At 37.9% G+C, this 60,948-nt stretch overlaps 3 protein-coding genes and 1 long non-coding RNA gene across 5 annotated transcripts; 2 read left to right on the forward strand and 2 right to left on the reverse strand.

The window, feature by feature from the left end:
• The first annotated feature begins 7,699 nt into the window (after positions 1-7,699).
• Positions 7,700-10,653, forward strand: LOC134804492 (uncharacterized). Its single transcript, XR_010146130.1, has 3 exons — positions 7,700-7,893; positions 8,109-8,196; positions 9,064-10,653. It is a non-coding gene; the product is annotated as an uncharacterized LOC134804492 (long non-coding RNA).
• An 8,827-nt stretch (positions 10,654-19,480) lies between these two features.
• Positions 19,481-19,987, forward strand: LOC134805206 (uncharacterized). Its single transcript, XM_063778514.1, has one exon. The coding sequence runs from the start codon at positions 19,481-19,483 to the stop codon at positions 19,985-19,987; it is 507 nt and encodes a 168-aa protein (XP_063634584.1).
• A 16,871-nt stretch (positions 19,988-36,858) lies between these two features.
• On the reverse strand, positions 36,859-38,157 carry LOC134804582 (uncharacterized). The gene is made up of 2 exons (XM_063777692.1): positions 38,031-38,157; positions 36,859-37,022 (listed from the first exon to the last, which is right to left on the reverse strand). The coding sequence occupies exons 1-2, from the start codon at positions 38,115-38,117 to the stop codon at positions 36,951-36,953; spliced, it is 159 nt and encodes a 52-aa protein (XP_063633762.1). The 5' UTR covers positions 38,118-38,157; the 3' UTR covers positions 36,859-36,950.
• A 6,379-nt stretch (positions 38,158-44,536) lies between these two features.
• LOC134804302 (leucine-rich repeat-containing protein 57) lies at positions 44,537-60,082 on the reverse strand. 2 transcript variants are annotated; one of them, XM_063777313.1, is made up of 4 exons: positions 59,784-60,082; positions 49,809-49,952; positions 48,607-48,774; positions 44,537-46,439 (listed from the first exon to the last, which is right to left on the reverse strand). In XM_063777313.1, exons 1-4 carry the CDS (start codon positions 59,944-59,946, stop codon positions 46,273-46,275), a joined length of 642 nt encoding a protein of 213 aa, XP_063633383.1. In that variant the 5' UTR covers positions 59,947-60,082; the 3' UTR covers positions 44,537-46,272. The 2 variants fall into 2 exon arrangements, with proteins under 2 accessions (XP_063633383.1, XP_063633384.1); XM_063777314.1 differs by lacking the exon at positions 59,784-60,082 and adding an exon at positions 50,509-50,655.
• Positions 60,083-60,948: the final 866 nt, after the last annotated feature.

Genomic DNA, 60,948 nt, shown 5'->3' on the forward strand with positions numbered 1-60,948 from the left:
TTCTGAATTGATAGCCCACCCTGTGAGCCTCGTTCTGGGGATTCATATACTGCTTTCAAATATAAAGACGATGTTCTTCTTGACAGGTTTATAATTAATATTAGTTTTACAAAGCTGGTTTCTCATTTTAGCAGTAATCCTTCACAAGTTGACAGGCAAAGCTAAGAGTCACAGATAACATATATCAGCCCTATGCGCTAAAAAGTATACTTTTGGCGGGCTTTCAATAACTGTCATTACAATCATCTTGTGTTGGTACACTGTATTAGCCATATTGTTTTATTAAGCCGTTACGTTGTTAAGCTTGGAATAATACTATATACATAATATAAAACTAGTACAAAATATAAAATGCTAATACTCATTACAGTGATTAAGAACAGTGTCTACATACGTATATAAACAAAGGTTCTTGCTCACAATTAATGTAAATATCGAGAAAATTTAAATTACATAACAGCCGCCGAAAGGACGCTACCTAGTACGGTCAATGACCTTTAGCCAAAACTTTGTAGATATTGTAAATAAATAACATATAGGTGAACAGGATTGTTTATAAGTGCAGTGTAATTATAATTTCTGTGTTTTGACAATATTGACATCATCAATAAAGTGAATTAAGTACCTAGCAAACATATTTTGAAAATATTGAACTTAAAGTTGCCGCTTAAAACTTTACGTAATAAGTCGATCAAAAACAGTGTTTACATACTTACACAAACGAGAATTTACACTCAGAATTAGTGTAAATATAATAACTGCCGCCGAAAAGACGTTATACCTACTAAGGTTAAAGACCTATAGTCAAAACTTTGTGAATAAGTGTAAATAAATAAACAACCCACACGCCCAATTTAAAAGCAGTGTATTTTGAAGTGACGTGACAATACAGGACCTAAGTGGATTTTTTTAAAGAAAGTTTGCATGAAATAACCTGGTGAAGAATCTAAACAATAATTTGAATTTCCAACTGCCGCCAGAACCCATGCCAACTCAACTTTCGCAAACAATATTTCCCGCTATTCTTCATTAGACTACTTGCCAATAGAGGGCCCTGATTTCAAACGTCAAGATTTAGCTACAGATGACCCCAAGATAAATCCTGATCCTAAAAACTACCTGCTACTAGAGGGCGCTGATTTCAATTTAAGTATAATTGACATATTTTTATAGTTCATTTAGGAGAAGCCAAGATGGCGCTGCTGCGTCAACTTCGATCCCGCAGGGCGTTAATATCGTTCTGATTACAAGAGAGCTACTCAATACTAGAGGGCGCTAACCTCATAACGGTAAAATCCATATATAGTCACACCTATAGAGGGTGCTAGTAATAAGAAATAAATACAACATTTTTGATTCGATACAAAATGGGTAATCCTGGAAAATGTGACAAATGTGATTCAAGAATCTCGAGTAGGCGTTCTCTTGATTGTGCCACCTGTAGTCTTAGATACTGCATAGAATGCCTGTAACGCACTGGAGTAGGCAGTAAACGATATGCACTAATGACAATTGAGAATAAGAAAAGCTGGAAGCTCGGAGTAAATATATATGGAGTAGAGACGCGCACTAATTTCTATCTGAAAAATTCTGTCGTTTTTGGCGCGGGGGACGAGGTAACGCACACAAATAATGTTAACACTAATGCATTTTTAGCATGCGTCGCTACACACGCACACGACAAAATTATCAAACACTAGCAAAAACTATATTCACACAAGTACAAGAACAAACACAGACAACCCTGTCCGTGAACGAGATGACGTCAGTTTTAAGTAAACCTAGATAGTGCGAGGGACGCGCCGATAATATTGTCGATATTTTATTGACAATGAATTTTAATTTCTGCTTTTATCAATTATAATAATATTACAATATCAAGTCTTTCTACCAGCATTTTACTAACTTTCAATTTTTGTATTGTTTTTAGATGTTGTTCTAATAGTTTGTCAATTTGTTTAGGGCGAATCTTGCAAGCTGATATAGAATGATTTTTTATTATCAGTTCATTAGTTAATATTTTACATGTTGGTTTACTTCTGAAAGCAATGCAATATACTATTAAGCATGCAGATCTGATGACAGAGATGGAACGCGGCCATAGGATGTCATTTAAGGGATATTGAGTAGGGGATAATTAGTATATATATCGTACAATCGGGCGTATCGAGATATTCCTAGGCATATCATGAAACTCCGCCATTTAATAATCTGCCTTTTGCATTTTTTGCCACTGCTAGTGCTGCATTCTATGTGGCATTTGGAGCACAATGCGTAGGTGCTAGGTAGGTACTAAAATCATACGCTACCCAAACACGTACTATAAGTAGGCTGTCAAGCCATTTCAATGATTATCATTTGCTAAAATGTAGGACATCCTACTTATTCGATATGCCTAAATGTTGAGGTTTGCACGGTATGGCTGGTGATCACTAGTCAGAACATGACATGCCGGCGTTTCACGATCTGCTTAGGAATATCACACCTTGAAGTTAGCACGATATGGCTGGTGGTCACTAGGCAGATCATAATCTGCCTAGGAATATCACTCCTTGATAGGGTTGCCAGATCGAAAGGCACTATTATCGGGAAAAAATGTAAATTTTTCGGGATTTTGGGACTTAAGTCGGGAAAAAAAAACATTCAAATTAAAGTAATTGTATTAAAAACAACGATATTTTACATTATTGGCACTACGTTAGCTACGCGCTCGACGCGGGTCGCTCGCTCGCTCGACGACAGTACGGAACTTGAAATTTTTGGTTTATAACGTGAAGCTGTTTTTCGGGACAATTTTCACTTCGTCGGGAATCGGGAACACGTGCTAAAAATCGGGAGAATCCCGCCAAATCCCGACCATCTGGCAACCCTACTCCTTGAGGTTTGTACGATATGGCTGGTGTTCGCTAGGCATCATGACCATCTGTATATTATTCATTATGTTTATATCGATTTTACCGATATTGGTTTTTATAGTGTCCCATCACTAATATTGGTACGGTGATACCAGAGTAATAAATTAAAAGTGCCTATTTATGGAAAGTGACAGCCGTAAATACCTTAAATTAATAAAATATTTGACATGTTAAATAAAAATATATAGCTGGTCAAGCAAATCTTGTCAGTAAAAAAGGCGCGAAATTCAAATTTTCTATGGGACGATATCCCTTCCCGCCTACATTTTTCAAATTTGCCGCCTTTTTCTACTGACAAGATCTGCTTGACCAGCTATATGTAGAAACTAAAGGAAAAAATAATTTTCAAAAAATAGTCTATCGGTAATTTTACGTTACTTAGGGGTTGTGCACAAATCACGCGAGATGTTTTCGACTACTTTTTGATCCCCCGTCCCCCTTTTCTTTATTCTTATAGATCTATTTATTTGATTAAATAGATTAGGTTGATATGAAACTAAGGTGTTATATAAAAATAATGTGTTACATAAATTATATAACAAAAAGCAACGCAAATAGGGCGTATTACTGCAATGTTCTGCCGCCAGAGAGTAGCACTAAGCTAGCTAGTAAATTTTCTCTTTTCTCTCTATCGCTCAAATATGCAATAGTGATAGAGAGGTTAGATAACGAAATTTAATATTTCTTGTTCCGCGGCGGACCCCCAGATTGTGATGGATTGTGGTAGTCGCGCCCCCTACGCAGAGTTTCGCATAATATTTCCTATTAGAAATTCTACTCGTACCTAAATAATATTTAGAAAGTCTTCTTTAGAATTACCCTAAATTAGATCTAATACCATATCACTGGTATCACTGTCAGATTGACAATGTTTTTTAGTTATTTGCAAAGTTAATGCACTATTTGATAATATTTAGATGTAATAGTACCTACATATGATAAGAAACGTGTTCTTTTTGTAGACTAGACGTTTTCGATCTCATTTTGAACGAGAAAACGCTGCAATTCGGCATTTTCGGCTCCTATCATTCCGCTTAGACTGACGTTTGCTGAATGGCGTATGACGTGTGGCAACTAGTTTTATATAACCTCCTTGACCGGCGGCCGCGGACTTTTTGCAGAGGGGAACGCCTGTTAATGGCCGCTCCATAGATATTTACTCCGAGGCTGGAAGTGCCGCAGTTGTTGCGAACAGTTTCAAACAATAAAATCCAGTACTCCCTGTGGTGTTCATCAATAAATAAGCAGATGGCTGGCAACACTGGTGCGCATGATGGCGGCCGCTGTGTTACGGGCGCTCTGTATGGACCACGGACCTAGAGAGTAAACCGGATAGTGTACATTAGCCAAAAAGTGTGTCCACATGAGAAGTCAAGGTGGGCCGTTGCATCTCTTTCTAATTAGGGTGACCATAAGTCATATGTATGTGGGATATTAGGATAACATTGAATATATAGTTTGGCCAGGATCTTTTCTTATTCGTGCATAGTTATATTAGTTATAAAGAATCATACTGTCTTTTCGCTGTACTAGTATTATGGCCTAAAAAGGGATGGATATAGTTTTTTTTTCTCTTCTGTACAACGCTTCACACAACCTTAGGTACTTAATTTAGTTGTTCTAAAAACTGTTATTAATAGGCGTAGATGCTGGACCACGAACATGGTCGATCCTCAGGAAGGTGGTCCGCCGTAACGTCTGTCAAGAATACGGGTATGAGTGAGAGAGATAGAGAGACAGATATGCTGACAGAACCAGAGGGTCTACCGCGAACCGCGTTCGACGTGTCGCCCCTCTGTCACACTTACGTACGAAAGTGCTACAAAGAGGCAACACGTCGAAAGCGGCTCGGGGTAGGCTCTCAGGACACCCCCAATGTCCTGAGAGCTTTTTACAGTCTTTGCCGCGTTAGGTCCCAGGCCCTTCATAGCAAGCACTAGCCGCCCCTTTCTCAGCACCCATCATATAGACTGCCGCTTAAAATATCTGGCCACCCTAGGCCCGGGCCTACTCGGCCTTAGGGCAAATCCGCCACTGCCACAGGGTCGCGTGGGACCGCTACGCCCGTTTGCTATAGTTTTTAACTAGGACGCTTGTCACTGGAGCATAGACACCGAAGTTTGCATCGTTTGACGAGCATCTTTCTCTGTCTCTGTAATTACTCCTTTATAGGAGTAAAAGTAAAAGATGCCCACAATTTGCGAACCTCGGTGTTCACGGTGGTAGACCATCTATGCGAAAAGAGAAGAGTCGTGAAATGTAAAGAAACTAGTGATGTGCCGTTCCCAGTAAATTTTCCAAAGAGGGTAAATTCCCAGTAACGTTTCTGGTATCGTCCCAAAAGTCAGTAAATTACCATAAAGTTCTATTTTTTTTCTTTTATTATCCATGTGTTTTTTTATTATTATAACAATGTATAAATGTGTCTGTAATGTTTAAGGACTTTGGATTTCAATTTTGGCAATTATTTATTCTGTATTGGCTCTCATTTCACCAATTTAAACATGCCGAAATAAATACATACCTGTTCATATAAATTTACTTTTAAGTACGTAATAAGAATTGTGTAACACTGATTCTCATCGTGCCGACATCATGGTCACCCTAATGAGTTTGACAATGTTGACTTGTATTTTTATCGCAAAATGTAATAATTGTGGCTTCCTTGTGAAACAATATTCCACAATTAGAAATTCTTTCACTCCTACAACCTTTAACGCAACATTAATTCACAATTTTTAAGAATTTTTTCATTCACGTGTTTTGATAACATGTCATCACATGTTAGGGATACCAATTAATTTTCAAAGTTACTACAATGTCTACCATATCAAAATTAATGTTTTTTTTGTTGTGCACATGCTTGGTTAAATCAGTTAATAATATTGACATCATAATTATTTACAAATTTGTTAAAAGATATCAGAACCTTACTCTAAATAAAGCACTTAAATAATATAAGAAGGTATTTCATTTCAGTAGTATATTGATATAAATACTACCACAATGGTATATTTTTAACATTGGCAACATGTGCGAGTGAGACACCGCGACCCACCTTTGCTATCTCAAGTGGACCGTTTTCTCTAGTCTGGTAAGAACGTCTTTCTGGCTCGGTGATAAGGTTAAATTTAGTATGGCAAAAAAAGTGACAGTTCACTCCATCTTATAACTTCATGGTATGGACCGAATAATAAATTGTTTTATTTACCTATAATCAATATAATTCCTCTAAAAGTAAACTAGATTAATGATGTTAAGTGAACATCACAAGTGGCGACGAGGTAAAACCGTGAGTAAGTACCTATGAAATTCGCAAATTGCAAATTGATGAAATATTGGCGCCATATTGGTGGTTTGTAAGCAGGGCCGACGATTTGCAAAACGAACGCATGTATATCAGAACAAAATAAAGTACAAAACAATGAAATCGTGAGAAATACAAGATATGAGTGACTTTCAGATGCCTGTAATGGGTGTAACTCGGAGGCGTCTGAGGATTAGGAAATGGTGTATGGTTCTTTTGGACATTCAACCAAATAAAGTACATTGGTAGATGACAAATGTTGAATTTTATAATACAGTCTGTTGAAATAATAGAGCAATTCGTCAAAATTAATTTGATAATATAGAAATACCTAAGTATATGGAAATACAATACAAGATTAAGTTATAACTAAAAGTTATTTTTCTTTTTAAAAGGGAAGAATGGATAATTGTATCAAATATTAGATTCCTTATCTATTTCATATGGTAAAATACAAGATGTTCTATAAAATAATAACTTGTATTTTGTAGCAGTTTCTGTTTCAAATACTTTTTTACATTTTATGCAAGAATACATGTACCTATGTAGTTGCCTTGCAAACTATAAACGATGTACATATTCACCAGCAAAATATAAATTTACTTGTTTCCATATTTCCAAAAGGTCTAAGTACCTGCTGTAGGTACTGCATAGTAAAGTCTGTTTTGTGCTTGGAGTATGATGGTCAAACTAAGAACATTTGTGTTGACCTTTAATGGATCTCATGTAAACATTAATGATTCTCAAAATATACTGGCACAAATGATATAATTAATTACAATGTTTGTCATCTAGGCTATTCAATTCAAGATCTATGAGCGATTGCAGTGATTGTGTGTACATATATATGTACATAAAATGCCAACAAGTTATTGGCTTAGGCTGATGCCGAAAGTATGATGTTAACAACTTGTACGCCAAGTTGTAATACAACATCATAAACCCCATAAAATGATGGGAAAAAATCGTTTGAAACGAAAAATGTCAAAATGACTACTGGCTGTTGCCGAAATGATGATGTTAACGATTTGTACGCCAAGTCGTAAAGGATAACATCATCAACCCCATAAAATGATGGGAACTAATGGTTGATCATGAATCAACAAGATGGTTAATGGGAAATTTCCATACCTACATATATTATGATGTTAAGGAACTCATACGGTTGAGTTTGCAAAGTAATAGCAACATTTAATGATGTAATAAATAATATACTTAATACCATGAGTAAATGGAACGTAAAGAAGTGAATGTGAGTTGTATTGTACTTTATTAGTTCTTAACAAATCCTGTAATGTGAAGCTGGCAAACACAAATTTGTTAGTAACATGGAATAGAAAAACTACTCAACCTTTCTTTGGGTGCTAGTTCTAGCGTAAGAAAAAGACAGTATGATTTTGTCTCTCTATGGTTGAAATGAGACAGTCCCTGGCTAAACTATCTATAGTACTATAGAGTCCATTGCTACTGTCAGATGTGTCACTTTTGACACTTGACAGATAGAGATTGTTTCAGAACAATGTTGTGTGTTTAGTTAAATGTTAATAAATAAAAGTAATGTTCCAGATTAGATTCAAGACAATATTGAATCTACTAGATTCTTATATGTACTCCAGGAATGTGTAACTGTGCTCGTTACAGTTTTGTGGCAAACATGGACTAACAGGTTGTGTAAGTTTTCAGGTTTCTTGACCATCACCAGATTTTCCAAACTTACGGAGCAAAATGTAGATATTGGATGTTGTTGCAAGTGTTAAAATCATGGATATGTCACAATATGTCCTAAATATAATATAAAAAAGTATAGTTTAACACATTCAGACTAGCAACTAAAATAAGTACAATGTTGTTAACTATATAATTATATTTGCAAGACGTCGATATAGGTGTTGTACGACATTTTCGAAGAAATATCAGTGACCAGAAATGGAGACTGGTTTAGCAGCGTGAAGTATAAGGATCTCATCACATATGGTATGTTACGAGCCATGTTTGGAAAGTATATTGTACAACTCTAAATGTCTGGAAATAGGGTAAGTGTAAGTAAAAGAAAATCTCAATGAAGTTTTGATTTAACCTAACTAGTGACTATGACAGAACTGTCAAATCATGAATGTCAGTGATTCAAGTCACATTGTCGAAATCAAAAACAAATTGGACATATCGGTATTCATATTTTGGACTTGTATCGTTTGCATTTGTAAAAGTACTGCTTTACTGCCTGCCTGTATATGAAATAATAAATACATTAGGTCCGGTGGTATTAAATCATCTTTTGTAAGGGATTATATGTTGTACCCTTATTAAACTCAATAATTCATGAAAATGTGTACATTACAAAGTAGAAATGAATATATGTGGTAAAATTATTTAAATGGATGTCAAAACAAACATCATTAGAATCCCCAATAAAATACATTTTTTATGGTCATACATTTATGCTTGTTATGCTATTTTAGCAAAACACACCCTTACAAGACAAACCATCCTACCAAAGCTGTTATCAAGCAAAACTGATTTAAACAAAAAAAAAAAAAACCTTTTTTTTTCTTTAAGAAGTTATCTACTTAGTCTAAGTAGTTAGACTAAGTAAATACTCTTTTGGATGAGATCATCAGAATAAAATAATTACCTACCACTGTATAGTTGTATACTGCTTATACTACCAGTCAACAAGTCTACTGTATTAGTCAAGAATGACAAGATCAAATGATTAGTCCATCAACTTGATTAGTGATTAATGGTTCACAACAGACAACTGTTTGAATTTCTCATACCTACCCAAATAGGTATAAACACACCCATAGCGTAACAGATGAATTTTCTGTATTTCTCTTACAGGTGACAATGCCAAAGATATGTTGGAATATGCGGCTGACAACTGGCTACGTGCTAAACAGTCCATTTGGGATGTGATGCAAAACCATGTGCGTTACAGTATATCGCTTGTTCAGATTTCTGGCGAAAGGTCTGTGGAGTCCTGTTTGGTGTTTCCAAAGTTTGGTATTGGATTCTTTATTAAGTAAATAACGATACGACACGACATTGTATATATTTATATGACCAGACAACTGATTAAAATTTACAAGTTTAGATCATATTCATACACGAGTACCTATTAGGCAACAAAGGCAAGTAGTAAATAAACAAGTTTTGTTAATAGATATACCAACACAGGATTTGGACCAGATATTCAGCATATTAATTCCTTACTACATAAGCTTTTCAGTGTTACACATCTGTAAAGTGCAGTCATTGTTAATATGATAACAGCAAAGTCATAGTAAGATATATTTAACTATGTATATTTAAATTTTCAGTAAGTAACTATACATAATTATTTATGAACAATGATGTAAAATTTATGCACAGATTATAGTGGTTCTCACTAGATAAGTGACAGAAGTCTGTAGCCTAAAGATATGTTTAACGATTATAGCGCATTTGCGTTAAGTTTGCATATTTATCTTTATATTTACTTGTAGAACTGTGTATGATACAGGAATTTAAAACTATGTGAAACTTGTTGAGATGTTTTTCACTATTTATTATTTATTTTGAAATATGCTATTTTTATGGTGCAAAGGAAAATTCTAAAGCTCCGGCTTGTCCAAGAAAGCTATACTACGTTACAATTTCACTATTTGTTGATGCTTTTGACAATCTGGTCGCATTAAACACTTTTAGGTACAAGTTGTTAATAATACTTATAGGGGTAATAAAAGTGGCATTTAAACTAATATTTTTACCTAAACTAAATAATATAAAATGTTATTTTATAGAATGTAGCAAGCTAAGAGTTTTAGTTACTAAAAGTTGTTATTTGCAGTGCCCATACAGGGTTCATAACTGTTTCTTATTCAAATGTACCACCTTATGTATGTACCTATGAAAGCAACTAATGACTGATTACTGATTAAAATTATGGAATAGAATGTTAGGAATTTGATAAGGTAACTGGCTCCTATATAAATATTTTAAACTACTAAATTATTGCATGGAATTTTTATGAAAATAATATATTCTACATGTATTTAACTGTAGAGGGTTAATATACAACTGATTTTATATGTATGGATAATTGCTAGTATACCTACTCTCTCTTCCTCGCGTTATCCCGGCATTTTGCCACGGCTCATGGGAGCCTGGGGTCCGCTTGACAGCTAATCCCAAGAATTTACGTAGGCACTAGTTTTTACGGAAGCGACTGCATCTGACCTTCCAAACCAGAGGGGAAACTAGGCTTATTGGGATAATTGCTAGTATACATTGTAATACAATTTAATTTTAAAGAAAGAGAGAGGAAATAGATAATAATAATAAATGTCATGTATGTAAATACTAATAAGTAAGAAACAGTTATTGTTACAGATGTTACATGTTATTGATGTGTCAGTGAGCAGTCTACCTTAACCATGTTAAGGACTATATTAGACTCTAGTAAAAATATATATATATATAAATATACTACAAACTAGTGGTTAATATTGTGGTCTAACATCACTCATTGTTCTTAACATATGATGGCTGGCTAGATAATATATAGTTGTAATCAGACTGTAAACATATTAAAGAGGCTATCTGTATTGTAGTTGTTACTTTAAAATGTATATGTTACTTGATTACTTATAACAGCAATTAGAAAATTAATTAACTATTAGTAGTTTAGTCATATGTATGGACTTGTGATATTGTAAACTTCCTATTTTACTACACCCTTTTCAGGGTCCATGTATATGTATGTAAAATACCTGGTATGCAAATAAATATCTCTATTTATCTATCTTTGTATACTAAAGGGTATATTTACAAGGAATAAGGTTTCTAAGACTATGTGGAAAGCTGTAAGTTTACTTATTTGTAATTGGAGTATCGACTTCTTCATATTTATCATCATATAAACACTGAGTTATAAAAGTGTGTCGTGATTTAAGAGTTTAATAGTTATGTCAGTGTCTGTAAATGCATTGTTCAAATTGTTATCACTCAATTGGTTAAAGCTAAATGCTGATTAGAAATGTGTTGTGTTGCAAGTTAATTTTGGTTGTACAGTACTGTACAATGATTCATTTTATGTATTCTCCTACAATTTCAAATTTGTTAAAAAGGAAGAGATGTGGTGTTCATCAATAAATAAGCAGATGGCTGGCAACACTGGTGCGCATGATGGCGGCCGCTGTGTTACGGGCGCTCTGTATGGACCGAATAATAAATTGTTTTATTTACCTATAATCAATATAATTCCTCTAAAAGTAAACTAGATTAATGATGTTAAGTGAACATCACACTCCCAAACCTGGAACATCTAAATTACCCCGCCCAGTATACCCACCAACAAATAAAAAAACCATTAAAAAACAAAACAGTGAGGACGACTCAACTTTAACCAGATCACCCGTGAATAGCACATCACCCAGTGAATTAGGAGACACAATTATTTCTCAAGCAGATACAACAATAACTCCAAATAAACCAGCTACGACATCTACACCTGACATGATCACGGTAAGAAAATATAACATTCCAGTGCAAAACTCTTTTGATTCTCTCTCCCAAGAAGATTCATTCGAGTGCTCAATCAAACATGATCATATTACACTAAACAATAGCCGTCCTGATGTCTCAAGGATTGCAGTTGGACAAGATCAGGAAGATTCTTCTCGCGAGGCCAGCATAAACAGTTTTCCAAACCTTGACTCACATGTGCAGAATGCTGTGGTGGAGGATCTTAGGAAACAAATAAGACAACTAAAAAATCAACTCTTAAGCGCGGACAACGAAATTCAAAAGTTACTCAACGAAAACTTCGAGTTGAAAAACACAATATCAGAGACACGTAAAAAAAGTGATGTTAGACCTATAAGTACACCTGTAAAGAAAAAGGGAAAACAAATGTTGCAACCTAAAATACTTAACAAAGCTCCCCTAAATTGTGTTTCTGAAACAACTGCTTTGCCGGAAAATTTAATTTCTGAATGTCAAGCCCTTCCAAGTGCTATAACGCTGCCAGCTGACAAAAATGTGGCTAAACATGTAGAATCAATGACAAGCCTAAGCTCTGATAAACATGACACAGACCGAAAAGCATCTTGGGGAGTTCACCAGAAACATCTTCGTAGATTATACATTTCTTTGATTAGAAGCAGGGTTGATTACGGGAGCTTCTTATATGGCACTAGCGCTAGGAGCAATTTAATGAAACTAGACGTTCTCCAAAATCGAGCTATGAGAATATGTGGTGGTTTCATTCGCACTACTCCTATTCACGTGATGGAGAGTGAGCTATGCCTACCTCCATTAAATATCCGAAGAGAATGGTTAGCTTTTAGATATTTACTTAAAATTTCTACAATAGATGAAATTAATTTAAAAGATAAATTACAGGAACTAAGTACTTTATGTGAAAATAGATATTGGAACAATAAAACCAAACCAATATTAGTGAATGTCAATAATCAACTGGCTCGTGAAGATATTCAAGGATCCCGAAATAATATTCTAGACATGTTTGAGTTAGGCATATGGGTATCATATATAAATATTAAATCATGCATTGAATGCAACTTGCCAGATATGGAGTTACCAAAAAAGAGTAATAATAGTGTACTGCTAAGACATAAAGCATTAGATGTAATAGGCTTAAAATATAATTCCTTTTATAAATTGTATACAGATGGGTCCAAATCCTCGGTTGGTGTTGGTAGTGCATTCTTTGATCCACAAAAGAATTTTAATAGACAATATAAGTTAGCTAAGGAGTCTTGCATAATGAGAGCGGAACTAATGGCAATCACAAAAGCATTAGTTTATTACAATGAACTTTTGAACCCTCAAGATGTGGTCATTTTATCAGATTCAAGGAGTGCACTACAACACCTGGCTCGATGTGTCTCGGGCAACCGAGGAATGTCGATTGCCTACCAAGCACTGAAACTGATAAACGATCTACAACATAAAAATGTATGTGTCAAAATTCAGTGGATTCCATCACACGTAGGTATTAGGGGTAATGAAATTGTTGATGGTTTTGCACATGAATCCATTCATAAGGGAATAGACCTTGCATGTAAACCCTATGCAACAGAATTAATACCGAAAATAAGGAACTTATGTCTAGAAAAGTGGAACAAGAAATTCGTAGAAGATTCTGTTGTAAAGGGTATATGGTATAGCAGTGTTCAAGGACGACCCGGGTGGGTTCCATGGTTTGACGGTGCCAGACTTACTAGGGAGACGGTAACGTGTGCACTACGTCTGCGTTCGGGACATATTCCGTGTAATAAATTTTATCACCTCATGAAAAAAAGAGATACAAACCTATGTGATCATTGTAACAGAATAGAAGACCTAGTCCACATATTTATAGAATGCACCATAGGGCAAGTCGAGCGGAAAAACATTTTAGGAAATATTTTGGACAGCATATTATCCTTGAATATTTTGCTTTCTCAACCGCTATCAGAAGGGGCTGAGAAAATGTTTACATATTATAAAAAATATCGCGCACTAAGGTCTGAGAGTTAGTTACACACGTGAACTCTCCTATGAGGCTGGCATCGTCACCACGAGTGTACGAAAGCCTCTATAAATATGAATAATAAAAAAAAAAAAAAAAAAGGATATTCACACTCTACTTAGCGGTATGTCAAGAAATGATTGTTGTATTGTATTAATCGGAGAAGAGGACTTTCATAATTCGTGTGACATTCGTGGACTTGTGAACTACCTAACAGAAGAATCGAAATGTATAACGTATACTAATCTTGTTATAGCATGTCCGACCTATATATGTGGCAAACCTATATTTAATAGCAGAGTCGAATGTTTTAATCACTTGCTACTCAATGAGTTACCTAATCATAATGAATGTTTCTTTGTATCAGTGTTGCCAGGGCTCTGGAGTCATAAGTTACGTTTCGTTTCCCTAAAAGTCACGTTTTTGCTGCTCAAGTCACATTTTTATATTATTGTATTGTATGGGTAGGTAAATCGATTTTGTTAGAAGAAATTCAGAAAATAATATATTTCACAAAAAATCTACTAACCTTTTATGATTTTTCCTCAAAAAGAAAAAACGGAACCCTTATTTATAGGATCACTCGTGCGTCTGTCTGTCTGTCTGTCCGTCTGTCACAGCCTATTTTCACGGAAACTACTGGACCAATTAAGTTGAAATTTGGTACAAATTGGTGGAATTAGTGACCCAAAGACGGACATGTAAGTCATGTAACGTAAACAAAATAAATGAATTTTAAGCATGGGGGCTACTTTTGGGGGGTCAATGAGAAAGTTAAAAAATTAAGAAATAACCCAAGCAAATTAGAAAAATCTGCGGAAATAATTCGAGTAGTTTTGAAAATTGGTACAGGTATACCTTGTGGTGTCTAAATAAACATACTAAAAGTCCTCGAGGGTAGGGGGTGTGCTGAGGGTGCAGGGAGGGTTAAAGGTACCTTTTTTCTTATTTTTGCTCATATCTCGAATATATGTACAAATAGCATTATAATTACTTCGGTACTACTAAACTAAATTGATAACTAGCTTAAATCTAAAATAGGCCCTTGAGGCATTGTTCCAAGGATGCTGGCGGCATTTCCTCGCTGTATCGCAATGCTGATACGTTGTGCGAGGTAGCCTATTACTTCGGACAAAAGTTTTATCATACAATTTCCTACAAATTTGGTTATGTTTAATTTTACTCTACGATCAATACTTTAGGAGCTTCAGGTTGTTAAAGTTAAATTAGAGTTAAAAAATAGACGGTTTAAGTAATAGGGTCCCGTTTTACCCTTTGGGTACGGAACCCTATTACTAAGACTTCGCTGTCCGTCCGTCCGTCCGTCCGTCCGTCCGTCCGTCCGTCTGTCACCAGGCTGTATCTCACGAACCGTGATAGCTAGACAATTGAAATTTTCACAGATGGGGCTGTCCATAAATTACGTCATCGATTTTTGACGATTATTGACCCCCCCCCCCCCCCCTATAATCATCCAAAAATCATGCTTCAAATGACCCCATTTCCTCCTACTTCATGCTACCGTCATCCGATGTCCAGACCCCCCCCCCCCTAATTTGAAATGACGTAATTTATGAATAGCCCCGATGATGTATTTCTGTTGCCGCTATAACAACAAATACTAAAAACAGAATAAAATAAAGATTTAAATGGGGCTCCCATACAACAAACGTGATTTTTGACCAAAGTTAAGCAAAGTGGTCAGTACTTGGATGGGTGACCGTTTTTTTTTTGCTTTTTTTTCGTTTTTTTTTTTGCATTATGGTACGGAACCCTTCGTGCGCGAGTCCGACTCGCACTTGCCCGGTTTTTTTCGTAATTGTTCATCATAAATAAAAATTTTAGTTTGGAGTAAGCAAGTTAAGTGACCAGGCCCCAATTTCACCACGGCTACAATTGTCAGTGACATATGTCGAGCGACAATTGTCAAGCGACAGGTGACATATTACAATTTTATAAAATATTTTCTATAGAAATACTTACAAACATGACAGGCATTTTGCTACAATTGTATGTATTACAATTATGTTGTGAAACAAGAATTATTTTTTCTAGTCGACATATTTGTAGAATTGTCGGTGAATCTTGACAGGAAATGAGTTATATGTCGGAATTTCGTGACAATTGTAGTGTTTCTTGTGACAATTGTCATAAACTTAGCAAGAGAAATATCTGTTTTTCCGATATAATAAAGTTTTTTTAAATAATACAATGATGGTGGCAAACAGAAATACGGCCCGCCCGATGGTAAGCGGTAACCGTAGCCCATGGATGCATGTGACGTCAGCAACAGTGATGTTTTACAATTGTCGCACCTGTCACCGTGGTGAAATTGGGGCCTGCTGATAAAATATAAAAAAAACCGGTTTAGAGCATGTCGGGTCATGTTCAGTGTAGGGTTCCGTAGTTACCCGTCTGTCAAAATAGACTATTCGCAAAAACTCAAAAACAGCTATACCGATTAGGTTCGCTATATCTTTCCTTGAAAGTCTTTACTAAGCTATGTTTTTATGATTTTTTTCATATTTTTTGGACCCATGGTTCAAAAGTTAGGGGAACTAAAGGGGAAAACACAACTTTTTTTCTTTCAGATCGATTATTTCCGAAAATATTAAGTTGATCAAAAAATGGTTCTTGAAGTGTATTCGTTTTAAAAGACCTATCTAACGACATTCCACACTATAGGGTGGAAGCAAAAAAAAATTCATCCCCACTTTAATGTAGGGCAGCCACCATAAAAAAATATTTTTTTCTACTTTCTAATATTAAATTTGGCATGAATATATAAATTTGCTACACTGACAAAGTCATAAAATATAAACTAGAAAAAATATTTTTTTAGGGTGACTCCCCTACATTAAGTGGGGATGATTTTTTTTTTTTTCGCTTTTACCCTATAGTGTGGGTGTCTTGGATATGTCTTTTAAAATGAATAAGGGTCTTTAAGGACTATTTTTGATCAACTTAATATTTTCGGAAATAATCGATCTGAAAGAAAAAAAGTTGTGTTTTCCACTTTAGTTCCCCTAGCATTTTAACCATGGGTCCAAAATTCGTCTAGCTTAAAAAGTCACAAAAATTGCCTCAAGATCGTAAGTCACGCACAGGTCACACGAGAAGGCGAAAAGTCACGAAAAATGTGACTTTTGTGACCATCTGGCAACACTGCTTTGTATACGACTCTAACGCAAACGTATCACTTGATATGTTCTCATCCAACACTGGTAAGTTAAATAACACTGGTATGAATAATGTATTAAAAAATCTCTACAACAACATTGATTGGGTACTAACAAATAACCACCTTTGGGGCCTGGGCGACACTAGTACTACAGATTTTTTTCGTGTCTAATAATGTAGTGCAAATTGATATGTTAAATATATTTCACCAAAATGTGTGTGGCATATCCAATAAAATAAATGAGCTTGAACTTTACCTTGACGAGCAGACTAAACCGATGGATTATGTATGTATTAGCGAGCACTTTCTGAATAAAAACGCTGCTACTTCTTTTAAATTACATAACTATAACCTAGTTTCTTTTAACACAAGACCCACCATTAAAAGAGGTGGAACTCTTATTGCAGCCTCAGTAAATAGAGATTCAGAAGAATTAGCAATTTGCAAGAAATTATATGTGCCAGATGGATTTGAAATTTGTGGTATCAGGGATATTAGAACTAACATTCATATATTTTGTTGTTATAGATGTCCTAAAGATAGTAATTTTGAAATTTTTCTTAAACAATTGGAACTCTTGTTGGATCACCTTTTTGACAAAAAAGCAATTGTTTGTGGTGACTTTAATGTTAATTTATTAATTGATAAAAAGCAACGGTCTGATTTCTTAAGTCTCCTAAAATGTTACAATTTCCGACACCTTATTAATGACATAACTTTTAAACGTAACAATTCGCAGTCTTGTGTTGATAATTTTATAACTAATATGCCTACCAATATAGATATTGCAACAGACGTTGACCATAATGGTCTAGCAGATGGACATGCTGCTATATTCTGCAAACTGTCATTAGAAACTGAAATATTTAGTAATAGTAATAATGAGTTAGTAGTAGAGAAGAGATATATAACTGAGAAATGTATTCAGTTATTCAGAAGTAGGTTGGCCGACATCTATTGGGGGGATTTTAGTATAAGTGGATTTCTGAACAAACTGTATGAAGTGTTCCAACTGAGTTTTATTAAAAAAAGAAAGAAATTTAAAATAAAAAACGAACAAAAACTCAATTGGATTACACAAGGTATAAAGACAGCAAGTAAAATGAAAAGAGTCTTATGTAACGTTAATAAATCATTTTGTGATAATTCTATTTTAGTTTACCGAGATAAATATATTAATTTGTTCAGGAAAATAGTTCGGCACGCAAAAAGACTGGCAGTTCAGGCTGAAATAACTAAAGCTAAGGGATCTTCTAAAGGCATATGGGATGTTGTAAATAGGCATAGGAATAAATCGAATGGCATAAACCGCAAAAAAATTGTATTGAAGGTTAACAATAAAATTATAGAAGCACCTCAAGACGTTGCTAACATATTATCCAATCGTTTTGATCAAAATAATACTATGGCTACGGGTGATTTGTCTGCGGCAAGACACTGTCTAGAGCTGTACAATAATATTCATTACCAGTGTGGCGTAGCCTATACAAATTTTACCTTACTTAACACTATACAACCTAACATCTTATAAATAATAGATTTCATAAATCAAATCTCAACATTTACATATCAACAAAATAAATCCACAATAAATAATATTTTAAACGAGCATCGGCGTTTAACGCCTCAAATTCGACATACGCATCGCGTAGTATAGGTATCCATAGCGCGCCGTCGCGTGCGCTTATGAATGAAAGCTTGACTAGTCGATACTCGCCCTTCACGACGCAACCACGCGGCTCGCCTGCGCTCGCGCGGCCATATTTCGATTTACGTGTGGACTGTAATTGTTATTATTTATATTAACGTTACTAACTATGTTTGTGCTTGCGATTGTGCTTATCAAGTACCTAATGAACTAAGAAGTGTGTGCTATAAACTAATCTATAAACCTAAGACTTACTAACTAATACGGTGGTTGTGTTTATACCTACATAGACTTATCTATCCTGTGCAGCGCCTTCTATCTTAAGTTTAAATTGGGTTATTTCTACTGTAAAGAATAGTGACATTCTCTGTCGGTGATTCTTTTTGTGCCTGCATATTTAATTAAATAAAAGACATTAATAAATAAAGCAGTGTTATCAGTTACTACGAAACATCACCCTATACTGGTGACCACGACAGGAGCCATGGGAACACGGGATAACCAGCCGCCGTCGACCGCTCAACCACCAGTGATTCCTGGAAACGCCGCTAGTGAGGAGACAGTGCCCGCGAGCGAAACATCCAGAAATCTGCTACCCGGCACTAGTGATGGGAACGTGTCGGTGTCGGTAAATAGTCACGACGTATTTAGAGTGGGGATAAAAGTGCCTCCCTTCTGGCCAGAAGAGCCAGACATCTGGTTCGCGCAGATCGAGGGACAATTTGACCTCCAAAGGATAACAAGCGATACAACCAAATTTAATTACGTCATTAGCCACCTAGACAATCACCACTCACGGGCGGTCAAAGACATTATTATTAAACCTCCCCCAAGCGGCAAGTATGAAAAACTCAAAGGTGAGCTGATCAGAAGATTGAGCGACTCGAAAGAAAAGCGCATCAAGTAGCTGATGATGCACGAGGAGCTGGGCGAGTGGAAGCCGTCGGAGTTCCTGCGCCACCTCCAGGGCCTAGCGGGCGTCAGCGTGGACGAAGATTTTATGAAGACCATGTGGATCGGCCGCCTGCCGCACGGAATCCAAACTGTGTTGGCCGGGCAACCCAGCACAGCGACGCTAGAAGCCCTGGCTGACCTGGCGGATAGGGTCAACGACCTAGCTTCAGCGACGCCACGCGTGGCAGCCGTCGGCAACGCAGTACCCGGCTCAGTGATCAGCGACCTCGCCAAAGAACTGGCGGAACTTCGGCGGGAGCTTCGGGAGTTGAAGACTGGACCTGGTCGAACCTCCAGATCCCGCACCTCATCCGCGCGAGGCAGCCGCAGCAGCTCCAGGCAACGCTCCGAATCGAATTATAGAAAATACCCAACATGCTGGTATCATAGCAAATTCGGAGAGAAAGCCAGCAGGTGCACCCGCCCATGTGACTACTCTTCGGAAAACGCGAAGGGCGGTCGATAATGGCGGCTGACGATTGCCCTCCAACTTCAAGAGGCCGCCTGTTCGTGACCGATCGATCTTCGAAGACGCAGTTCCTGGTCGACACTGGTAGCGACCTCTGTGTCTACCCAAGGTCATCATTTCGCGAACGTCGTTCAAAAACGGACTATAGTTTATGCGCAGCTAATAGTTCTAGTATAAGTACATATGGGTATGTCCATTTTGATTTAGACCTTAGTTTACGTAGAACATTTCCATGGCGCTTTGTAGTGGCAGATGTGACAAAACCAATAATTGGCGTAGATTTTTTAAACTTTTATGATCTCTTGGTTGATTGTCGCCGTAAACGATTAATAGATAATCTCACGTTGCTCTCAGCTGCCGCTACCTCAGCCCATGGTTGTAATATTTCATCTGTGAAAGTAATGACTGGCGAGTCTCGTTATCATAAAATACTTGACGACTACCCCGAAATCACTCGTCCAGCCGGTACACATCACACTGTTAAGCATAACACCGTACACCACATCAGAACAACACCAGGCCCTCCAGTCTCCTCCCCACCCCGCCGTTTAGCCCCCGACAAGCTCAAGATCGCGCGTCAGGAATTCCAGTCTATGCTGGCCAATGGTACAGCTAGACCTTCGGAAAGCCCGTGGTCATCACCACTTCACCTGGCGCCGAAGAAAAACAACGGGTGGCGTCCCTGCGGCGATTACCGTAAGTTAAATGCCCGCACTGTGCCTGACATGTATCCGATTAAACATATTCACGACTGTACGCACAGTGTTGCAGGTTGTAGCGTATTTAGCACAATTGACCTCGAAAAAGCGTATAATCAGATACCTGTCAGCCCCGAGGATATACCAAAGACCGCTATTACAACCCCTTTCGGTCTATATGAGTTTCCCTACATGGGGTTTGGCTTCAGAAACGCGGGGCAAACTTTTCAACGGTTTGTTGACGAGGTGACCAGAGGCCTCGATTTTGTCTATGCGTACTTGGACGATTTCCTCATTTACTCACGCAGTGAAGCTGAGCATTAGGAACATCTCCGCAAAGTTTTCCAGAAGCTCAAGGACTACGGCCTCATGGTGAACGCAGCCAAGTGCGTGTTTGGTGAAAAAGAGGTAACATTTTTAGGATACCGGATCTCAGAGAGAGGCTGCAAACCGCTTGACTCCAAAGTACAGGCAGTTAAGGAATTCCCGCCTCCTACAAACGTCCGGCAAATTAGAGGTTTTCTGGGTATGCTCAATTTTTACAGGAGATTTCTTCCGCGAGCAGCCCAGATCCAGGCTCCTCTTCACGCTTTACTGACAGGTTCGGTAAAAGGTTCCCAGCCCATCACTCTCGAAGGAGAGACTCTAGCAGCCTTCGAAGCCTGCAAAGAGAGCTTATCCAATGCTGCTCTGCTGGCTCACCCCGACTGCTCAGCTAGTCTCGCTGTGGTTACAGATGCATCAGATAAAGCCCTCGGTGCGGTGCTACAGCAGTTCAGGGACGGCACATGGGAACCGCTCGCGTTCTTCTCGAGGAAGCTTACACCTTCACAAGTTAAGTACTCTCCCTATGACAGGGAGCTGCTTGCCATTTATGAAGCCATAAAATACTTTCGGCACATGCTCGAGGCCAGGCATTTTGTCGTATATACCGACCACAAGCCGATCAGTTTCGCATTTCACGAACGAAAAACAAACTGTTCGCCGCGTCAGTACAGACATCTCGACTTCATCTCCCAGTTCACAACGGACATCCGGCATATATCCGGAAAGGATAATGTTGTCGCCGATACACTGTCGCGTATCGAAGAACTGGGAGCACCGGTAAGTCTCGAGGCGCTAGCCGAAGGTCAAATTTCTGATCCTGAGTTACAAACACTTCTAAGCGAAGGTTCATCGCTGCAACTGCGAAAGCTACATGTACCTGGTAGTCGTGTCCCGCTGTACTGCGACGTCAGTACCCCGACCTCCAGGCCTTATGTCAGTAAGTACTTTCGCAAGCAAGTTTTTGATAGTTTGCACTCTCTCAGCCACCCCGGATCCAACGCGTCGGCTAAGCTAGTCGCCGAAAGGTTTGTGTGGCCCGGCGTTCAGAAGGACTGCAGAGAGTGGACTCGCGCGTGTATCCAGTGCCAGCGGGCTAAGGTCAATCGACATGTGACCGCCCCGCTTGGTACCTTCAACTTACCGCGCACCCGTTTCAAACAGGTTCATATCGATTTGGTCGGTCCTCTTCCTCTCTCGCATGGATATCGGTACTGTCTGACAGCCATAGACCGGTTCACCCGGTGGCCGGAAGCAGTACCGATCGAGGACATTACTGCGGAAACTGTTGCCAATGCTCTACTATCAAACTGGATAGCTCGATTCGGCTCTCCAACAGACATTACAACCGACCGCGGAAGCCAGTTTGAATCCGAGTTGTTCCAATGTCTGTCAAAGTTGGCCGGATTCGAACACAAAAGGACAACAGCCTATCATCCAGCGTGCAATGGATTAGTGGAGCGATTCCACCGTCAGCTAAAAGCCGCAATAGTATGTCACGCGAACGAGAAGTGGACCGAATCATTACCCTGGGTTCTACTAGGAATAAGAACTGCCTTCAAGGAAGACTTACAGTCATCTTCAGCCGAGCTGGTGTACGGACAACCTCTAAGGCTTCCTGGTGAGTTCTTTGACTCAACCATGACTGGTACAACAGACATGTCTGTGTTCACCGCCAGACTCAGGAACTTCGCCGAAAAGCTAAGACCTACACCTGCTTCTCGCCACACAAAACCTAAGGTATTCGTTTACAAAGAGCTTCCGACCTGCGAATACGTGTTCCTCCGAGAGCACCCATCGCGAGGTCCACTGCAACCAGCATACTCTGGACCCCATAAGGTAATATCTCGTGATGACAAGGTTTTCAGGATTGTTCTGCACAACACAGAGAAGACAGTGTCCATAGACCGACTTAAGCCGGCCTTCACATTGTCTCCCGACATGGGAACTGATAATCACGCTACTGTTCCACCTACGATAGCAAATCATCACTCTCGTCAACAGATCACTCCTAGTGCTACACCTCAACAACCTGATCAGCCTGTAATAACTCCTGCAGCTACAACTGAACAGAACGTCACACGTTCCGGTCGTCAGGTAAGATTCCCAGATCATTACAAGGATTATTATCGCCCTGGACGGTCTCTGGAGGGGAGTGGTGTGGCGTAGCCTATACAAATTTTACCTTACTTAACACTATACAACCTAACATCTTATAAATAATAGATTTCATAAATCAAATCTCAACATTTACATATCAACAAAATAAATCCACAATAAATAATATTTTAAACGAGCATCGGCGTTTAACGCCTCAAATTCGACATACGCATCGCGTAGTGTAGGTATCCATAGCGCGCCGTCGCGTGCGCTTATGAATGAAAGCTTGACTAGTCTATACTCGCCCTTCACGACGCAACCACGCGGCTCGCCTGCGCTCGCGCGGCCATATTTCGATTTACGTGTGGACTGTAATTGTTATTATTTATACTAACGTTACTAACTATGTTTGTGCTTGCGATTGTGCTTATCAAGTACCTAATGAACTAAGAAGTGTGTGCTATAAACTAATCTATAAACCTAAGACTTACTAACTAATACGGTGGTTGTGTTTATACCTACATAGACTTATCTATCCTGTGCAGCGCCTTCTATCTTAAGTTTAAATTGGGTTATTTCTACTGTAAAGAATAGTGACATTCTCTGTCGGTGATTCTTTTTGTGCCTGCATATTTAATTAAATAAAAGACATTAATAAATAAAGCAGTGTTATCAGTTACTACGAAACATCACCCTATACCAGGATATGACTTGGTGGCCGGTCTCACCCTTTGAAGTAGAAAAAACCGTAGTATTGATGCAAAATAAAAAGTCATCTGGGTGTGATGAGATGCCTATCACAATTTTTAAACAGTCTATTGATTTACTTTCGGAACCACTAGCTCAATTTTTTAACCAATGCTATGAACGTAATATGTTTCCGGATCAGCTAAAACTAGCCAAGGTAGTGCCTATATATAAGAAAGGTAATAAGACAGACCCGATTAACTACAGACCCATATCACTTCTTCCAGTACTTTCAAAAGTCTTTGAAAAAATCATTAAAACTCGTCTTCTTAGGCATCTTGAAGAGAATAATATAATAAGCCACAGACAATTTGGATTTCAAAAAAATATAGGCACTACAGATGCTATTAATTACTTAATTGATGATGTAATTTCGAAAATCCATTGTAAAAAGAGAGTTGTTGGCTTATTCCTTGATCTAAGTTCTGCCTTTGACTCCGTGGACCATGATATACTCCTGAAAAAACTGGACTTCTATGGAGTTAGGGGCAAAGCTTACGGTCTACTACGCAATTATCTGCAAAACAGAAATCAATATGTAGAGATCAAAGATATACATGGCGGCTGTGAAAGATCAACTAAGTCCGATCTATTGAAGGTTGGCAGAGGTGTACCGCAAGGGTCAATTTTAGGCCCTATGCTATTTAACATATTCACAAATGATATCATCAATTATGTTTCCAATGTGGTGCCGAACTGCAATATAATTATGTTCGCTGATGACACCAATGCCGTTATACACGCTGATCACGTAGTAGAACTAAATGAAATAGTTAATTTTGCTTTAAACACCTTCCAGCAATGGTTTACAATTAATAATCTCTGCTTGAACACAGACAAGACCCAAATAATGTTATTTAACCAAAACTCCAAAAAAACTGACAGACTTCACATCATTATGAACGGATCCACTATAGACATAGTTGAAAATGTTAAGTTCCTTGGCATACGTCTCGACTCAAAGTTAAACTGGGTACAGGAGCTGGAAGCTATTGAAAACGTAGTTAATTCTGCCTGCTACGCCTTGAGAAGCCTCAGAGACGAAATTAGTGTAGATCAACTAAAAATAGTATATCATGCTCTAATTGAATCAAAATTGAGGTATAGCATTATGTTCTGGGGTAACAGTTTTAGATATAACGTGAACAGAGCTCTAACCGCTCAAAAAAGGGCAATAAGAACCATATTTCGTATTCCACCGTGGGTCTCTTGTAGGCAATTTTTCCTTAAGCTTGGTATACTTACCGTGCCCTGCTTATATATACATATACTGCTTACGGACCTTGTCAAACACAAGCAAAGATTTGAAACGCATGAAGAAGAGGAACTGCGATTTCTCACACGCACTAAAAATTTGAAAATTCATTTTCGCCCTACTTCACAAATTGAGGAGCACTGTGTGAGACATCAGGCTGTTAAGTTATTTAATAAACTGCCTCAGCATTTGAAAAATATTTCAAAGTATATTATCTTTAAGCAAAAACTGAAGCAATATTTGTTAAGAGGTTGTTTTTATAGCTTGGATGAGTTATTTGATACTGATTTAGTTTAGTTAGTGTATAAGCTTTGTATACTTAAGTAGTTCATAAATGCCTTATTTTTTGATCTCATTATGTATACTGTGAATGTCGTGTATAATGGCTAAAATATGTTACTAGTGCTTACTATTATTGTTATTATTATTTTCAAATGTTGTTTATTTTATTGTAATTGTATTTTATGTGCATTTCAAACACAATCTTGTATTGTTGATGAATAAATATGATATGATATGAAACAAAATAACATAAGTGTGTACAACACAAATAACCGTCTTTTCTTGCTCATGGTTATAGTTATTATTATACGAGTACGACTCCTTCATTGTACGACGCAGAGATATCGCTTTCTCGCTCTTACTTATCGGTGCGTCGCACAATGACCTTGGTGCGGTGCGATAGTCTGTTACCACTATAAGAGAACAGACAACGTTGGGGCCTCCAAAGAATACATAGATGGTCAAGCAAATCTTGTCAGTAGAAAAAGGCGCGAAATTTAAATTTTCTATGAGACGATATCCCTTCGCGCCTACATTTTTCAAATTTGCCGCCATTTTCTTTCTACTGACAAGATCTGCTTGACCAACTATAATACTCAATTGAGTCCTAGTACCTTAGAATTAAATGACAAAGAACAACTGTAAATCTTCAAAAGTGTGACCACAGAATAATTAATAGTGCTACCGTACAGAAAGGAAACTTCCTACAAAACCGAAGTTTGACAGCGGTTCAGGGTCGAATCATGCTGTCCCTTTCTAATATATGGCACTATCCCTTTCGGCTATTTAGGGTTGTCAAAAATCAAGTGATTATCTTATCTGTGGTCGTGCACGCAAAAGGAGGTCAAGTGGTGCCAACCCTAATAATTGCTCGGAGCTATGCTGAGCCGAGCGGAGCCGAGTTTGACCGAAGTCAGGAGTTTCGCACCCCTGGTGTGACCAAAAATTAAATGCAAGTGTGTGCGTAAATTGTCAAGATCAAAAATAGTGATGTCATGTTACAACATAGTAATAATCTGTCGATGTTTGATTGCTTTATCGACTACTTTTTCAAATGTGTTATTCTAAACGTTAAAATTCTACGACATTATGACGTATAAATAACACTTGCACTGCGTGTGCTATCAAAATCGTTGCAGACTTATCTTTATTTTTTTTATTATGAATGGGCTTACTCATGGCCACAGACTAGCCGAGGCGTAGACGTGGCCTACGATGGAGCGAGCTCGCCCAGAAGGTGCCTGTTCACTCTTGATTTGTAGGTTGCCGGGTTATAAGAACACGGAAATATAGACGCCGGCAAGGAATTCCATTCCTTGGCAGTGCGCATAAGGAAAGTATAGATGGTCAAGCAAATCTTGTCAGTAGAAAAAGGCGCGAAATTCATATTTTCTATGAGACGATATCCCTTCGCGCCTACATTTTTCAAATATGCCGCCTTTTTCTACTGACAAGATCTGCTTGACCCAGTATAGAAGCAAAGCGCTTCGTGCGAATTGGTGGAATATCTACCAAGTAAGGATGGAAACCGGCCGTGCGTCTAAAAGTCCGATGGTAGAACGGGGACGGTGGAATAAGCTCGTGTAGCTCTTGGGCACACTCCCCGAAGTGCAACCTGTAGAATACCGACAGGCTGGCGACTTTCCACCGATGGGCCAAAGACTGAAGCTTAGCCGTTAGCTTCTTGTCGCCAATCATCCTGGCTCTGCGCTCCACTGAGTCCAAAGCGGCGAGCTGGTATTTAGCTGAGCCATCCCACAGGTGGCTGCATACTGCATACACGACCGGACTTGAGCTTTGTAAAGTGTTAGAAGCTGTCCAGGTGTGAAGTATCGCTTCACCTTATTTAGGACGCCCAGCTTTCTGGCCGCAGTTTGTGCTTTAGACTCAATGAAGCTGCCGAAGCTGAGGACTGAACTCAGCTCCATGCCGAGGAGTTCCAGGCTGTCGGTAATAGGTACAGATGCACCTCGGAAAGAAGGAGTCAGGTCAAATGGACTTCGTTTTGCGGAAAATAAACACGCCTGCGTTTTGGAAGCATTGAACGTGACCAGATTGTCATCACCCCACTGGGAAACGAGACTAAGGGTCAAGTTCATCCGCTCAACCATGGCATCTCTCTGTGAACGTATATCCTCCCTGCAGTCCCTTGCACTAGCCAAATAGCTCTCAACAACCGTACTGTCATCTGCATAACCTACAATGCTGGGTTGCAGCATGTCGTTAATGTGGAGCAGGAAAAGGGTTGCGGAGAGAACAGACCCCTGAGGAACACCGGCGTCAATGGCCATGAGGTCCGAAGAGCAGCCATCAATAACTACTCTGATCGACCGTTCACTCAAGAAATCAGATAGCCAGCTACAAAAGTCAGCAGGGATGCCGTATGCAGGAAGCTTGCTAAGGAGACTTGCGTGCCAAACCCTGTCAAAGGCCTTCGAGATGTCCAGTGAAACAGCAAGCGCTTCACCGTTCCTCTCGATGGCCTCGCCGCAGCAGCTAGTGCGTGACATACGCTAAAAGATCCCCAGTAGACCGACCTCGGCGAAAGCCATATTGACGGTCACTGAGCAGATCTTTTGCTTCGAGGTATGTCAGCAGCTTGCCGTTAAGTACCCTTTCCATGACTTTACAGAGCATGGAGGTAATGGCGATTGGTCGGTAATTGCAGGGATCAGAACGACTACCCTTCTTGGGTACTGGCTGCACGTTTGCAAGCTTCCAGGATTTCGGCACCGTTCTAGTTTGGAGAGAGAGGCGGTACAGGCGTGTCAGTACAGGAGGCAACTCAGGCGCACACTGCTTTAGTACACGTTCAGGTATACCGTCTGGTCCATTGGCCTTATTCACGTCAAGATTCTGCAGAGCTCGGCGTACCTCTTTTTTTGATGTATAGCAATTATCTGCATAGAGGAACTGCATTGAGGTAGCTCTTACTGCATCTTAATGTAACTCTTACTGTGTTGGAAAGTGAAGTTTAAATTTACCGCTAAACATGAGCACCTTCAAAAAGGTACAAGAATCGTTGTTATTTGAACTCGGTTATCTTAATGATGTCTTGTGAAGAAATAATTACATAGCTAATATAGCTATTAATATACCGACAAGTTATCGATAATGTCATAGCCGGTTTAGACTCTCGGCTCGCGGCTCGTCTCGCGGCGCGTCTCGTGGCTCGCCTCGAGTGGCCTTGAGCGCATGAGCTCGTCGAGCTAATGATTACACTCTCGCCGCGTGGCTCGGCTCGAGGCTCGTCTCATGGCTCGTAAGCTCGTCGAGCTAATATATTTTAAACACTAACGGCACGGCATAAGGTTTATAATCGAATGACAAGTCGAACGCGAGTGTGAACGCAAGCGCGCGTCCCGCGCGAGCCCCTTTGACTCGTGCTCAAAAAACTGCTCCTCCACGCGAGCCAGGCGAGCGCGAGCCGAGCCACGAGACGAGTCACCGTTCACACTCGCGTCTCGTGGCGCGGCTCGCGGCTCGTCTCGTGGCTCGCGCGAGAGTCTAAACCGACTATCACAATGAACATTTTGTCAAGCCCTAGCGTAAAGTAACAGGTTATGTTTTTACACAAAATATTTTTCACCACACCAGCTCGGAAAGGCTTACTTTGCACTTCAAAAACTGATAGCAAAGTTGCATTTTATTCACATGTGAGGCAAAGTAATCAAATGCAAATGTTGAGTTGTTTTCTTATGTTTGCTGGTAGAATTGACTTTTAAATGATGATTTTGGATGATTAATATTTAAAAACATTCATTTGGATTTGATTTTGTTTGATATTTTACATTTAATATTTGCTTCGGGTTGGTGTGGTGAAAAATGTCGTGTTTCACTCGGGGGCAAATTTTGTTTAACCCTCGTGCTTTGAATCCCTCGCAACGCTCAAGATTCCATTTTCGAACCACTCGCTACGCTCGTGGTTCAATTTTGGAATCTTTCGCTTGCTTGGGTATCCATATTAACACGAGCGATTAAACAACAACTTTGCCCCCTTGTAAAACAAATAACTATTAAATTATAGACTAATATGATAAAATATTAGCACTCAAAGGAAAAAAAATTACTTATAATGAACTATATAAACCGGCTTCTTACACTTTTTACGCTGTTAATTTTACAAAATATCGGTAAGAAAATTCCGCTCGGAATATCATAAATCCTCTGAAATGAGTATTTGCTTGGATTATGGCCCTGTGACACTGCAATCCGGAACACTACAATACAAGACACCATCTTCACTGAATTACTTTATTTAATACTTTTCGTCCTAATCCGTGTATATTTTTCAATTTGAAAATTACCGTGATACGCTCTTCTTGGCCGTCCGCGGCCGTCGTCAAATTCAAAAGTGGTTACGTTTTCTCATTGGTAGTCTGACTCTTTCGCACGCATGGGATGTTCATATACGTGATGGCTTCCCTTTCGCACACTTAAGCTGTCTGTCAAGCGCGAGCGCGGATTCTGTCTGTGCCTAGTACATATTCTTTGCCTAGTACTGTCACAGAATGTCACAGAATAATTGATCCAAGTGGCGGTCGACCCGTGAATGGTCGGATCGAAAAGCAGTAAACTGGCGGCCCACTACTCACTACTCACGGGTCGACGCGAAAACCAGTAAACTGTCGGCCACCAGTGAGTGGTTAATGAGGTGTTGCCGTATTTGGAGATGAAATTGAACGCATTTAAGTATAGTTACGCTCTTCTGGCACCCAAAATTAGGTAGGGAGTTAGAGAAGGATAGCATACCGTAAGAAATACGAAAACACTTGGTATAAAATTTGTTGGTGAGGACCATTCATTCGGGAGCGATCGCCTAGTCCGAGTTCAGTCTTGATTTTTAAGAGGTTGCTTTGTAAACAAATTGTATCTTAAGTCCCTTTTATTTATTTAATCTTAAAAATAAAAGTCTTACTTTGATAATTAAATAGCAATTACATACCTCATTGGTTTTCTCGGCGGCCGAATACTGTGCCCCAGTGTGGCTAGGTAGCGCACACACTCAAAAAGTGGACACTAAGTTGCATGAAGCAATGAGATGTGTGTCGGGCACTATTAGGTCAACGCCAGCTTCACTGGCTCCCAGTCCTTAGTAATATTGCTCCACCACACCTGCGCAGACTGCAAGCGCTGAGGAGAGAAGCAGTGAAGATAAAATCGCAACAGTATCTACCTTGTCACCAGTCCTTCTGCAATCCCCCACCCCAACGTCTCAAGTCTCGCCGCCCCGCATGCGTTGCGGCCCAAACACTGTCTCAATTTGAGGTCAATCAGTGTTGGAAGGATGAGTGGAACACACTAACTGCTGGCACCGTCCTGCAAGCCATAGATCCTATAGCCAAACCTGACGGTTTCAGTCTCCTACGAAAACTCTGGTGTCGCCTAAACAGACTTAGGACAGGCCAGGGACGCTGCTATTACTTTCGGCACAAGTGGGGATGGCGAGACTCTGCTCTCTGTGACTGCGGTTAGGAAGCTCAAACTGTAGAACACATTATTCGGCGTTGCCCTCTACACTCTTTCTCAGGCTCTCCTGAAGATCTGTTTAACTTAACATCCGACGCAATCTCGTGGATCGGGTCCCTGAATGTGGACTTATAATTATAGTTATGTAGCTATCAATTGTAAAAATGTTTATGTATATGCGCTAGTGATGTACCGACTATTGATTTGGCCGACTAGCCGACTAGCCGACTAATCGGCGCTCGAATGGCCGATTAGTCGGCCGACTAGTCGGCTAGTCGGCCAGATCATTAGTTTCGTATAAGTTCAGGTGAAAAACAATAGTTTTGCTCCTTTGGTTGCGCTATTCATCATAATTTAGCTTGGCTAAAACGTGTTCTCTACAGGCTCAAAGACCTATCACAAGAATCCTCGTTCAATTTCTGTCTTTAGTTCTTTTATTTTGCGATCCTGAGCAGACCGTCAGTACAGCTTGTAGGAGGTATTTCCAAGGATCTTTTTCCCGTACGTAGTCGCCAGTTAAGAACCTATCCCCTGTGGTCAGCGTCTTTACGAGCAACGTGCCCTGACTGTCTCTAAATTTTGCAATAACATTAATAGTTCCTCATGGCTTCACCATTAAAAAAAACAAAACTGAATAATAATATAAAAAAAATATATCGAACTTGCCCATGAAATTACACGAGAATCAGTTGAGATCGACCTGTAGAGGAAAACACCAGCCCACCAACATATGATAACGATCAAACGGTCAATTATATTATGAACAAAAGTTTTCGTATGCACCCTGAATAGGTATTTTAGTAAAATAAACATAAAACAATTATGGTAAATATTGACTGTTGATTTCTTTTTTTTCTGTTGTTCTTTCACAAATAAAGTGCCGACTAATCGGCCATTTTTGCCGACTAGTCGCCGACTAATCGCCGACTACAAATGTGGCCGGATAGTCGGCTTTCCCGACTAGTCGGCGACTAGTCGGTACATCCCTATTATGCGCCATACGATTAAATAAATAAATTACATACCTCCAACAATCAATTAGTTTTATGGTGGTAGTCATTTTTACAAGGAAACTGGAAAACTGACATTCTTCCGGAGTTTGATTAGGTCTGGCCAAATGTATAACCGTTTACGTTTGTTACATTTTATTTAAATTATTTATAATTCCATTATGATTGTACACGTAATATGCGGTAAGCAACGTATAAGTCACTTTCGTTACCTGAAAAAAAATTGAAAGTACTAAATAAGAATATTTCTAATGACAAATTAACGAATGGCATAATTAACAAATACCGTCATTATAGCCATCTTTGCCCGCTTTTTTGAAAAAACACGAATTTCTCAAAAAAAATATATCACATTAATTAATTTTTTTTTGCTCAGCTCGTCCGTAGTAGTGATCAAACGCATCAGTTTAATTGAAGAAAAAATTTAAATCATGTTTTTACCCACTTTTTTGGCGTTTTAGAGGGCCGGCAAAGATATCCGGGGTTGAGCCAACATTGCCCACGTCAATTTGGTGTTCAAATACAGCTCGTATGATGATGATGTCTAAGGATCATTTAAAGGTTTTGGGCAATCCTACCGTTCCCTGTTAATAACTTGGCGATAAGTGTAAAAACTTTTGAATAAATTGGGTGGGCAATGTTGTCTACTCGTTTTTGGCCATTTCCATACAAGACTCACCTAAGCATTTTACAAAGGCTAGGGTTGTCACTTTAGAGAAAACCTGTTACAATAGTTTAATGGCCTTAAATATGAGTTTTGCTGTATTTTTCATCCGTTAAATTAAAGGGATAACCCATCTAAATAAAGGATAATAAGACCAATCAAATACAGTATATATTTATAAACTTACTTTAGTGTACAAATATAGCCTTCTTTTACTTGCGAAGTTGGGTAAATTTTTCAAAAGTGACATAGATTCTGAAAAAAAAGCTATAACTCAGGAGTGAGTTATGACTTTTTTTAAATTATGTTACTATAATACTATAATTCATACGAAAAAAGTAGTTTTAAATGAGTTTGACATTAGAAATACTGACGTTTATAAATTATTTTTTTAGTGTATGTTTAAAAATATTTAATTTGATAAATTTAATAGCCGTTTAAATTAATTTTTACACAATTTTCGATTATGGCTGAATCCGAGTGGGTCTGTGCCTTCGAGCAACACGGAAGGGAGGCGGCATTCGCACTATTTCCCCTCTGCCGAGGTACAAGATTAGCGCGTCAATCTAATCTAGCGCGGGTAATAAAACTAGTTGCACTTGGATTTTTCACTAGACCGAGTCCAGACGCGCGCGTGAACACTGCTGCACAAAAATGCCTGGTTGCTCGGTTTTTTGTTATAAAAAGAGGTCGGGGACATCAAATTTACAAAAAGACAAGTGTTACATTTCACATGTAATATTTTTTTTTACATATCATACGTTTAATTACATTCAAACACAATTATTATATTTTAGTCTCATGTAATTGTTGGATTTATCGATTTTGCTCGCTCAGTACAAATTGCGGATCGGTCGAGCGACAAATCCGACTTCTCATCTCTCAGAATACAATAACATACTTCAACGAAAATGTGTTAGTGTGCGTGTTGTGACACTTGTCACTCGTCCGTACACAAAAAGAGATCGAGGTTTGCACATAGACCTATATAATAGGGACAAGACATATTGTTCTATACGTACAATTGCTTATAGAAATAGCACCCATTTTGACGGCACACACATAAATATATATCTATCTCGTTTTTACTCAGCACTGTAACCCATAGCAAAAAAAGGTGACAGTATTTCAGTACGGACATAAAGTGTTCCATGAAAATACGTAAATACTTAATGCGGCCGAAAATCCGCCATGTTTAGTCACGCAAATGTCATTGTCTGTCAGTTCAGCAGGTACTTGTCCTGTCAAAAAGTCGTGGTGAAAATTAAAATTATTAATTATCTTTCAATATTTTGCTTGTGATTGAAAATAATTGAAGCCAAATGTGAATAATTACGTCGCGAATATGCCAGTGTGTAGTGTATTAGGGTGCGGCATAAGAAAACCACCAAATCAGCCATCTTTAACCATACACAGGTACGCTATAATTTACATGAAAAATATTGGTTATTGTTAATGTTCCTGGGAAATTTAAGGATGTTTCACATTATAAATAGCAAGGTTCTTCTGTGCAGTTATAGATCATGAAGTGATTGGATTTATTTAACTATATTTTTACGCTTAAATAATGTAAACATTTCAGCTAGGGTTGTACTTTATTTATCGACTTTGATATCGATATATTATGATTGCCTATTTATATTTTCTTATTTTATCATGCTACCCCGCTTCAAACCAACTAAATTATCTTAATTTAATAATTAAATCATTTTTATAGCTTACCAAGAAATGAACATAAAAAGAAAGAGCTGGAGATGGAGACCCTCACCGACTCTCGGGAGCACTCGGGTCCGTGGGGTCGTTACTCCACAAGCTGCCCTGCGGGCTTTTTTATATCATTATTATAGTTTTTTTTATATAATTCGACATTAAGAGACCATATACATATAGTTGTAATTTATAAAATGGTTAATGTATTGTTATTATTTTGACGTATAAAAATGCCATTGTGGCCTATTTGCTGAATAAATGTTGAAGAAGTTGAAGAGCGGAAGTCATTCCTTATTTTTGTAATAAAAAAATGTTCTGAAGGTGTTTTGTTTTTTTTCACCCGTCGCTTAATAAGCTTGAATTTTGTATCGCTCTCACTTATAGATACGGCGCACCAAGGTCGAGGTGCAGTGCGGTAGTGTGTTACAGACTTCAGGGTTAGCAACACAACAAAATTGATTGTAATAGAGAGGTAAAGTCCAAGAAAAACACGTACACTTATTCTGACATCCAAAACAGATGGCGCTGTACTGCGCCATGTGTTTTGCGGTCACTAAGTTGTCAAACGTCAACTTTTGAAAATCAGTGTTACCGCAAAAATCGCAATATGTATTGAGTAGTACAGCGTCATCTCGTTTACCTGTCAAATTTGAAGCACGAAATTGTCCTAGACTCCACACATCTTACTAAATCAAAGTATCTTTTCACATAACAATATACTAATAAAGAATTTTTATTTATTTACTTACTTCCTATTAAAACATAAACTCCACAAATAATACATACTTAGTATTTTAAATAAAATGAGCCGAGAACGTTAAAAAGGTATCGATGTATCGATAAAACCTAGTAACAGTAAAAATCTTCTGGGCAGCACTAAAACCGCCATGTTTAGTTCTAAGATGACGTCACAGTGGCACGCATTATTCGTTGACGTTTCACTTCCATAGGTTTCATATTTCAGTGGGTTTGCAAGATTTGCCTTTGACGTGTGTCATTTTCTATGTATTTGTGTCGTCATTACAGATTGGATTCTGTATGTAAGTGTGTGAGAAGTGCGACTGTGTGCACCTTTCCCCCCGCGAAAAATGGCAGAAAGATTTGTACGGTGAGATATCGCTTGGGCCCCTCCCTTCCGATGTGTCGGAAGCCGGTGTTGCTCGAAGGTCTGTGCCTTCGAATCCAAACCTGCCAAAACAAGACAATATGGCGGACGAATGTTTGAAATGTCACGTATTTAAGAATGATTTCGGACGGTTCGAGCGCCATCTTGACTGTCATGCGTCGGGATCAATTGCTTTGTGTTTTGCTCAAAGTGTAATATCGATAGCCTATTATACAGTAAACTAATGTGGTAGTGTGCAGTGAATGGAGAATTAATCTTGAAGCACGTTTAACCATCATTTTGGGGTCAACGGCCGGTTGTCCAAGTGTTCCTTGTAAAGTTCGCTATCGCTTTACAAGAGCTAAATCACCAATGAGAATGGATGATTAATGGATATGACCAAGACTACTGAAGACATTACTATCGGAATTGACCTAATATGAATAGTATTGACTGAAGACGTTTACCGGATTGAACTTACTGAAAAGACAAAAAATCTACTTATGACTAGGCAGTATGGCTTAGAGCTTTAGCCTGTCGATGGACGAAAAAAAAAAAAAGAATGATTTCGCTTAAAATTTAGTTTTTTCTTCGCAAGTGTGATGAAAAACATTGTATGTAACTCCGGGGGTAAGCATATTGTAAACTCGAGTCTTTAACTCCCTCCAGCCTGCGGCTGTCGGGAGTTATAGACCTCGTTTACAAAATCTCACTTACCCCCCTCGTTGCACAATGTACTATAGCTATTATAATGTACGATACCGATCCATAAGCCATTCCACCTTAAATTCTGTACACTTACATTAGCTCTCCCTCTTATTATCGTAGAGTTATAAAGTAACTAGAAAGACCCTTCAGCTTTGGATCATTGTAGAGTTATAAAGTAACGAGAAAGACCCTTCAGCTTTGGATCATTGTGAACATCGTAGCCTGCCATATCGTTAGAAAATTTCAATTATAATGATTTACGTAGGTATAATCAGTATAATATGATGAAAATCTCAAAGAGTATAATAATATATGAGTCGCTTAACTTCAAACTCGGGTAAATCCATCTGTCAGATCATGCGATTTTGGTATTAAGAAAAGGTAATAGGGTAGATATTTGCTTTGAGGGTCGAATGGATTTACCCGAGTTTGAAGTTAAGCGACACATATATGTATAGTGAAAAGCTATTATATATATTTATGATTTAGTCTTTTTCTTTAACTTCACCTTGACACTCGAAAAGGAGGTAAAATCCGACTTACCATAGAGTTAGGATCTTGCGCATAGGCCTTAGAGCATTTAGTAACTGGAGACGTCATGGCTGTCATTTTCCGTACGAAACAGTCTGCCGATTTTTGCGGGGGAGGGGACGTCAAATGTATTGCTATTTCTACATGTTAAATGTCATAAGAACTCCCTCCTCAGCAGAACCTGGCTTGCAGGGGCGTATTCCAGTAACGAGGGTACAAGGCCTACCAAGGTAATACGTAGTAATAGGTTAGGTAAAGAAAAGCATTTTCAATTACTTCTCACTAAATGAATGTGTATTTTACTTAACAAAAACCATGGATAGTTACCATAAAATTAAAGAATTATGAAGTGTGTATTTACTTTGACTTAGGTTTAAGCATGTTGTAAAGGATCACTACGCCGAAGAATGCATATGTTGCCTTGGCCACCTGAAAAAAAAGGTAAGTATATTATATATATCATGTCTTTGTCATAGCATGCTCTCAGTTCTGTTCTTAAATTACACCATCTGCTTGTTTAATCTTTTAATGTTCTTAGTACCAGCCATATGAAATGCTACCTTGTTTATTTTATGATAGGAAGCAAGTAAGCAGTTAAATTGCCTGATGGTAAGCAATTACCGTTGGCCATGGACACCTGCAACACCGGAGCGATAGCAAGTGCGTTGCTGACTTTTAAAATGGAGTAGGTATGTTCTTTTTTTGGAGGTTTTATTAGTCCAGCTCATTCCACAGTTCAGTTTGGGCGTAAACATCACAGATGGTAAGAATAAAAAGCAAAATATTATGCAGTTACAACAATTGATAAAACCTTAGTGAGTCTACTAATGTAGTATACTTATTTTTGATATTGTCACAAGCCACACACTTGTGGCACACAATGATATTTCATAGCCTAATATTTGATCCAACACTACTTTTGTTCTTGACAAGCTATGTACTTACAAAAACTTGTAAAAAAGGGATAATCTGTCAATTTAACATAATCACTAAATTAACTGTTTATTCTTTATTTGGTTGACTACACTGCTAGGTAATCATGAAATTCTAATCATTGTAAGCAAACATGTTGAAAGACAGCTTGACAAGAACCAGATATAAGAATAAACACATATCTCTTATATACATTATCAATGCCGTAAGCAGTAGATGTCTCTATGAGTAGAGCTATCATCGCCCTATTTGCTGGTGCCGGAGAGTGTTCTAATACCCTGCATATTCAAGTCGCCTAGATGTTTTGACACAGCAACAAGTTTGAGGATACCCAGACAAATGGCAGGCCTATTTAGGAGTGAGCACCATGCTAATAATCAACAAGTATGCTATTAGTTCATGGGACCATGCCCATGTTTTAACACCTATGTATTGAGTAAAATGTTCTGCCTACTAACCGATACCGATCCATAAGCCATTTCACCTTAAATTCTGTACACTTACATTAGCTCTCCCTCTTATCGTAGAGTTGTTAAAGTAACGAGAAAGACCCTTCAGCTTTGGATCATCTTGAACATCGTGGCCTGCCATATCGTTAGAAAATTTCAATTATAATGATTTATTTACGTAGGTATAATATTAATGGTGAAAAGCTGTCATTTATAATTTAGTCTTTTTTTTTGCCTTACCTACCTTGCCTTTTTTGCCTTACCTTGACACTCGAAAAGGAGGTAAAATTTACTATACAAATATTATTATACTCTTTGGGTAAAATCCGACTTACCATAGAGTTAGGATCTTGCGCATAGGCCTTAGAGCATTTAGTAACTGGAGACGTCATGGCTGTCATTTTCTGTACGAAACAGTCTGCCGATTTTTGCAGGGGAGGGAACGTCAAATGTATTGCTATTTCTACATGATTTGTACGTAACGTACAAATAGCTATGTCAGTCCATACAAAAGTTTACATAATTGTGCAAGTTTTTCGGCAGAGGGGTAATAAGTAGAGATGCACCGGATATTCGGTTACTATCCGGTATCCGGCCTATCCGGCCAATACTTTAATATCCGGCCGGATACCGGGTAGTGACCTACTATCCGGCTGGATACCGGATAGTAAAATTGCTTGATTTCGGAGTAAACAAATTGGAACTAAGAAACAGTCACGGTCATAATTGTATCCGTTTATTATTTTAAAACAATTTAAACATTCCACTCACTTGCACGGTGCGCACTCATTTCGAACCCAGAAATGAGTCCGCGCGAACGTTAACTACGAAACAGGTCAAAACCTGCATAATGCTCACCTGAAGAACCGAAATGTAGGTATAGTTCCGTTGGCCGAATATTCGGCGGCCGGATACCGAATATTCGGGCGATTGTCTGGCCGGATATCCGGTATCCGGCCAAACAACTATCCGTTAGTAATAAGCTCTTAAAGTCGACTCCAGTTATTAAATGCTCTGGCATAGGCTAAAGGCCCCTGTACAGAATGGGCCAGTCTGGGGGACGCATTTATGCGTTAGAGGGAGCAAGTGATATTGCTATCTCATTCTACCGCATGGCTGCGTCCCTTGGACTGGCCGGCGCTGGCCCATTGTGTACAGGGGCCTTAAGGCGTGCTTTTCCCGTACGAGCTAAGCGAACCAGTTTTTTGAATCCATCGGAAATATAAGAAACAATGTTTTAAAATTGTGAAAAAAATATATCTTATACTTAAGGATCTGGCAGATATGTTTTGGATCTCAAAAACATGATTAGATAAACTTTGCTCGATAGAAAAAAATCCCAAAGTAACGCCTTTTTTTAACAATAAATCAATCTCAGAGCTACAATACAAACTTTTTTGACTTGTTTTTTACATAAATGTATAGGTAATAAGATAATCTAGATGATTTGGATCTCTTTGTCTCGGTAACATCATTAAAATAATTTCTATGTTTCAATACCTACTAAATCCGCAACCGCCATCACTCGCGAACGCACTTACGCCCTCTTCAGTCGCGCGGCAGCGCTTGTAGAGGACGGACCTGCGTCAGTATGTTCCGCGCGGTCACGTGATTTTACCATTTACAAACAATGGGAAACAAAGCATATGAAACGTAAGAAAAAGTCACTAAGTGCTATAAAAACACACTTTCTGATAACAGAAGCATCTAATACTTTACGAGGTGCTTGAAAGCGCCTAGCTTTCCTACATCAACAGTTAAAATATTTCAGTATTTTCACTAGGTCAGCAACCAATTTCAATGTAGGTAAATAATATTATATTCCTAGATAATATAATTGTGAGTATGTAAGTATGATATATTTACAGTATTTCACCTTTACTGATATACCTACGTCCGATCTGTAAAATGATTATATTCCTTCGTGCTCTTTGAGTCCTTTGAAAATCAGAAATTATTTATTTGGATTGATACAGTATGGGGATGTTACAATATATGTATAGTGTTACGCTTTTAGTATGAGGTTGCCGAAGGCGCCCGGCTTTGGATCGCATGCAACGCGCCACGCCCGTCAAGCGTGCAAATTCATCATCATAATCATAAATTTAAATAAATATAAAATGTCAAACTGAAATAATTGAAAAAATTACCCTAATAGGCATATCGCAATACAATTATTTAAGAACTAAATACATATCACTAATTTTAATATTTGACCACGGTCGACATGAATTAAATATAATTGAGAGTTCAAGGTGCCTACAGGCAGTTCATCTTGCGCTTGGTTGTATTAGTCTTGTTCGAGAAACTGAACACGGTGAAAAATAGAGATAATACTCCTAAAAATACGTGTGTTACCTCATTAGATTCGTCATAATGCCTAGAAAAATGCATTCGAAGCGTGTAGTAGCACACACAAAATATCAAAAGTTATAAGCAAAAAAAGCGGGAAAAAGTAGAGATCTTTAATTTCCCCAATATCTCAAAAAGTATTCATATTACGGTGCGAGATGGGTGGGGGGGGTGCTCGACCAAATGTCATAGAGGGCCCCAAGACAAAACAAACTGCATTTAAATTTTTTCAAAATGGCCGACTTTATTTTTTATTTTTTTCAAGTTGGTCCGAGCGCGCTGCGATTTGGCATGGCGAAAGATATAGGCCTCTAGATTCCTATGAAAAAAAAATTTAAGGCCCGAAGGCCCGACGGCGAAGCGTCAAGGCTCGCGAAGGCCGAAGGCCGAGTTCCGCGTTGGGCCGAAGGCCCGAAGCGTCACACGTGAGGAGGAAGTTGGAGCTGAAACACGACCCGATAGGAAAAGTTACGATTTCCCAAGCACGCGAGGCCGAAGGCCGAGCTGCGGGAATGAAGTTCTCGCATGCAGATCTTTTCTTTCTATCAAAAGTACAACTTTATTTATTTCTCCCTTTGGAAAACAAACTACTACACAACAATAACAACAGCAGGAATGGACTGCTACCAACAATGTGGGTTAGGTTAGGTTAGAACTGCGACCCTCACAGGAACAGACTGCTACCAGAAAAGTGGGTTAGGTTAGGTTAGAAATGCGACCCTCACAGAAACGGACTGCTACCAGAAAAGTGGGTTAGGTTAGGTTAGAACTGCGATCCTCACAGGAACAGACTGCTACCAGAAAAGTGGGTTAGGTTAGGCTAGAACTGCGAACCCTACAGAAACGGACTGCTACCAGAAAAGTGGGTTAGATTAATAGTTACAACAGCACAAACAACAGCAACAACAACACGTCAACAACAGCACCAACAGCAAACAACACGCGTACCGCGGGGCCCTCGGGCCCCGCGCATAGGGCAAAATCTAGTTAATATTATTAAAGAGGAGGATATTTCCAATACAACATTATATACTTGCAGGACTGTATCTCCATTATTTATACTTTTTATTCAACGCTGAACACAGTCCTCCACGCCTTATTTTCGGCGTGAAAAAGCGATTACGTAACATTCAATATAATTTTAAAGGTATTAAATATTCATTAAAAATTAAAAAAAAATTATGGTGTATTTAAAACATGTCAACAAATGTACTACTTGTAGAAATTTATCTTAAAGTTATTTAGGCAATTGTTAATTAACAAAATTTTCTCAAACTTCCTTCTTTATTGAAAACGAAAAAAAAATTATAAATAACTAGCGTAAAATTTTGTCGCTCTTCTCATATAAATGCTTAATAAGATCACATTATAAAAAATTTAATACGTTTTAAGACGCTATTTTGGGTTTTACACATTATTACGCGATCAAGATCATAAAAAAAAACATTTAGTAAACTTTACTAAATCAGATTATTTGTGAAGGGTGCGGAATACGGGGTGTGATTACAGGGAGTTCAAAATAAGGCGGGTATAAGACAATTTTTTTTAAATATTTTGTGTTATTCAGTCAGTTACGTGGTCTTTCACTATCGGCCTCATCTGAGAATTCAAAGTCGCTCAACGAGCTATGGAGAGGGCTATGCTCGGAGTTTCTCTGCGTGATCAAATCAGAAATGAGGAGATCCGTAGACGAAACTAAAAACTAAAGTCACCGACATATACTGTGTGCATATTTATTTGCGTTATTTGACATCTGTCACTCACAACAGCAATACAACGTAAAATGTCTCGCACATCGAAATCACAAAGGAAAACAATTGCACTACGAACGTTTACGTTCTACGTCTTTTTTTTAATTTTAGGGCTAGCCGGACACCACCTTTATGAATCGGTAGTCGTCTAAGTAAATCGATATGAATTTTTCATTTTTCTTTTAATAAAAATAAGGAAAAGGTGGATAATCAACTGTAAATATGGATATATTTATCGTCACCTAACAGACAACAAATTTGACACAGAAATAACATAAATAAACTTTAAAATAGATCCCCAGTTAGTTTAGATTTTGACGATGGGTGCGACCTACTCGGTCGGTGTATTAAATACCTTGCGCGAAAACCATATAATTCTAGCTTTATTTAAATCGTAAATAAAAATTCATTATACGTCACAATTCGATACCTCAGTCTACGTGCCATCCAATCGTAATCGCTTGCTGTGACTATCGATTTGGGTTAGTTACATCTCTATACAGGATGTCCAGTAATTAATGGACAACCTTCTAACCATCGACAGGGCAGCTTAGGCTGGTCCAGAAAATGCACTTATAGGTCTAGTAAAAGTTTCGTGGTTTTCGAGATAATCGCACTTTTGTCTTTTTTACTAGTTAGCACCATACTTCACTTTAAACACCATCTAGGCCATATCTTTATTTGTAGAAATGTAAATAGCATGTGTGATACCATTTTAGAATCAGTATTAGATAAACTATTTTTAAGAAAGTTGGCCACTCTGTTCTCCATACATTTTTTTTTCACCACAAGCGACCAGACTTCTTGAAAATGTTATATATATGGGCAGGCCACATTGCGCGCAGAGAAGATGGCCGATGGTGTCGAAAAGTGCTCGAGTGGAGACCACGGACTAGCAAGCGCAGCGTAGGACGTCCACCCACAAGATGGACAGACGACCTTGTTAAGGCCGTCGGAAGACGCTGGATGCGGGTCGCTTCCGACCGGAATGGAGGTCCAAGGGGAAGGCCTATGCTATGTTCAGCAGTGGACGTCTTATGGCTGAGATGATGATAATGAGTCAGTTACAACTTAATTAAAAAAAATATATATAATGTACTTAATAAAATGTAGGTACCATCGGTGCGCGAGTTTGACTCGCACTTAATTGAATTATTTTCTTGATAACATTGTTTCGTTAAAATTGTGTGATCATTAAAGTAGGTATAAAGTCGATAGGTATTGTAAACAATAATTTATTAAGTTAGGCAACAAAAGTATTGGAAATTGTGATAATGAGACCCACCAAAAACATTTTCATGTAAAATGTTGCCAAGAAGAAACCATAACGCTTGCAATGACAAAAAGTTATCAGAAATTTACTTTGAAACTGTTTTTTTTTGTTTTTAGAGCTTATAAATAAGTACTACTGATCAGTAACAACGTTTTAATTTCACGGCAGCGTTATTGAGTTAAAGGAATCTGTAAAGTAAAATTATTGATTAAGGTTAATAACCTTTATAAATAGAACCCTTAATTGACCGTCTCCTTTAAAATTGTTACTTTCCTTTAGGTACTTTAACTCGAACACGCTGCCATGAAATTAAAACGTTCTTTACTGATCAATAATAAGTACACATGTCTATATAAAAATAATAATACTACATGAAATGATCAGAAATACGTAATGCAAGAAATACATACGTACATATACAATAAAAACTCTAAAACGTGACCATTTCCCGGTCTAGTTAAAATACTGCCATCATAAGATCATTATACTGTGACCCGTCTGCTATGTTTACCGTGCGCGGCGCGCGCTCACGATCTCGGCGAGCGGGTCGCGGGACGCGCGGGCGGGGCTTCACGGTTTGCCGCGCACCTCACCCCCTCAGATTCGTTGATGAGTCGAATCATATCGCCTTAACAATAGAAGTTTTTGTTACTTCCTACTACTTAATCATTCATTGTACAATTGTACAATCTATAATGAATGATAAACGTATGTGCATACAAAAATGTTATGAGTGTAGGTATATTAATAGCCCGCACCGTTTCGTTGCGCATGCGACTCAGTTATAATGCACCTGTTACCGGAGGACCTCCCGAGGATCTACCGAGAAACCGAAATTCAAAATTTCATTACCTGCCTCTGTATCGCTCATGCAAATTCAAGTGAAGAAGGCAGATAAATAAATAAAATGATTTTCGTTTTTCGTGGATATTTTAGATAACAGGCAAAGAATTAAATAAAACACTCAATTAGTTTTATATATATTACGAGTAGGTATTACAATTTACATCATAGTACCAATACTTTTATAAAACCCTATAAATCTTATATTAAATTTCAGAAAATACAATTTTAGAAAATTACGTTGTTTTCTTATATAATATAATATATACTTATACATATCATATCTATATTCAATGAAATCATCATCTTCAGTCAAAAGAATCTTTGGACAATCTTTATTGATATTTTACAAATCGATTAAAATGCGTAAAACAAACAAAAACCGTTAAGAAGCACAATAATTCTTAATAAAATATGTTAAAAATAATAAACTGTCACTTCATCTTAAATATAAGGATGCCTTAAGCACCAAAATAGAGTATTCTCTATATTTTCTTATTCATAAAGCACATTCTTATCTAAATGAATGGACTAGTATTCAATATAAAAACTTATTATAATTAAGCCAGTCAGCAGGCATATTATATATATCAATTGCAAATACCATCGCCCGCACTCCTAACTGTACATCGGTGGACCTTATGTCTTTGGTAATAAGGTCCACCGAAGTACACAATTAGGAGTTTTGCTGTTTGTACCTGTCTGTAGTGTATGTACTATAATTCAGAGAGAGTGATCGCATATCCTTATTATTCTTATTAACATTACTATCGTATGTTATCTCTTTGTAGAAAAATTATCAGTATCACTGGTGTTATACACAACGCTTAACTCATATAAGTCATATATTTATCTTAAAATATGCCTACATTGCTCCCCACTGGGTAATTGTGCTCCAACAGTTGTGAAAAATATATCACTGTCTCATTTAAGTGTTAAAACATCATAGTACTGATGGTCTAATGTCTGCTTTAAATCGGCATATTCAAATATCAACATACCTAGCACAATACATACATACACACACACATGTGTATACATATGTATGTTAGTCTGAAGGTATTTGTAATATGGGCCTTGTTGCCTGAGTTAAATTTCTAAATAAATAAATAAAGATCTCAATCTCTAAAAAATATTACAATTTTATAAATGTTTTTAAATTCCAAATTCTGGAGCAAATTTTGGAGCAAAGTAGGCATATTTTACGGTAACGGTACCTTCAGTTCAGTATCGTTTGAACAAAACTTATCATTATAGATTCAAAAAAATTATAAACTTCACCCTGGCTTACCACTATGTGTTATACTTAAGTACACATCTCTTTGAGCACAATAAAGTAATACATTATTTATTAAAATCCGTTACAGCACTCAACCCCTGAGAACTCACTGGAAACATATTGCACAAACCCATATCTTTAAAAATACTACATACCGTCTCTAGGTCCTATCATTCATCTTTGGTTGAATCAAAATAGTTTATTCTTTGAAACAACGCTAGTATTAATTAGGACCAGAATAAATTTTATTGGATTTTTAATAATAAAATAACTACATCTGTGCAAACCATGATTTCGACACGGGCGTTGCAGTTAACGGAATCCACATTTACTCTTAGGTACATAATTTTAGTAATTTTACATAAAACAATATGCAATGCACGAACTAACAATACATAATATAATATATTGTCATATTCTCATAGACAGATCACAGGTAAGTTAGGGCCAGTATCACAGCGTAGTTACGAGCTTTACAAATAATAAGTACATGCTAGTCACCGAAATACTGCGCTTTTTTATGAAAAATACTGCATCAATCTCAACAGAGTATAAATTACATTTTTATTCAGTATTTGATTTGGTTTATAGGCTTTGTTACATACAATTAGCAGCGTGACTATAGTTGAGCGTGAGCCTTTAGTTGGTAATCGACCTAAATATATATTTGTTAAAAAACTCAGATTGAAGTCACTTGTACTTATAATAAAAGACGGACGTTCATAACTACAATGACTATAAATCGAGTATCACAAGCTCGTTTGAATGTCAGCTCTGGCCCCAAACGCGAGTTAGCCTCCTAGAGGATGAGGTCCTCTTCCCAGTCCTCCTTGACGCGCTCGGACACGGCCACGGAGGGCCGCGAGAGCTGCTTGAGCTCGTCGTACACGCGCGGCGGGAGGGGGTTGTCGCTCAGGTCCACGTACTCGAGGGCGCGCGACCGCTCCAATCGGTCCACGTCTACTTCTGGAAAACATAAATGAATGTTCAGACATAAGTGAAAAGACTCTGGCTCTACTGGTTCAACTATTTGGATTAGGTGAATCAGCTATTTCTTGCTATTATTTTGTATCGTCAGCCAAGAGACAGTTTGTTGTCTATTTGCAAATAGAGATGGGCGGAATGTGTCAGTAGAGGGAAAAGATTGATATATATCTTTTTACCACTGGGATATGTATCACTCTTTTATATCTTTATATCCGTGTGTATCAGTTGTCCCGCTCGTAACTGTATCGACACTTACTGACTTTGCGTCATCTTATGAATGAGAGAGAGACATAATTGTTATTATAACGTGGCGACATTTTCATTTTCATTTTGTAACATGATGGATATAGATTGGTACATTCACAAGGAAGCTTGATTTGGTTCGTATTGTCATGCGCAAGAATATATTCGCCTAATAAAATACCTTATTGCTTTTTGTTTACATTTTATTAAATGCAATGCAATTTAACTCATTAACCGAATTAATAACTCATCATTGCAATTTGCATTGCATCCTGCGCGAGCGAGAAATACTATACTATCTATTTCTCGTTCCCGCGGAATAGCGAATGACGCGTCCGAATTGCCGAGGGAGTGAGCGCCGCTCACTCCCTCGGCAACGATTTACTAAAGCGAAAGCGATGACTCGGTCGCGCGTCGACCGAAGTAACACGAACGAACGACAGCGGTCGTTCAGGCGGATTCTGAGCGGTACGGATATACTGATACATTCGGATTCGTAAAGACAAGAAGAGTGATTCATGAAACGAGAAAGATATATATCTTTTTTATCTATCACTCCTGAGTTACCCATCTCTATTTGCAAATGCTGAAACATATTTTATTAGCATGCTTATACCAAACCTTAATGAGTCATTAAGGTTTAGTGTATTAAAAGTTATAAAATATGATTTAAGAGTGATCCGTTATAAGCATACTCTAACAAATGACAAGTTGATCAATTGATCTAGGTATTTTATCCAATGTAAGTATACAATACTAAGTACTCTTTGGTATTGCCACGTGACGTCAATCGAATTAAAAATAAACCTGCCTAAATTGACAGTGATTGCTTTGTCAATGTGTTGTATATGTCGCAGTCGGATCGTATAATCCGCCGTATTACATTACGGCTAGCCGTTTTCAAAAACAGGGGCGTTTTGAAATGCGGCGGTTTAACGATTAGCCGGATTGAATGCGGCTGAATGAGAATCCGCCGGAATGTATTCGGCGCCATACGTTCTTCAACACGGCTAGCCGTAATGTAATACAGCGAGTCATTAGCCGCCGCTTTGACAGTTTTTAGTTCCCATTTTTAACACCCGTGGCGCTGCCTGACAAACGCTGGGGTGTCCATCAAATCTGGAGTTCGTCGGACTGTTTCTTTTCAAAAAACATTTCTTTCGCAACTTAACTAGACGGAGCCCCGCTTCGCGGGGCTCCTATTTCTGAGCGGTTTGCCCTTCGGGCATCTGAAGCTACCTGACGAACCTAACCTACCTACCTATTGATTTAGTGAGACGTCCGTGAAAACATTACACTTTGGGGAAAAAAGCGTAGGTAGGTAAGTAGGTTAGGTTCGTTAGGTAGCTTCAGATGCCCGAAGGGCAAACCGCCCAGAAATAGGAGCCCCGCGAAGCGGGGCTCCGTCTATTTAAGTTGCGAAGGAAATGTTTTGGAAAATAAACACATGTAGTGCGGTGGGACCATGGTAAAAATAAATTAAATTGCAAACATTGTCAAACTCCGGTTACGTAGGCGACCGAAAGAACTGGTCACTCTACAATCTAAAATAGTAGTACGATGCGGCTAAACGTTGGCCGCCTTATTGAAGAACGTATCGCAATGACAATCCGGCTAATCGTCGAACCGCCACATTTCAAAACGCCCCTGTTTTTGATAACGGCTAGCCGTAATGTAATACGGCGGATTATACGATCTGACTACGACATATACATCAAGTGCAAAGGATTATATTGGGATTATATTTGGCAAGGGCCCATGAGGCTGCCACTTCTCCAATAAATAAATAAGGATATTTATACATTAAGTGCTGTTATTTAAACAATATTATATAATTGATCAGACAAATATGATACTGGTATTCTAATCATGAAGTGATTGCAAAGCAAATAGTGTAACTTACCAATGATCTGATTGTGGTGTGCATGTAATGTGTGGAGACTGGGACACTGGCAGGCGATGGCCGGGAGGGCCACAAAGCTGTTATGGGAGATGTCCAGCCGCTCCAGGCAAGCCAGTGTGCACAGCTCATCTGGCAATCTGGCCATCTGGTTGTTTGACAGGTTCAAATCTGAAATGATTATAAAACAATTGTTAATTAGTTAAAAAATCCATGGCGTTTGGTGGGATCCCATTCAGGTATTACCACAATGGTGGGGTTACATTAACTATAACTTTTGTGGGGAAGACCGTCTATCACATAAGATTGTCTACAAGCTCTTTCGTATCTTCTAACTCTTGTGTTTGTGCACAAACTCCACTGACAGAAGGTCGGTAAAGCAGAAGGAGCAAAGCTCTACCATACTGCCAGTGTCTGAGAGTTCTTGCCCCATGACGGTCTTCCCAACCAAACATTTCATATGACGGTCATCCCCAAATTGACCTTATGTTTATTTCTATCAGTATGTTCCTCAGTATGTTAAAGGGTATTTCTTTCATAAGTCCAGAGATCGGACAGATTGGCGTCATTGCTCGCAATAATGTGGACATGACTCCAAATTTGATTAAATAATTAATCATTTAATTATTTTTTTACCTGAGATTTAATTTTGTTCCCTAGTCAATAAATAGCACTTAAATATATTTTTGATATAAAAAATGAGTACCCACAGAAAAATTGGAAAACATACTGAATATTTTCTTTAATAAATTTACATTATAAGAAATCTTTGTGCTATTTATTGATTAGAAATCAAAATTAAACCTCCCAGGTAAGAAATTAATTGAATGATTAATTATTTAATCAATTTTGGAGTCCACATTCTTGCGAGCAATGACGCAAATTTGTCCGATCTCTGTTCATAACTCAAGACAATTAGCAAATTTATTTGTTTATTTTTAATCAAGATACTGACCTTGCCAATATTTGCTAGATAAGTCGTATTTAATTCATAAAACTTATTTTCAGAAAAGGTGTCAATGTCAAGGCTACACCTGATTGGTCGGGTGAGTAATGAACAATATAACATTGAACCATACTAGCAATATTCACATTAACACATTAGATCACTAATGACACCCAAGGTCTGTTAATTGTACAACAGACATTACATTTATAATTTTAGTAGGGATTAGGAAAATATAAAACAAAATGAAAATACAGACCTGTAATCAAGCTGAACTTGACGGCAAACTTGGGAGGTATCTTGGTGATGACATTGCCACTGAGATCGCAGCTCTTAAGCTCCGTGTGTCGCATGAGGTGGTATACTGCATCTGGGACTTGCATCAGCTGGCATTCTGACAGGTCTGCAAAGATTGGAATAAATTGTGTTAGACATTTAAAGAAATATAGCGTCTATTGACTGTAAGGGCCAAAATCATTTAATTAATAAGGCAGGTGTTGGTTTTTCATACTATAATGTATAATATAATATGGTAATAGGACTGCGACCATAAATTCATGGTTCTCTCCATATAAAATCACATCTTATGTTATTAGGATTAATCCTTGAAAGAGTTGCTTTGGTAACCTTGCTTAAGCCTTGGAATAATAATTGCAAATTCTCCTAAGGTTGAAGAAAAATGTGTTTCATTATATCATAGAATATATAAAATTATTAAATTAACCATACATTACTGGTTAGCAATTAATATATTACAAAACATTTGTTTGCAAGATAAATATTGACTTTTCTTTAATACAATGCACCTATAGCATATTTTTATGTAGGTATGTTTATTATAATTCAAGGTTTGTAACATGACAAGTTAAAAACAATAGCTGTAAAATACCCAAGTACAAAGACGTTACATCACGTGTAATTGATCTGTACCTATAATTAGATCAAACTAACCACGTTACCTAGGGCTTGGGATTCCTGAGCATCTTCACACCTCAGAACAACACGAGTCACCGCTAGGGCCATGTTTCACACTTATCTAAGTCTATAGAATACGCCACGAATGTCCAGCGAGCTCCAGATAAATTTAACACTACAAGAGCAGCGTTAGAGAAATAGTTCTAGTTGGCTGACCTATTTATAAGTTTTATGAGTGCGCACATCACTCGCTTTAGGTATACTCCGGAAATTGCGCTGAGTTGGAACTAAAACTAGATTCTATACAATTTAGTTTTGAAATAACGTTTTGGGCTAGTGTTTCATTTAAAATTTAGGGTTCTTGGTAATAGCGCAATGTTGATATTTCAAGAGTTTCATTTTTGACATTGACATTCGAATGACAGAAACCAATTTTTTTTTTTTTTATTAAGACAGAAACCAAACAGCCGGAACAGCTGAAACAGGATGCGTTCATAATTTCGTAGCGGGATAATGCCGTTAGACCAAGAAAAGTCTGCAGCGATTTTGATAGCCCACGCAGTGCAAGTGCTATTTGTACGTCATAATTTCATTGAAGATTCACGTTTAAAGTAACACTTTCACTGCGTGGGCTATCAAAATCGCTGCAGACTTTTCTTGGTCTAACCGAGACATATTCATATGTAGATGGTCAAGCAAATCTTGTCAGTAGAAAAAGCCGCGAAATTCAAATTTTCTATGAGAAATTATCCCTTTGCGCCTACATTTTTCAAATTTGCCGCCTTTTTGTACTGACAAGATCTGCTTGACCAAGTATATTTTTACTACGCAATTTTGTGACTTCAAAGAATATTGAATGTGAGATATGTACCTAAAGCCCACTCCAAACTATGTGCGTGAATCGCGGCTTCGCGCCGCGATTCACGCACGAGTGTGGAGGGGGCTTCATACATAGTCAGGTAGTGAAAATGAGGAAAAGTACTGCTTTGTTTGATTACAAGGTCTACTAAATTTCTATAACGATTCAAATATGTTCGTTAATTACGACACAGCCTAATTATTGGCAGTGAGTCATACGCGGCACATTCACATCTATAGCAAGGAAGTACAACGAACAGTGACCTTTTCTCGCCCGGTTTACCTTTATGGAATAAATTGTTCTGCTAAGGCCAACATGTGTTGGAGAGTCATGTTTGTAAATCACTGTGTAAGATGTTCTAAATCGATCGTGAGCGAGCCATGTCAGCGACCGGCATCGACAGCGCGCAGTCAGTCTAACGTGCATGTCTTCCGCATGTTAGCGAATTCATTGTATACTTATTGTTGTCTTCCGCAAGCCTATATGGATGTAGTTAAGAACGAGGAAAACAGTAAAATCACTTCGATTTTGCCGTCTGTTTAGTATTGACTTCCGCACTAGGTAGGTTTAAGACGTTTATTCGAAATGAAATTACTGTAGGTATTAATTTATTAAATAGATATAAATTAGTAGTTCGTTGTAATTATTATATTCAATTAAGTATGTATATAATTTAAACTAACTACTCCACATAATATTCTGAGCTTTTGATCTCTTGACTAATAACTATAAGTACCTATACCGGGTTTAGTGTAGATATTAATTGCCTGTAGCTAGCTTTATTTCGTAATGTGTAGTGATTATTATGGACCTACTTGTTGTATTTTTTTGGTAGGTATTCTATAAAGTTCTTACTACACCGATTGGAAAATTAAATACACACAAACACAGGCTAGGTACCTATTAGTTAGTTGAGTAGCGAAGTACAACTGCGCAGAACGTTTCCTTTTCCAAAATAACATTCTAATATTAGGAATTGCGACTAACAGCTACGGCTAGAATCACACTCCGTTTGTTTCTTTACTACCTATTGGAAAACAAATACAGCCCCACATTGACACAAAAAATTAAGTTAAATAATTTATAGCGTGATACATTGCAATTAATAGTATCACAGCAGGTAGTTATAGGTATTAATCTATAACGAGTAACCACAACCTATAGGTAAAATATATACATATAAATAATTTAAACATTAAATTGTGCTTTACATAGTGTTGGACCGAGGTTGGACCCGATTAACTCATCCACAAATTACGTCACTGGGACAATACCTGATATGACCTGATATCAGAAATGGTGTTACTAAATATCTATAATAGGCAATAAATCTCATCCATATGCCGGCAACGCACTTACAACTCCTCTGGTATTGCGGGTGTCCAGGGGGGACGGTAATCGCTTACCGTCAGGCGATTCGTCTGCTCGTTTGCTTCGTAGGTATTACATGATAAATAAACCCTTTATTTAAATAAATATTTAATTTCGTAAGAACACAAGCTCACAGATTTACTTTGATAAGTGAATTAATTATGATATTAAGAAATTAATCACCGCTACGAGCGAAGCGACGGTCTCGACCCGGCCTTGGACAATTTCACAATTTTTACACGATATCTTCGTTAGGTTTACGAAAGCCTGCAATACCAACACCTTAGAACAGTTAACTTTGCGTTGCGTAAACAAAGTTATGTTCCGCGTAATTATTAACTATCAAGCGATTATAAACTCTGTATCAGCGAAGTAGGATTATTATTCGTTCCATCCCGGTTTTAACGACAAAGGAAAAATGTGCGGATTCCAGCCAAGATTCTTGCGGTTCTTACGGCGGTTCAGGTGGAATAGTTACTAAGTAGTATGCTGCGAACAAAAACGACAGTTACGTCAATATTATTGTTATGCGATTGAAAGTGTAGTAGTTAATCAGTGATCTGTTAAGATTTTCTCTCATTTCTATTGTAGATATGAGTACCTACATATATATTTCTCTCACAATTAAATATTCCGTATTTTTAAATAGTAAAATGCCTATAATGTTAATGATGTAATTAAGTTAATTCCAGTAACGATGATAAAATAAACATTGTAAGGTACTTAGATAGGTAGGGGCCGATACAGACAGACTGCAACCAGACTGCAATTTGTATGGAACTGCACGCCGACTGCACGCCCAACTACAACGTCGGCGTGCAGTTCCCATACAAGTTGCAGTCGGGTTTTACTCCATCGAGATAAATGGAACACAATTTAACTAGGTTAAATGTTAAATAGAAATAGTTAACCATTTCTTGATAGACCCCGGTCTAATTAATACAGGTTTTTTACAACAACATTTACCTTTGTAAAAAAATATGGATTTACCTTACATAAATCGACAATTAATAATAATGTAAGTCAACGCCTACGTAATTTTAATAAATGCCTAGAGTGGGCAATTAGTCACCCGACTGCACCCGACCACAGAATAAATAATAGTACTAGGTACAGAAGACTCACTCTCTAACAAAACGCCTCTGTTACGATGTACTTTTAGCTACCTGTAGCAAAGCGACGAAATCGCGGAGTGTGCCCCGCCTGACCCGACTCTCTTTAAGAAGATTCGCAATGCCCCAACAAGGTCTCTAGACTAATCATTGAACGAGACACGTAATCCGTCGAATCAGAAACCACACGAAATCGTATCTATAACCATAATTCACGTAATACTCGACGGGTCGCAATTTGTAACAGTATTCATAATATGTTCCAATAAATAAACAGCCGTGAACTGGAAATTGGGCAGTGCGGTAACCGCTAGGCTAGAGAAATAATTGGGAAACTCGAGTAGCGCGTTTCGATACGTGCCTGCCAAGGTTGAACATCTTCGAATAGTCTCTTGTGTTACCGTACAATCTCCACAATACTCGTATCGTATACCTACGAGTATGATACATGTCAATAATTAACTTAAAATTTATTTGTGTGACTAATATCGATTAAATAATTGGAGATCTTTGTCAATGTACTTTTGTAAGTATATAGGTATGTACATACATACATTTTTTGTTGCTTTACCGACACAATGTAATTAAATAAAATTGAACTTGAAATCGTTGCTAACATGAAAACAAAGTTCTATGTTCTATTTGTACAATATGATTATCTGACCATACTGTCTCTAAAAAACTTTCTGAGAGCATTCAAATCTCTATTAAACTCTAAAAAAACGGTCTTACTCTAAATCACTTTCATTGATAAGTACTCGTAATGATGAGTTTTAGTTTAATTTTCTTTTTTATTCATCTTTGTGTCGATTAGCTCTACGAGATCTCTACATTTAATGAACTTACTTTTTCAACGAATTTACACTTTAAACCCAAAATAGCCATTTTATAATATAAGTAGGCATATCAATTAAACAGTACCTAAGTAGCTAACTAAAACCGACAACGGAATGTGTGAGTCGTTAATTAGTGCTAACATGTTTAATGTACCTACGGCAATAATAGTGGTTTGCGAGAATTTTGCGTAATTAGGTATCTCCTCAATTCTTTTTCTTCACCAACGGAGCATGTAAGGTCATCAAACAATGGAAGGACACACACTTTTACTACAAAGATCAGTAATAGTACCTCTACATACATGCAACGACGAGGTAGAGACGTATAAATATATGAAACTGTTGACTTTAATTTCACGCTAGTAGATAAAACGTGTCACTAAATGAAAAGGTAATATAAGTCATACATAGAGAAAAGAACAATGAAAATTAAGGATACTGGAACGTTTGGTTTATCATACATCACCTAAACTACTCCCGATGTATGTAGTTTTCATGAGTAACACCATTATCGCTAATGTTCTTAACTTTTGGCTAAAGAAAACAAATTTGAACATCTGTGTCCTGTCTGGTGTATCTGGCTCTAAATCCTGAGAAGGAGGAGTTTAAGTGCGGTCACGATGATCATTGTGGACACCTAATTACCTAACAATTAAACAATTAGAAAAGTGGTAGCCACTATCTTTGTGACTCCTTACCCTTGACGACTATACCCAGTGGTTACAATTATATGCTTAGTTACACTTGATCAGCAACCATGCATAATTATCATTTGGATATTGCTATGACATGCCTTGTTAACATTGATGCCGACTTTCAGTGCTAAGTGCTTTAAAGAGTACTTGTAAATCTACAAATAGAACGTCAATTTGGGTTTTCTAATTCGTAATTTCACTGCAGGCAAGTGTTAGGTAAGTATGTAGTTACAAAACATGATATTTATAAATTTAAATTTTCGCTAAGCATTAGGTACTTAAATTTAGTCCATATCACTAGGTACTAGATTAACATAACTCATAAAAAATGTAAGAAAATATAATGTCTTAAGCATAGGATAGGGTAAGCATAAGAAATAGTGCAGTTTGCAAACAAAATGAGTACGAGAACTTATTTACGAAGTGCCTAAACGGACGAGGCGAGGAGCGGTTAAGTTTATCCATTAAATAAGTCCTGTAATCTGTAGGTACTATCTATAGCCTAGCTACTGGCTATGAGCGGCGAATACGATGTGTTCTGATCTTTAGGTCATTCTTTACGTGACAGCGTGATAAAACGGTGTCCGGCACATTCTGTGCCATGGAGTTAAAAAGTGACAGTTATTTTATCCCGTGGATAAAGATGGATAAAGCCATCCATATAATACGCCGGCTGAATACCCTACCTCGCCCGCTTAGCTACTTCTCATGCTGACTGAAAATTTTGATGTGCCTTCAATCTCCTGTCATTTAAATACACCTTACTTGATAAAACATTTATTTACATACAATATATATACAGTGGTACTACTAAACGAAATTAATAACTAGCTTAAATCTAAAATAGGCCCTTAAGGCATTGTACCAAGGATGCTGGCGGCATTTCCTCGCTGTATCGCAATGCTGATACGTTGTGCGAGGTAGCCGCCAGCTCTTCGGTCACCAGTTACGTCAACCAGACGCTTCGCGATTTCTGCGAACAACTTATGCGCGCTGGGACCCCATGGACCTAGAGTTTCAACACCAAATGGTACAAAATGGTACTCTCTACCGAGGCTCTTATATTTGTTACTTGATTAATTAGGTAATAAACATGGGAAAGACATTCGCTACAGACGCTTGGCAGCCGATGCAACTAGCGACCGACTGGCATCATAAACGTGTGACGTTTTCAGGCAAAAGGTATTGTTGACAAGGTCGATTTGTAATATATTTTTTATAGCTGTAGCGCCGTAGTTACTACTGACCTTTTGCTTGAAAACGGCACATGTATATGTTGTTAGAGATCATTCAGATTATAATATTTATGAAGTTGATATACGCAATTATGGTAAACATATGTTATGATATAGATAACAATGATTGTAATTGTTTTTATGGTTAGTCAATGTAATTGTTTGAATTTTTTTTTTTCAACTTTTGTTTATTTTGATGACACGTGTTTAATTTATTAGTAAATAGTCGGTTTTGTATATTCGACACTATAATTTCCCAAATTCTTAATATTTCGAAGACCTGGAGAACACAAAGACTTAAAATATTTTGTTAAAATCATCATCATCATCATAGGCATTTTCGTCTATTGCAGACGATTTATAAGCCCTAAATTTATTTAGTAGGTGGTCCTAAAAAATTCGGAAAGGTCTCGTATTTTTTGAAGGGAATCCAAATTTGAAAATGAAAGTTTCATCTGTTTCTTGTGTAATTTTCTCTGAAATTTCCGCGAACTATTCCAACTTATTTGAAACTTCCCGCAACTTGCACATCTGTAGCGATGAGAAATCATATCTAGGCTAGACCTAGGTGCTAGTTTATTTAGGGCCACTTGCACCATCCCATTAACCCGAGGTTAAGCGGTTAAACCGTTAACTTAGTGTCAAATTGTACTGGTAACCATGGTAGCTCCAGTATTAACCGGTTATCCCGGGGTTAGTGGAATGGTGCAAGTGGCGCTTAAAAATAATATTTAAAAATAGGTAACTTTTACCTACTTATATATTTAGCTAGGTACAGTCACCTGCAATAATATGTTACTCTTCGAAGGCCGTAAAAATATGTGACTCACTCTTATGGCTCTATAAATAAGATCGTGTCAGATATTTTTGCGGCCTTTGTTCTGTTATATATTATTGCAGGTGTACTGTACCTACGTAATGTTTCTCGCTATTTAAAGCAATAATTTACCTACCGTTTTTATTTATTTAGGTATCATGGTAATCTAGTTTAGATTTCATATCTTTGCATATCAGAGAGTCTATGAACGAAATTTTGTAACGAATAATTGCCCTATTACTTATACACCTACTAGCTATTTTCGGCCTCAATTCTTGACATTCATAACAATAAATAGATTCAATTATGTGTTCCGACAACGCAATTTGCTGATAAGATTACATGTCTACGCAATTTAAATAATTATAGCTCGTCTTTTGTCTTCTAGTAGAGTATAATATACGAACAATTTCGGAATTCCTTTTAGATGTTCTTTCTACCTAATTTGACGTTGATGATGGCAATTTCACACTATACTGTTACTGCAAAGTCAGCGCAGAGTTACCTTATTGTGCCCTCGCAGTACCGTCATAAATGTCATAATGTTATATTTCATTTTGGCTGAAAGCGGACCTTACAAGTGTTTTCTGTATGTAGGTAGTTGATGTTTCTCCATGCCATTGTAATACGGCGAAAAATGTAGGTACCTGCAGTACATCTTTAACGATTACTGTACACAAGTTTATTTAGTAGGTATGTCGCGAGTTTCTTGACCTGTCTGGTTTTTCTAACAGTACTGCTTAACGCGGATTTGAGATTAGAAAAATTTTCAGTTCACATCTATTTACATAAACGTAGTCGTATACGATCATATTCTAGTATATAGATAGTGTATTATTCCCTTCAGTCATTGTTATTGTTATTGCAGAGATTATTAGCTAACTTGATTATATCGACGATAATACTAAGTTTTGTTTTTATTGTAGGTACCTAATTAACATTTGAAGACGTTTCCATTTTGGGTAGATGCGACTTGAATCTTAGACTCAGGATAATGACAATTACAAAAAAATGAAACTTATTAATTGATGTATCTAGGTTAATAATTACTGCTCGACAGGGTATTAATGCGTGATAATCTGATAATCACTCTAATTATTGTAGCACAATTTCAAGTATCCGATTCTATTTTTATTTTCCTCTAGACCAGCTTTAAACATTGTCTATTTGTGTGTCTGTCCAGCCTAAGATTTTATTTAGCGAGTAGGTATATTTGTTTAGATTTGCTTCTATATGAGAGATGTAGAAATTTTGATGTCGCGCCATTTTCTGCCGACTAACCATTGGTTATGCAGACTATAGGTAGATAGGCACGTACTACACAGTAAAGAAGTAGTGAATATAAAATATGAAAGGCTGATCTTATAGTATAAACAACATTATTTGCGGTATTTGACACATTATGACTGACGTATATAGAGATGTAACTAACGCAAATCGATTGTCACAGCAAGCGATTACGATTGGATGGCACGTAGACTGAGGTATCGAATTGTGACGTATAATGAATTTTTATTTGAGATTTAAATAAAGCTAGAATTATATGTTTTTCCCGCAAGCTAAATGTATTTAATACACCGACCGAGTAGGTCGCACCCATCGTCAAAATTGAAACTAACTGGGGATCTATTTTAAAGTTTTTTATGTTATTTCTGTGTCAAATTGGTTGTCTGTTAAGTGACGATAAATATATCCATATTTACAGTTAATTATCCACCTTTTCCTTATTTTTATTAAAAGAAAAATGAAAAATTCATATCGATTTACTTAGACGACTACCGATTCATAACGGTGGTGTCCGGCCAACCCTAAAATTAAAAAACAAAAAGACGTAGAACGTAAACGTTCGCAGTGCAGTTGTTTTCCTTTGTGATTACGATGTGCAAGACATTTTACGTAGTATTGCTGTTGTGAGTGACAGACGTCAAATACCGCAAATAATTTTGTTTATACTATAGTAAGTACCTACCACACACTGACCGATCACAGATCATTAATGAACATAGGTACCTACCTAATGAAATAGGTAACATAGAAGGTACATAGGTACAATATGTACCTACATATTGTTTGTTTTGGTACGCCTAGCGCAAATGCAGTTTAAGTACATCGCAGTTTTATTGACTATTGTGATACATGATGCATTGCCAGATATTGACATACGAATTCTATTTCTATCGCCGAACAGTATCAGAAATAGGACAGTCGGCCAACTTTCAAGTTCGTATGGAATGTTTACACTAGGGTTCGGGTTTAAATCGGTTCATATACTCAGGCTTTCACAGCACATGATAACAGAGTTTATGCTTAGAGCAACACTTGAGCATTGGTGGACCTTATCTCGTCGCAGTAAGGTTCAGTTACGTAACTAGGCTAGTCAACGAGGGTACTGACCGAGCTGGCTGTTTTCCTGGGCATCCTCGCAGCGTCCGACGACGCGAATGATAGCGCGGCCTGCGAGCCGGGCGCAGATCATCATCGCTGGCGCCCGCGGGTCCACCTCCTCGGCTTCCGTCGGCACCCGCGCTCCCCCGTCATATTCCGTAGGCGGCCTCATCACTGATCACTTCACAAAAGTCACTGGCCGAAAACACTTAGATTTTTTTAAAAGAGTTTTAATAGTTCAACTGCTGCCGCTTCGAAACGCGAAACGCCTCTTACTCGGCTGCACTCTGTACCTAATATTCGAGCGGCGTGTTCGCGCTGAGCCTTTATATCATCGCCAAAACAAAGAAGCGTGGTGTGCGAGCGGGAACGCGAAACAACAAAGCGCTCTCGCTCTGTCTGCTGCGTAGAGGACGCACGCGCGGAAGAAAATTTGAGGATATTTTCGCGAAAAGTAGTTGTACTCGTAATATTTCAATGTCGGCTTTGGCTTTTGGGTAACAAAGATGATGAAAATATTTTCGTAGCTTTGTTTACAGGAAGTAACTAAGGAAGAGTTAAGGACGTGGAAAGACGTCTAAGTACAGTTAGCATCAATAGTAGCGGATAGATCAACTATTTGTCTTCCCCTAACACTTGTACACATAGAGCTACAATTATAACTCTAGGTAAAATTTGTGGTTAATAGTACATTATGATACAAGTGCGAATTACCTTTTCGCATGTGTATTGTACAACGTTTTACAGTACATTATGGGCCTTTTAATTTTCGACATACGCACGTTTAGTGCTAGTTACCGCACTAGGGCGGTAAATTAGCACGATATACAGTACCTACATATGTTACCTATTTCATAATTGTAGTGACATCTCTTTTTGTAAAGTTATTAGAGGACGGAGAGGACCCTTAGTTATTCGCTACTATTGATTCTGACTGTGCTTTAAGATTACCTAAATGTCCCTACCTAATTAACTGTACGGCTACCACCAGTTTTGACATTGACATAACGCTCACGTTTACGTAACTTACTTTCTATGCATCTCGCTCGTACTCGCATATGCGAGCAATAGTGCAAGCGAGATGTACAGAAAGTAAATTACGTAGACGTGAGCGTTATGTCAATGTTAAAACTGATGGTAGAGGCTCTGGAGCGTTAGCGAAAGTCTCCGTCTC

The sequence above is a fragment of the Cydia splendana genome, chromosome Z (genome assembly GCF_910591565.1).
Source record: "Cydia splendana chromosome Z, ilCydSple1.2, whole genome shotgun sequence".
NCBI lineage: Eukaryota > Metazoa > Arthropoda > Insecta > Lepidoptera > Tortricidae > Cydia > Cydia splendana.

Excerpts from the sequence above, each read along its gene's own strand:
- LOC134804582 (XM_063777692.1), bottom strand. The coding sequence starts at position 38,117 with ATGGCAGGCCACGATGTTCAAGATGATCCAAAGCTGAAGGGTCTTTCT. Across the intron at positions 37,023-38,030 it reads CGATAAGAGGGAGAGCTAAT|GTGGCCAAGGCAACATATGC; the intron begins GTAAGTGTACAG and ends CTTTTTTTTCAG.
- LOC134804302 (XM_063777313.1), bottom strand. The coding sequence starts at position 59,946 with ATGAGGCCGCCTACGGAATATGACGGGGGAGCGCGGGTGCCGACGGAA. Across the intron at positions 49,953-59,783 it reads CCAGGAAAACAGCCAGCTCG|ACCTGTCAGAATGCCAGCTG; the intron begins GTCAGTACCCTC and ends CAATCTTTGCAG. Across the intron at positions 46,440-48,606 it reads ACACCACAATCAGATCATTG|AAGTAGACGTGGACCGATTG; the intron begins GTAAGTTACACT and ends TATGTTTTCCAG.
- LOC134805206 (XM_063778514.1), top strand. The coding sequence starts at position 19,481 with ATGCACGAGGAGCTGGGCGAGTGGAAGCCGTCGGAGTTCCTGCGCCAC.